The sequence below is a fragment of the Amia ocellicauda genome, unplaced genomic scaffold, assembly GCF_036373705.1.
Source record: "Amia ocellicauda isolate fAmiCal2 unplaced genomic scaffold, fAmiCal2.hap1 HAP1_SCAFFOLD_228, whole genome shotgun sequence".
Lineage (NCBI taxonomy): Eukaryota > Metazoa > Chordata > Actinopteri > Amiiformes > Amiidae > Amia > Amia ocellicauda.
Window position 1 is genome coordinate 2,501 of NW_027102791.1, and position 62,306 is coordinate 64,806.

The 62,306-nt window shown below is 50.9% G+C and overlaps 3 protein-coding genes across 4 annotated transcripts in view; 1 reads left to right on the forward strand and 2 right to left on the reverse strand.

The window, feature by feature from the left end:
* The window catches only part of LOC136725889 (metal transporter CNNM4-like), a 24,708-nt gene extending 884 nt beyond the window's left edge, over positions 1-23,824 (reverse strand). The window contains exons 1-7 of the mRNA XM_066697482.1: positions 22,394-23,824; positions 12,202-12,345; positions 11,868-12,002; positions 11,150-11,319; positions 5,570-5,666; positions 1,829-2,004; positions 1-1,657 (exon numbers count right to left, since the gene is read on the reverse strand). The exon at positions 1-1,657 is cut by the window's left edge and continues 884 nt beyond it. Of these exons, the coding sequence (XP_066553579.1) occupies positions 1,439-1,657; positions 1,829-2,004; positions 5,570-5,666; positions 11,150-11,319; positions 11,868-12,002; positions 12,202-12,345; positions 22,394-23,780 (2,328 nt within the window). The 5' untranslated portion in view covers positions 23,781-23,824 and the 3' untranslated portion in view covers positions 1-1,438. The remainder of the gene's footprint in view (positions 1,658-1,828; positions 2,005-5,569; positions 5,667-11,149; positions 11,320-11,867; positions 12,003-12,201; positions 12,346-22,393) is intronic.
* A 4,033-nt stretch (positions 23,825-27,857) lies between these two features.
* On the forward strand, positions 27,858-38,913 carry LOC136725890 (VIP36-like protein). Of its 2 annotated transcripts, XM_066697483.1 has the most exons (9): positions 27,858-28,071; positions 28,993-29,111; positions 29,260-29,377; positions 31,618-31,700; positions 34,509-34,541; positions 35,235-35,396; positions 35,515-35,629; positions 36,067-36,186; positions 36,321-38,913. In XM_066697483.1, the coding sequence occupies exons 1-9, from the start codon at positions 27,870-27,872 to the stop codon at positions 36,461-36,463; spliced, it is 1,095 nt and encodes a 364-aa protein (XP_066553580.1). In that variant the 5' UTR covers positions 27,858-27,869; the 3' UTR covers positions 36,464-38,913. The 2 variants fall into 2 exon arrangements, with proteins under 2 accessions (XP_066553580.1, XP_066553581.1); XM_066697484.1 differs by lacking the exon at positions 34,509-34,541.
* Positions 38,914-40,145: 1,232 nt separating this feature from the next.
* On the reverse strand, positions 40,146-48,026 carry LOC136725888 (WW domain-binding protein 1). The gene is made up of 4 exons (XM_066697481.1): positions 47,741-48,026; positions 45,553-45,655; positions 45,066-45,233; positions 40,146-44,482 (listed from the first exon to the last, which is right to left on the reverse strand). Exons 1-4 carry the CDS (start codon positions 47,801-47,803, stop codon positions 43,845-43,847), a joined length of 972 nt encoding a protein of 323 aa, XP_066553578.1. The 5' UTR covers positions 47,804-48,026; the 3' UTR covers positions 40,146-43,844.
* Between the last annotated feature and the right edge of the window lie 14,280 nt (positions 48,027-62,306).

Consider the following 62,306-nt stretch of genomic DNA (forward strand, 5'->3'; position numbering starts at 1 on the left):
GAGAGGACCCATGGCTATGACAGTCACAGCTCTGGATCGGGAGCAGTTCTAGGAGGTCAGAACCGTCTGGAGTTCTACAACCAGCTCCCATTCCTCTGCCCTAGGCGGGTGGACCACACTGACTGACCTCCACACAAGCAACACCAAGACTTGGTGAGGAGAGCAAAAGCCTTAGAACTTCAATGAATGTAAAAAAAAAAAAAAAAAAACACATTATAAACATATATATTAAAAACCAGCATCTACAGCTTTTCCTTGTTTTGAAACTAAGTGTTAGATTGTTTCCCCAGTGGTCCAAGTTTTCTGCCTTATGATTTATACAAGTTTAAAACATTAAATAATAGTCATGCAGCCTACAAAACTGAAGGGTGAACCCCCCTACCCAGCCTAGGAACCCTGAAGCCACGCCCTCACACGTCGACCCCTGACCCCCACTGTGTTCCCCTAGGTCTGCTGCTCCTAGGTCCAAGACAGAACAAAATAAATAAAACAGACCTGACATAAGAGTTTGACCTTACACACACATGCGCACACGCATACACACTGGTAACAATGTCCAATAGGGATGTGTTTGGCTAACAAACACATAAGAAGCCCCTCTGATATTAGCAGAGGAACAGGGTCTTCACAGAGAACTCCTGTCTGCAGACCCTGAAAGTCACTGTATCCGTATACAGACGTTGGAGTGTCTTCCTGCTGTGCCCTCTGCCCTCTTCCACTATAGACAAATTAAGTTCCGTGCAGGGAAGGACACAGTGCTGATTGGATGATTGAACCTCAGGACAGACCACGTGCAAGAACCGGTTAGAGGGGGCGCGCCACCCACCCCTCCCAGGAAGAGCAGTCCACCACTCGGCCAGGGAACCCCCCGTACCAGAGCAGGGTAACATGATCCAAAGGACACTCCACCTTCCATTAATCTGAATCGGCCGGGTCTGCAGTGAGCGACAAGAGAGAGACAGAGACAGGGAGAGAGAGGAAGAGGGAGAGCGAGACAGGGAACGAGAGAGAGAGAGAGAGAGAGAGAGAGAGAGCGTGCAGTGGGAGGGGAAGGGACCTTTGAGGGAGAGTTGTTTTCATCATCTGCCTCCCCGTGTGAGTGAGAGTTTGAGAGGGCTGGGGGTGCAAGGAGTGCAGAGGAGGAGGAGGGTTAATCAGTACTCACAGTGATTGTATTAGCAGACAGTTATGGGCGGGAGTGATGTCCGTGGCCATTCTCTTAGAGAGCAAGTCTTCACAATGCACTGAGAGGGGTGTGCCACATGTGCAAAAACAGGGCAAGGACGGAGGAAGTGGGCGACAAGGCGCCCGACAGTGTGTCAGTGTGCGTGTGTGTATGTGTGTGTGTGTGTGTGTGTGTGTGTGTGTGAAAGAGGAGTCCGTGGTGGCCCCCCCGCCCCGCCTGCATGCGTCAAGGGTGCGGGAGGGCTGGCGGGGGTCATATGGTGCTCTCGGTGTGAGTGCTGTGGTTGGAGTGGCGGGGCACGCAGTTCTGCTCGTTCAGGAGGCTGGTGGTCTCGTCGGGGCCATTCTCCGTGGGTTCTGGGGCGGCCGGCGCCTCGGGCATCTCCAGCCGGGTGTGTCCGCTCTCTGGAGACTGGGGCGTGCTGTCTAGTCGGGACGCCACCAGGCCGTTCTGATACTGGGAGCGAGTGATCTGAGGGAGGGGATAGGAGGCAGAGGAAGAGGAATAAGAACAAGTTATTCCAAGTTATTCCCCACCTTCAACAGTCTCTGACAGTCACACATCCAACCCCCACCCCAGGAAGTGAACAATGACAGTGAATAGTGGGAAGTGTAACCCCCTACCCCTTCTCCACAGGCTTACCTTGACGTACTGCACGTCGGTGAGCGCGCGGACGTAGAAGTCAGGGATGTACTGCGGCGGGAGGGCGCTGTTGAGCTGGCTGTTGCTGCCGCTGACGGACAGGGAGTCGGAGCGCTCGGTGCAGTTCAGAGACACCGAGCGGTTGAGCCCACTGAGGTGAGACGGGGAGCGGAACTCTGCAATGCACAGACAGACACATGGACACGGCGTCAGGGCAGGCCAGTAATAACAGTGGGTGGACGTGTGGAGGTGAAGGAGAAAGAAGTTGAGAAGGGGAGACAACCCGGGGGAACTGGGGGTGCCAGAAGACAAAGGGAGGGTGGGGGGGACAGTTAGAGGAGGAAGGGGGCACAGCACTCACATTAGGGAGGTCAGCCAGGGGAGGGAGGGATGGGGGAGGAGAGAGAGTTGGATGGGACAGACAGGTGGGTAAGGAGGCCAGGGTCTTTCAGTACCCCTGTGGAGTCCTGCAAATTCAGACAGTTAGACGTCCACACTGTGGGCAGAACTGAGCGAGAGGGAGAGAGAGATAGAGAGGGATTGAGAGAAACAGAGAGAGACAGACAGACAGACAGGTTTTCAAGAGAGCTCAAAAAGTGTGAGAGTGAGAGTGTATCAGTGAGATTGCGTATGTGGAGTTTTGTGTGTGTATGCCTGAATGATACTGCGTTTGAGTACCACATGAAACCTGGCAGTGTCATTGGCAGGGAGAGAGGACTGGGAGATGGGAATCAGTGGTGGTGTTGGCTGACGATTTAGGGAGTCAATAACCCCCCCGACACAAGATCAGAGCGCTCAGCACTGCCGTGTGCTTTGGGTTCAGGGAACGGATGCCAGTCTGTACAGGCAAGGGGTGGGGGGGATACTCCCTCAACAGCCAGCGAGAGGGAGTGGGAGGGGAGGATATAAAACCAGATCATAAACAAACAAACAAAAACTCAATGCGAGAACCAAAGCCAGGCACAGGGGTCTCCTTCTGCCTTGAGCGGCCGTCTCTACACACTACTGCCCTGCCCTGGTGGCACATGGGGCCCCCCGGCCAGGAGCTCAGAGGTAGCAGTGCCAGGGAGGAGCAACCTGGCAGGAGCACAGTTAGTAGCGGGCATGCACAGAGACTGCACCCAGTTAGAATCACACCCTCCTCAATGGATGCAGACGAAGCAGTTTCGCGATTTCTTGTTGCTCTAACAGGATGCTGAACATTTGTAGGAGAGTAGAATAGTCCCGGGGGGGATGGGAAGTCGAAACTGTACACTGTTTCACCGCACACACTCCAGCTGCTACCACTACTGCTACTACTATACTGCACCATGAGACCTGTCATTGGAAGGGCCAAGAGCAGGGGGCTTCTGGGAAAAAACAACATAGACGACGACAATGAAAAGAAGAATAACAGCAGTGAGAAGTGCCAGCTGTTGAACCCGAATCTTAGCCCAATGCCAACGCTTGGCACTGCTCCTTCAGACTGGGGCAGAGGGGGGCCCTCACACTGCAGCTGAGAGAGGAAGGCAGGAGGCAAGACAGAGGTAGACAACGGCAGGACGCTGGACACACACAGGGGATACAAACACGCACACACACTGGATAAAACAAACACAAACACACACACACACACACACACACACACAGGGGATACAAACACACACACACAGGGAGCCCATAAGAGTGTGCGGTGCCTTGGAGACCAAGGTGAAGCTGTGTGCAGTGAGAGGGGGAACTGGAACAGCCTGTGGTGGGGGGGGGGGGGTTAGGGCCGATGCAGGCTCTTCCCCCAGCGCCAGCTCGGGTGGCTCTGCAGGTGTGTGCAGAGTGCAGGAGAGCTGAGCTATAGTGTTTCCCCCACCTCCCCCACACACACATACTTTAATTTTAGCAGACTCTCTACTCTCCTGATCCAACATTAATACCCCATACCCTCCCCCCCAGGGTTAGCGGCGCGGGGGGTCCCAGGCGTGCCGAAGGTTACCTGAGAAGCGAGAGAACAATGAGCCTCTCTTAAGAGGCCGAGGCCGAGGAGGTACTGCTAACAGAGAAAGAGAGAGGGGGAGAGAGCGAGAGAGAGGTGAAACAGAGACAGAGAGAGAGAGAGAGAGAGAGAGAGAGAGAGAGAGAGAGAGAGAGGGGACGAGAAATAGAGAGGTGAAAGACAGAGCAAGAGAGAGAGAGAGAAAGGTAAAACAGAGAAAGAGAGTGAAATCTCAGAAAAATCCGAAATGACTCGACAGATGATAACCCTGCAGAGAAAGAAGGACATGACAGAGCGAGACAGGTTGTTTCAGGTTTCCCCCACCCCCACAGCCAAGCTGGAGGAAGACTTGGAGAGAAATGCTGTCAGACACCCAGAGCCCAGCGAAGACCTGAGCAGAGACATCGCTCTACACCTGGAGACCATCAGAGCACAGGCAGGCTCCCCTTCCTTAAAGGACCCCCCCACCACCATCTCCAACTCTACTCCACTGTATCCCCTGAAGAAATAAGCAGTTTTAAAAACATATGTGTAATTAAAACAATTATTAATACATAACTACAGACAATAAGAAACATGGTCCCTGGAGGACCATCCAACATACGGTAACCCAGTAGGGTCAGCAAAATTTCTTTGCAACGTCCACTGCCCAATCAAAGACAGAGGAGGATGCTGGGAGTATGATCCTGTTGTTGATCTCAGCTGGCACAAAGGAAGATTGAGATATGCTCAATACACTGATATTAGACTCCAACACTGCAACCCATCCTGAAGGAAGGCTTCCAGCTGCATAAGAGCATAACTTATTAGACAGTGTTGCTCTCACATGTCTGGCGCAAAGCTTTACACAGGAGACCCCGTGACCCTGCTCTGGTCAGTGTGACTCATCTACAACCAAAGGGTCCACAAACACTGAACACTGAAAAAAAATCTGTGTGAGTGAGCAGAGTCCTGAAGGTGGGAGGGTGCAGTACTACCCTGTTGCCACTAGATGACAGTCACACAGTGTTTCAGAGTCTGCTATTAGAAGGGGCAGCTTGTAAACACAAGAGCCTAGAAAAAATCTCCCTCTCTCTCTCATCTCATCTCTCTCCCTCCATCAGCAGGACTCCCACCCTGTCCCTGTCGCTGTTTGTGTCCAGTTACCCAGATAACCAGCAACATTGTCCCCAGGAGCTGTAATGGATACACTGCAGCTGTCCCCCCCTCCACCGATTCCTCCAGCTGTCACATGTTCCAGGACACAATGGCCCTGATCTCAGCAAGAATACTTCCCCCTTATCCCCCCCCTCCGCCCTTAACATGGAGTGGTTTCTGCAGAGTGATGGGCTGGGCTGTGGACCGTGTGCACTCACTGCTCAGAGTGTTTATTTGTTTATTCATTCACATCCTGAGGATTTCATTATTGCAATAGTTTTATCAGTTAAATGTGTATTATTAACTTCTAGATTTTCAGATTCCAAAAAATTTCAAAATGTCAGAAAAACAAAAAACAGGTCGCCAGACAGCGCTGGATGACAAAATGGGAGCGAGGTCAGCACGTAACTCGAAGCCAGCTGGGATATGACGCCAGCCCTTCGCACCCAGATAGGGAGCTCGTGTGTTTTCCGTGGGCACCTGTCAGTCATCGGTGACCCCAGCCACACGGCGGGATTGGGGAGCAGAAACTCATTGTTGTTGTTCTGGTTTTTTTTGGCACCGCCCGCTCGTGGTGGACAGAGAGGGTGAAGGGAGGACACATGGACAGAGAGAAACAGAGGCGGGCAGACACTCACCTATGGACGGGGAGGTGAGCGCCATCACCCCATAGAAGGAGAACGGTCCTGTCTCAAACTTCATGTTTTCGTTGCCAGCCTCCACTTCCACCCGGCCCTTAAAGGAGAAACAGCAGCACTTTTACACATGCACACAAAAACACACACCCTGATGAAGTCCGCAGATCAATAAGCTACTGACACACAGATCACTGGGGTCTGGCAGCTGACCCACGGCCAAGGGGTCTTACTGAACAGCAGGCCATTCGGGGCCCATTATTATTATTATTGCTTTAGTTTGTGGCGGTGCCGTGAAGAGGCGACAGGAAAACAAATGTCAGATTCGATTCTTCCCACTGAAACAGGATGAGTCACCTTTTATAATAACACATGTTGACAGCTGGGATCTTTCTGCAACGCAATGTTAGTTAACTCTTCTTCTCTTGATCTCATTCTCTCTCTCTCCCCGTCTCCCTCTGTACCCCTCACTCTCACTCCTGTTCTTTGGTGTTGCTAATGGCAGTGTACTCCTGCTTTTGCAGGCAGGGGTCCCCCAAACCTCTCCCCTCGCTGGACCCACTGCGTCCGACTACAGCTGCAGAAATAAAGCGCAGGTGTGACGCCCGTGACCGAGAGCACAGCCGCTGGTCCAACAGGGCAGCAGCAGCACACAGAACCTATCCGAGCGGCCGCCTGCTTCTCAGGGGCACGCCTGCGCTCCCTAGTCTACGCGCTGTATGGTTGAACTTTGACCTACTGCACAGTAACAGCCCCAGCCTTCCACGGCCTCCCTGGTGCAATGGTGACACTCGCTCTAGCTCTCTCTCCGACGACTGCGCGCCCCCCGAGCCTGCAAGTCATCCTTCCCACTCCCACGGTAACCCCCCCATCCCTCTTCCCTCTCTGTTCTCAAGGAAGGACAAATATTTATGTCTCGATGACAGGGTTAGGCCCAGACAATGAGAGCTAATGTTCAGACTCCCACGTCTGTCATTAAACTGCCTTACTGTACCAGTTAAAATAAAAAAAATACAAAATACAACATAAACAAATAAATGATGGCAGTGCGATGATGATTACAGGAAGTGCGTATGTTACCATAAACAGAAAAGGCTCCCCGGCTCCAGCAGTCTCTCGCTCTGTCATGACTGGCGGTCAGCCCTCTGTGCCGCGTCTGTGCCACAGAGCCGACACACAGTGCGCTGCCCCACACACACGCTCACCGACTCTCTGGCACTCAAACATACTTGAACACACTCGGTCACACTCCCATGCACTCACTCTCTCTCACACTCTTGTTGCACACTGCCTGTGTCGTAGTCCCTGGGCTACTGAGCCACAACAGCAAGTTGCAGACATCAAAGGGGGCAAAAAAAAAAAAACAGCACAATAGGGATGTGGCCCCCTACAGACACAGCCCACTATGATGGCTCTGATTAGTGCTGATTTGATGAGTGCTGGGCTTACCAGGCCTACATCTATACCATCTTAATGGGGCTATTACTGTGGGGTATAATCATATATTCACTCCTCTCTTCGAGTGCCTGCAGTCATGGCACTCTGATCAAAAAAGCCAGCAAAGAGGGGGCGGGGTTTGCAGGAGAGAGTGAGGGAGTGAGTGAGGGTGTAAGAGAGTGAGGGAGTGAGAGAACGCAGGATAATTGTACATAATCACACTAGGATTTTTGTCTTCCTCTAATTGCAGTTTAGGAGAGGAAAACAAAACATGTCTTTCAGATGACATAATGGGACAATAGCAACACTTCACGTCTGACTGGGAACAGAGGAACAGCATGGGATGCCCCCGCCCCCCACCCCAACCCACAAACCCCAAGATTATAACACTATGTAACACAATTTTTGTTCCTGGGTAGTAAGTCTTATTTCCTAATTGCTTATACCTCAAAAGTATAGAAAATGGCTATTATTCCCCACAAACTTTGCTTTTGTGACCAGGACAGTGATATTTTGAAATTTACCTATTTCCAATGAGAAAACGGGTGAATTTTCGTTCACAAAGTCAGAAAAAAACAACATTTGAATCCAAATTAACATGTATTTATACTAAAGTAATACAAAAATGACTTCAAAAGATTTAGAAGTGAGTAGGTTTTTGAGATTTACGATTATACTGTATTTACTTCGCCCGTTTTCTGATTGGAAATAGGTAAATTTCAATATCACAGTGCTGGTAACACTTACTACCCAGGAACAAATAAATAAATAAATAAATAAATAAATAAATAAATGTGTTACAAATGTGTTACACAGTGTAATCAGATGTGTTCCTGAAAAGAGCAGGCCACAGTCACCACACACTATCACAGCCCTGTAAGCCGTTTTTAACCCTAGCAATCATACAGATGGGCTCCAAACAGCACAGAGGAATATAATAAAGCAACTAGTTCAACCAAAATTACTAACTTAATTAACACCTTCCTAAACACACAGTGCCAAGCAAATGTGACTAAATCTGGTGTTCAACATCAGCCCTGAGATGCTCAAGTACAGCAGCCCTGATCTGCAGGAGGCTGTGCTTATTATTCAACTGGTGCTGCATTCGGGCTGCTTCGCTGACATCTGGAATCAGGGGCTGATATCCCCAATTTACAAACGTGGAGACAAATTCGACCCAAACAACTACCAGGGCATCTTTGTGAGCAGCAACCTGGGGAAGGTGTTCTGCAGTATCATTAACACCTGGATACTGGCCTTCCTTACCAAGCACAGTGTCCTGAGTAAGAGTCAGACTGGCTTCCTACCAAATCATCACACTACAGATCATATTTACACCTAACACACCCTAATAGACAAACTATTTGCCCATTTTCATTCACTTCGAACAAGCTTTTGATTCCATGAAGGACTATATTATAGATTACTTCAAAGGGGTGTAGGGGGTAAAGTTTATGATGTAATAAAAACAATCTACATAGAAAACAAGTGCGGAATAAAGATTGGCTAAAAAGGACAGAGTTCTTCACTCAGGGGCGCAGCGTGAGACAGGGCTGCAGTCTGAGTCCAACATCTATATCGATGAGTTGACCACAGTGTTGGAGTGGTCTGCAGCCCCTGCCCTCACCCTATATGATGAGGAGATCAAATTCCTGCTCTACGAAGATGGCCTGGTGCTGCTGTCGCCCACACAACAGGGGCTTCAGCAGAACCAGGCCCTGCTGGTGCAGAACTGTCAGACCTAGGCCCTGGCAGTGAACCTAAAAACGACCAAAATAATGATCTTCCAAAAAAAGCCCAGATGTAAGTAAAGCAGATACCACTTCACTCTAGGCAACACTGCCCTACAACACACCCTGAACTACGATGACCTCGGACTGAAGATCAGTGCTTTGTCCTGGCAGTGAAGGCACTAAAAGAGAAAGCTCGAAAAGCTTTATATGCCATCATATATCTGGACCAAGATCTTTGACAGTGTCATTCAGCCCATTGCGCTGTACGGCAGTGAGATATGGGCTCCACTCAGTGAGCAGGACTACACTAAATGGGACAAACATCCAACAGAGACCCTGCATGCAGAGTTTTGCAAAAACAAACTATAACCACTAAAAAACACCCTCGCCTGCAGGGCTGAATTGGGCTGGTACGCACTGCTCGTACCCATCCAGAAGAGAGCACTGAAATTCTGGATGCATCTCCAGACAAGCCCCCCAGAGTCATAGCAACACAAGGCCCTCTGAGCCCAAGAAAGAGCCCCCTCAGCTGGCCCTGAGGCACTCTGCCCCTAACCCCACTAACACCAACCAGCCTCAGACCAGCGCTGCTCACCAGTTGCCCATCAGAGCCAAACAAATTACTGAACAAACTAAAATCTCCCCTCTGGAACATTGGGACACAGAAACTAAATCCCACAGTGAACTGGATTGCTATTGGGCCCTAAACAGAGAGTCCACCCTGGCAGAGTCTCTCTTCACAGTCAGAGATATGAAACAGAGACAGATTCTGACCCAGTACCAGCTCAGTGATCACAGAAGGGCCACAGAAACAGACAGACCTGGCTGCCCAGAGGACCGGCGCTGTGGTCACTGTGAGACAGTGCGTCTCTGTGTCCACCTCTACTTTCTCCTGCACTGCAATAAAGACTTTTACACCAAAAATCACCAATTCTCTCCCCCACTACCCCCAACTGACAGAGAAAGAGAAGCTGGGTATAGTCCTGGCAGATGGACACACAGCCCCGCTGGCTGCAACATATGTAGCAACCTGTCACAACATGAGAAGCCTACAGTGACCACTGGACACAGCGCTGTGCCATATGGGTGCATGTGCATATATATGTTTAATGTATTTTACTTGTATTCATATTTCATTTTTTCTATAATTATTATATTTATAGTATATAGTATTTACTTTTCAGTTATTCTTGTTATTCAGTTTTATTGTATGTTATGTGTAAAAACTGCTTTGACAATACATATTACTCCTATTTGTCATGCGAATAAAGCAAACTTGAATTTGAATTTGAGAGGAGGAAAAATGTGACATAGAACGCCTCACTTATTCCCATAGGCTTTGCCAAACTGTACAACACTGACTACAGAGACGCATACGCACTAAGCACAGACACCCTACTGACTTCACACACAAACTGACTACAGCGACTCACTGACCCTCAGAGACGACACTCACAGAAGCTGTGTTTGTATGATTGAGTGTGTGTGAGTGAGAATGTATGTGTCAGCATGCATGTGTGTAAGTAAAAGTGAAAGTGTCAGTGTGTGTGTGTGTGTGTGTGTGTGTGAGTGAGTGAGTGAGTGAGTGAGTGAGTGAGTGAGTGAGTGAGTGAGTGAGTGAGTGAGAGTGTCAGGGTGTGTGTGTGAGTGTCTCAGTGGGCCGGGCAGAAGGGCAGGCCGTAGGTGGGTGGATTAGTGCAGTGAAGCTGGGCTACTTGGCAGGCAGGATGCAGGACCTGGTTATGTAACAGGATCAATTAATAAAGCGCAGCACTGAGCATCCCCCCACCAAGGACACTGCGGCCACCAACCCCACCCTGCCAGTGGCGATTCCAGAGTCTGTTGGGGCCCTAGCCAAAAATTCCCAGGGGGCCCCTCCAACCAGCATTCATCACCATTAGGCTATGTTATTAATAACCTCAGGGGCCCCCTAACGGCCTAGGGCCTCAGGCAGTTGCCTGTCTTGCCTGTTCACAAGCTGCGCCTCTGCACCCTGCTGCCACTTCCCCACTGGGGCACTGCGGGAACTTTTTTTTTTATACAATTTTCTTAATAAGTATATTTGTGAAATACTGTATATTTCTCTCCTCTGGAATCCATAACAGCATCAGTGTCTGGAGTGTCCAGGTCACCGTTACCGGCCTCGTGAGGCACAGCGATATTGCTGTATAAATTATCTGTGTTAATGCCACTGTGGACGATCTCATTGTGTCTCGTATTACTGGGCTCTACTGTGGGGCCCGCCAGGGTAAAAGCTGGGTCGTGTGTCTGCTGTGGCTTAGAGCAACACGGCGGCTGCGTCCACCTGCTCGAGTCGGTCAGGAGTAAGAGGCTGGTGTGAGGTAGTCCGGCGGGGAGGAGTTCTTGAAGAGTGAGGGGCCACGGCGGGAGAGACGGATGGGGCGGGGCCTACCTGCAGAATGAGGATGAAGTAGTCAACCGGCTTGCCGCGCTGGTACAGGAAGTGCTGGGCAGCCCGCTTGTCGCTGTCGTTGAACTTGACGTCCTGGATGACATCCGGGTGCTTCAGGATCCTCAGCAACACCTTCTCTGACACCTGGGTCGGGCAGAACAGATTCACCTCTGCAGGGGGCAGGGAGAGAGACCGAGAGGGAGAGAGACAGAGAGGGAAGGAGGGTTAATTTAACACCTTTTTACAAATTTAAAAATACACACAAGTGTAAATATATTCTGCACATACAAACCACACACAAAAAACATCACCCCCCCTTCAAAATGCACTAAAATAACATACAAAATACTAAACAAATCCTTTGCCTAAGTAAACCAAAATGTGTAAAATGTATTAAAAAAAAAAATAAAAAAAATGCATCAAAAACATTTCCAACCTTAAAAACCTCAATAAACAAAAGGGAGGGGGAGAGAGAGAGAGAGAGAGAGAGAGAGAGAGAAAGAAAGGGAGAAAGATAGAGAGATGCTTACGGTGGACTTTTCACACGTGCCATTTACCTGGGAATTGTAACACTTCGCCATCGTTCACATGCAATGTGATTCAATATACAGGTGAGTTATAGGTGTGTGCATACATTTCGTCTACTTTTCTGACAGTTTTGCTCCAGTCTACCCCACAGGATGTCCTGATTGACAGGGGCTCAGAGTACCACCCTCACCTGTTGCTAGGAAGCGGTGGGCTGCCAGCAGCAGCTGGGGCGAGATCTTGACCTTTGATTCGCTCTCCTGTTTGAAGGCGGAGAAATCCCGCTTGTTCTTGTTCGGAGCCACTTTGATCCGCGTGCGATTGTCAGCTGCAGGGACAGACAGACAGGTTAGTGCTGTGTCTCTGTGCTGTTGTCATGCGCTGTGCTGTGCTGTTGTGTTGTCGTGGGGAGGCAATCATAGGGAGCCTAGTGCTGGTTTATGTTTTGGGTATTCTGTACGGTGAGGTTCTGTGCTGTATTTGGCAGTACAGTGTAGTACAGTGCAGGAACAGGTGTGCCCACTCACTGTACATGTCCGACTCGTCCAGGATCTCAGACTTGATGATCTCCTCAATGACGTCCTCCAGCGTGACGAGCCCCAGCACCTCATAGAACGGGTCTCCCTCCCCCTCGTTGTTCACCTTCTGCACGATGGCCAGGTGGGACTTACCTGGAAGACACAGACAGGGTTAAATACACGTGAACACAGACACACACCTATGCATGCACTCTAGAGCTGATACTGGGAGCTAGAAGGCGGAGTGATTGTGCCCAGCTGGTCTCTTCCAGTCTTCCCCCTTAAGGAATGCTGTGTCAGCCCTCGTGCTCTGTCAAATCCCCTCCCCCTCCCACTTCTACTTCCATCACCCCTCTCACTGGGAACAAGGGCACAGGGAGATGAGCCCCAGCCCAGGACACACACAGCTCCGGGACACGGAGAGCAGTCAGAGACTGACACACAACACTCAGAGACACTCTGCTCCGATATATTCCACATCTTACTTGTAGATTTGATATTTTTTGTGTACCATGCATTTTCACATCTCTCCCCCTACCCCCCTCCCCACGTGTGTTTGTGGGTGTATATGTACGTGTGTACACATGTGTGTGTCTGGTAGTGACCTAAATCAGCAGCTATGGAATAAAAATAAGGCAACTTTGACTTTAAACACATTTACACAGGAGCAGCAGTAATACACTGGGCAGCAGGAGCACTGGGTATGTGACAGAAATACCTGGGGGTATGGCATTACATCACCAGGCGGTATCCATGCCAACAGGTATGGGGGGGTCCTGTAAATACATGTTTGTATAAACCGCCTCCCTTTCTCTGGTCTCTGCTGGGATTCATTAAGCCTCAGTCTGGAGTAAACAGTCATTAGAGAGCCATTTACACAGGAGACAGTCTTAGTGAAAAGGCACCCAGGCTCCATTCAGAAAAAGGGTTTTAAAATACATATTCTGATGAAAACCAAAAACAAACCACAATACACACCACAAAATATCTGTCTGCATCTCTGTCTCTTTCTCGCTCGCTCAGTGTGTGCGTGCGTCTCTCTAGCTCCGTGTCACTCTGATACCCTCTCTCTCCAGGTCTCCATCCGTCTGTCTCTCAGAGGAGCACCAGAACAAACCTCAAATCCTATTTTCTTTTCCCACACCATGTTGCCCCCAGCACCAGCCCTCTGTGTCCACCCCCAGGTCCACCTACACCCCACTTACCTTCACACTGTCCTACAACAGTGGTTCCCAAACCAGTCCTGGAGCCCCCTCTGCCCTGCTAGTTTTCATTCCAACAAAGCTCTCAACTGCTAACAGTTCAATTAAGTAATTAAGAACCAGCAGGGCAGGGGGGGGTCCAGGACTGGTTTGGGAAACTTTCCTAGAACACTCCACTCTCAGCACCGCCGCCTCCTGGACACAGGTAGCAACGTACGGCACTGAAACACACCAGTCATCCCAGGCTGCCCCCTCAGTTGCCCAGCCAGTCTATGGTTGCCTGCCTTTTCAACTCAGAGGAGCTGCTAGGCTCCGTCCTGCGTCTCTCCTGTGCTAAAGCTATACAGAGAGCACTGCACAGGTCTGATACAGCACAGACCACTTATTGACCCCCCACCTTCACGGTTGAATTTGCAGCACAGAAACGCTATTCCCAACATTGACCACATTCATAATGAAATCGATTAAAAACAATGTCTAGCGCTGTGCTAAACTATGGTATATAGACAAATCTCCTTCACACCACATTTTATTGGTCAAGGCAGGGGGCCATGGTCTCTGGTGACCATGTTTAAAGTGGATTTTGTCCATAATAAGATGGAAGACTAATGGGGTAATGGTAATGGGGTAACAGTTCTGTGACCCAAAAGGGCTGTGGAGGTGGTAAATATTGACAGACTAAATTAAGTGTGTGTGTATGTGTTACACTGGGCAGTGGGAGGTGTATGGTCTAATGAATGCCTCAGATGTTTGGAGGAGCTGTGTGTGAGAGTTGGTGCACAGTGGACAGCCCTAGTGCTGTGCAGTGCCCCAGACAAGGTATAGCCTAATCAACAGTCACTGATAAGAAACATAAAATACAAAAAAAAAATGACAGAGCAAGCACTTGGGAGACATGTTCTGCACTCCTCAGAGATCTACATAGGGCTCTGGGATACCGGGATGTCACAGCCAGACCTCTTGACAATGACACAGGGTGCTCTCTCCGCTCACCGGAATTAAATCTCAGTCGCTTCAAGTCAGTCGCTCAGCTGGAATTAAATCTATTGCATAACAACACAGCCCCGTGGGACACTGCGCATTGGACCGTGTGCGTGAGTGCGTGTCTGTGCATCTGTCTGCCTATCAGCATCTCTCTGCCAGTGTCAGTGTGTGTGGGCATTTGCATTGTGTGTAAGAGATTGCCAGGGTCCTGTCGACAGAACAGGCCACAGAGAGCAGCGTCTGCCAGTGTGAGCCCCACTGTGTTAGTGTGTCCATCAGCCAGTGGCCAGCCATGATTGCACAGCACTACTGTGCCATGACCAACAAACCAGCATGCTCACACTCTCACCCCCTCTCACACACACACACTCACTCAGAGCCAATATAAATGAAGTCTGTGTGCCCAAATAGCTAACGATACAGGTCCCAGTAAATGAATGGAACCACATACTATCTGCAATGAAAATGAGTCGCCATGAACATATACAGACACACATAAATAAAATAACAGTGAAATGTTGTGATGGAGGCTAGCTGTATCACAAGCCTGGGTGGCTGGAGGGGTGGGGGGATGGGTTGACCACATGACCAGCAGTTTGCGAAACAGTCGGACTCTCCAGGGCAGCAGCTCTCAGGCCCGACCACAGGAATCCTTCCTCCCTGAACCAGTAAACACCGCCGCCCGCTGCCGCCCACCCTCTCCTTATCAGGCCACAGGCATTTTATATTTTCAAACACAAGAGCTTTATTTACCCAAACCAAACTGATTCACCTTCCATGAGATCAGAACCCTGTTAGGAGAGTGATGTCACACGGGCCCTTCCTTTTTTTTTTTTCTTCTCCCAAAATGAAGTCACACAAACAACAATACAGTATAGTCTGTATAGTGGGTCTTTAGAGTACTGCAGTGTTTACACCCTGACTGAACAAGTGCTGTATCCATTTAGCACATATCTGTATTCAGGGGACCTTATATGGTTTTACAAACATTAACCTAAAACACATGTTCAACATGCCAAACATCCCCCCCAGTGTGGGACAGTACCTGTAGACAGCTGTCTGTGTGTGACTGTGTGACTGCACTGTGAGGAGCAGCACGTTTTATACCAGTGTGTGTCTAAGCTGCCCTGAGACAATCAGGTGGAGTCTCTCCACTCGCAGAGCAAGGGATTGCCTTCTCTGGGATTAGAGGCTAAACCAATCACCTAAAAGGCCTACCTTTTCAGCCAATCACAATGCCGCCATCTTTCTGTAAGCCAATCGCCGAGCCGGGCTAACTCTGCTAAAGCCAATTAGGGGACCCTTAGTCTTTAAGACGCTCAAAGAACCTCGTTAGCTTCCACCACCTATCAGAGCGTCTGACTCTTCCTATCTCAGCCAATCGAGGTGGCTGATTGGGCAGGGTATTTTTGGGAACCTGACCTTTGACATGCAGGGATTCCAGGAAGAGAGCAGAGCTCATCAAGCAATAAGAAACATCCTGAGCCTGCGCTGCCTGCCTCTGCTTCTCCCTGACGCTCACTGCTTCTCCCTCCCACGAAAAAAAAAAAAGAGTAACTATGTCTTAAAAAGAAAAGAAAAGAAAAAATAGGCCTACTATAACCAGTCAAAGTCAGGCTTCAAGTGCATCACAACACTGTTATATAAACTGCCACATAAAAGGAATGTATTATTATTAATATTATTAACTGGAGGACAGGAAACTCTCCAGCAGATTTGCAGCGCTTGAGAAATGGATTCTCCTGCTAATCGAACGCTAACAGACCTTGAACGGTGCTGTCTGGTCCGGTGGTTAATGTAAGTGCTCCCCCAAGGCCTCATGCCGGGCAGAAGCCCTAACCTCCTCTGTGTGGCCCTGAGGGAGTTCCTGATCTAGTGCTCCGTCCTTCAAAGGAGACGTGCAGACCAGCGTCACAGTGTCAGCGACCGGCAGCTAAGTGGATCAGCCCTTAGTCACTGTACGTCACCTGGGATCAGAGCTTCAGCTGAACTACTGACTAATCAGTGACTGCTCACGGACACCAGTCCCCTGCACGAATGCCTAGGGAGCCTGCGGGAAGCTGTGCCATAGGACTGGAGGTGCCCAGTCTTCGTGCAAATAAATAAATAATAATAATCGTAATAATCCATCCATCCATCTTCAGCAACCACTTCATCTAGCACGGGGTCACGGTGGTGATGGTAATAGGAATGATGTTAATAATAACAGGCTGTTCCCCGGCACACGCCTGGCAGAGCAGCATGTGAGCGAGCAGAGTGTGGCCCCTCTCTCACAGTGAGCCCTGGGCCCTGCTGTGCCCAGCTGGCCCACCGCAGGGAGCGAGGAAATGGCGCTGCCTGCAGCCAGGTGGGGGGGCGCAGTGTGTCGGCCAGACCCCCGCAGGCCTGACCTCTCTGCTCCCAGCAGGCGCCTGGCGCTACACTGCGCTGCAGCTGGGAGAGCAGGCCCTGCACAACACTGTCGGTACCGCACTCTGCAACGCACTCAACACCCTCTGTCTGATCAGTGAAAAACGTGTAATATTACATTCTCTCTCTCTGTATATTTACACACACAGACAGACAGACAGACAGACAGACAGACTTGCACACCGCAATGTGGCCGTGCACGAGCACTCAGAAACACCCAGAGAGATGGCGAAAGACAAACAGGAAGTGGAGGGACAGAGGAACAAGCAGAGCAGAGCAGACAAGAGAGACTCTGCCTCCCCAAGAAACAGGAACTGGCCAGCACACAACACAGGCACCAGTCTGAACTGCGTTGTTCACTGCTGCATAATACACAAGCTGGTGAAGTTACAAACAGGACAGTTAAAGCGTGTGAAGCAGAGCACTGGACCCAGCAGCCCACTCCCACTCCCAGGATGGGGACGGGTCGATCGGAGTGACTGCAGGACTGGGACCTGCACTTCAGGCCAGGGGACAAGCAGAGCGCATCACTCGTTTACTCCAGAACAGTCCATTGTTTCGTCAAAAATATAAAACCTCTGCAAGGTGCATCCTGGACACAGCACGACTTCTTGACCCACAAACTCAGGGTGATCAAAAGCAGAAGTATGTGATCATCACTGTTGAAATCTGCTTGGTCTACATGTTACTTACATGTACAGTGAGGGAAAAAAGTATTTGATCCCCTGCTGATTATGTATGTTTGCCCACTGACAAAGAAATGATCAGTCTATAATTTTAATGGTAGGTGTATTTTAACAGTGAGAGACAGAATAACAACAAAGAAATCCAGAGAAACGCATTTAAAAAAAAAGTTATAATTTGATTTGCATGTTAATGAGTGAAATAAGTATTTGATCCCCTATCAATCAGCAAGATTTCTGGGTCCCAGGTGTCTTTTATACAGGTAACGAGCTGAGATTAGTAGCACTCTCTTAAAGGGAGTGCTCCTAATCTCAGCTCGTTACCTGTATAAAAGACACCTGTCCACAGAAGCAATCAATCAGATTCCAAACTCTCCACCATGGCCTAGACCAAAGAGCTGTCCAAGGATGTCAGGGACAAGATTGTAGACCTACACAAGGCCGGAATGGGCTACAAGACCATCGCCAAGCAGCTTGGTGAGAAGGTGACAACAGCTGGTGCAATTATTCGCAAATGGAAGAAACACAAAATAACTGTCAGTCTCCCTCGGTCTGGGGCTCCATGCAAGATCTCACCTCGTGGAGTTTCAATGATCATGAGAACGGTGAGGAATCAGCCCAGAACTACACGGGAGGATCTTGTTAATGATCTCAAGGCAGCTGGGACCATAGTCACCAAGGACTGAAATCCTGCAGCGCCCGCAAGGTCCCCCTGCTCAAGAAAGCACATGTACAGACCCGTCTGAAGTTTGCCAATGAACATCTGAATGATTCAGAGGAGAACTGGGTGAAAGTGTTGTGGTCAGATGAGACCAAAATCGAGCTCTTTGGCATCAACTCTACTCGCCGTGTTTGGAGGAGGAGGAATGACCCCAAGAACACCATCCCCACCGTCAAACATGGAGGTGGAAACATTATGCTTTGGGGGCCTTTCTCTGCTAAGGGGACAGGACAACTGCACCGCATCAAAGGGACGATGGACAGGGCCATGTACCGTCAAATCTTGGGTGAGAACCTCCTTCCCTCAGCCAGGGCATTGAAAATGGGTCGTGGATGGGTATTCCAGCATGACAATGACCCAAAACACACAGCCAAGGCAACAAAGGAGTGGCTCAAGAAGAAGCACATTAAGGTCCTGGAGTGGCCTAGCCAGTCTCCAGACCTTAATCCCATAGAAAATCTGTGGAGGGAGCTGAAGGTTCGAGTTGCCAAACGCCAGCCTCGAAACCCTAATGACTTGGAGAGGATCTGCAAAGAGGAGTGGGACAAAATCCCTCCTGAGATGTGTGCAAACCTGGTGGCCAACTACAAGAAACGTCTGACCTCTGTGATTGCCAACAAGGGTTTTGCCACCAAGTACTAATTCGAAGGGGTCAAATACTTATTTCCCTCATTAACATGCAAATCAATGTATAACTTTTTTGAAATGCGTTTTTCTGGACTTTTTTGTTGTTATTCTGTCTCTCACTGTTAAAATACACCTACCATTAAAATTATAGACTGATAATCAGTGGGAAAACGTACAAAATCAGCAGGGGATCAAATACTTTTTTCCCTCACTGTAGTTGTTACTAAACAATGTGAATAAATGTCCGTAAAACGATGGTCTGAATCCAGGGTGAGGAATCCAGGCCAGGGGGTGCCCTCTGTGTGTGCCCTAGCTCTCCGAAGGTCTTCGCAATAAAAACCCGTTGATTCCTGACTCTGGACTCTGACTGCATTTGTGGAAGAAAATAGTTCTACATGTGTATGAACGAATGAATGAATACATGTATAAACGTTCTTATTAAACTATGCTTCTTTATGCTCCTGCTTACTTATGTATTGTTAACACTTCTATCCTTCTACTGCAGCTCCTCCCCCACCCCCCTCCGATAGCACTTACCTGGGACTTAACTGTATTATGTCTGCACTTGTTAGCTCATTGTACTAGGATGTGTGCTGTTTGTATTTTGTACCGATTGTCATACTGCACAAAAAGTAATGCTTTGAAATGCTTATTGTGGAATTTCTCCTGGATAAGGGCGTCTGCTAAGAAAGTATGATAATAAAAATACTCAGTTTACCCAACAACCACCAAGCCAAGAAAAGAAAAGAGAAAAAAACAAAAAGGGTGGGAAAAAAGCTGCTCCAGAGCATGTAATAAATGGGAGCTTTGCCACAGCAGCAGTACAGTACACACTCCCGGGGGGCGGGGGTGTTCTGTACAGTGTCCAGTGTCTCTGGGTCGGGGCAGCCTGTTTTCCAAGCCCTGTTTGAGTCATAACCAAAGCACAGCAGCACAGCAGCACAGCAGCACAGCTTGCAGAACCAGTCTGTCTGCTTTTCTCTCTCTTTTCTTGTTTTTTTTAACCTCTGAAGTTAAAAAAATAAAAAGAAAATGGAAAATAAATAAATAAAATAAAATAAAGCTGCCCAGATATGAAGGGTTGGGTGTTGCAACACAGGCCCTATTCAGAGCCTCTTCACAAGGGCAGAAGTAAAGCCAATACTGGGAAGACACAAGGGAACAAGTGGAAATTAAATAAAGGCCTGGAATTAAGAGGCACTGCTTTGCACAAACAGTAGTGGGGGGCTGGAACAAGCAGCCCGGGCCATGCAGCCTCACGGGCATGTTTTGGTTGGCTTTTCTTTCCGAACGTATTACACAGATGAGGTAGGGGAGCCCAGATGAGCTAGCCCCGCTCTCTTGCTGGTAAGCTCAGTCATGTTCTCCAACTGTCACTCCCAGAAGAAGACATCAAAGACGCAGAACAGCTGCTGGCTCCACAAGAGCCTAAATGTGGGGGCACTCTGGCAACACCCCCGCTCCGCACTCCCGCACAGCACATGATATCACAGCCTGTACCGTAGTGGAGATGCACGGGGCACAAGGCCGCTCACATTTTCATGTTCCTTTGTTGTTTCGGTTGTCAATAGTAGTAGTAGTAATAGTAGTAGTGTTTATCATGACTTCCATTGATCTTCTGCTCTGACTGTGGCGACTGGGCATTACAGCACTCTGTCTCCGCAGCACAAGCACAGTGCGTCTCAGGAGACTGCTAGTGCGCCTTCCCAGGAGAGCGGCCGACACATTTCCGTACGGACCGTCCTGGATTCCTGTGGTATCCAATACAATGCTAGACTGACTTTATAAAAAAAAAAAAAAAAACAACAACAACAACGCAGTTCTACTTTTTGTGGTGGATTGTTTTTATAGTCGGAGGGAAGAGAATCAAGTATAATTAGCTGAATTAGATGCGTCTAACTTCAGTTCACAGAGCAATAGCTGGCCCAGGAGCTGGGGTGTCATGTGTAGCAGAGCCTGGGGTTGGAGGTCACGATACTCTGCTGCTGCTGCAGGGGCAGAGCTTGTGTAACCAGCTCCCCAGCTCATCAATAGACTTGCATCAGCAGCACTGGATTAGCGATTCGTGCGCGGCGGGAGCAAAACAACTGGTGCGTGTTTGGGAGCCTAAGGGCGCATCTGTGAGGAGAGTGTGGTCATGCGTGCCTTGGCGCAGTCAGTCAGGTTTTTTTCTTGGTTTCAGAAGAAACCCAAGGTAATACAGGTGCCTGACACACAAACCCTGTCTGAATGCCCTGCACACATCACAGCAAACACTGACAGCAGGGACACTGCAGCAAGGGGCTGCTGGCAGTCACTCCGAGGCTGGTCTGGTGGCAAGAACCCCTGATGTGGGAGTCAACGCTTACAGGCCCAAACTGGGCTGGGCACCTGCTTTTAGTGGCACCTGGCAAGAGCGGCCCGGCAGACGAGTCTCCAACACCAACACCCCGGCCCACTCTACTATAACTTCACGACTTTGAACAAACACAACACAGAGGAGAATTAATCAAGAGCAGACACACTGTTCTGTTAGTTTAATCGTCCAGTTGGATCGAGCCAGAATTATTAGAAGTGGTAGCCACTGTGTCCTATGCAACTGTCCATCGTGACTTACAGTACATTATTTCCCTGTATTCCTGAGAAAAGGTTGGGTTAAAATACATAAATAAATACATTATTGGGAAACTTAGTAGTAGCCTATATATCCTACTAAATTATAATAACCTGGTTCAACATAATGCTAGTTTCAAGTTAGTTTTTTTTACCAACTCCCTGGCTTCTGACAAGACTTTACTGCACACAACATGCAAATGGCATACAGACACATCTTGGGGGGGCTGCACCGGCACAGAGTCACAGCAGCCAGAGTGGAAAAACACTGGGCCGAGTACACATCTGAGGCATGCCACTGTATCCTGGCAGATGCCTCTTTTAATGATGTAATTGTAATCAGTGAAAAGTGTTGTTTTACAGCACTGGAGCAGGGGCTGTAAACCGGCTCCCTCTCCTGGGGTGTCACTGTGCTCCAGCTACGCACTGACAAGACACCACAGACCCTACGCACTTAACGCACTGCATGGTTTTCCCAGTTGTCAGGGCACACCGCAAAATCGGGATAAAGACACCGAGACACCGAGTCACATACCGACGCCACCGATACACAGATCAAAATTATGAGTAGTGACTTGGCCGGTGGCGGTGATCTACTCCGACAATAACGCAGAGCAGGTTTTAAAACATCTCTTTATATCCTTGTTACTCTGAATCTGTTAGTGTGTCAAAGCTTTGTGTCAGTGTCTGCCTGGAGAGATCTTACTTTATTGATCAGGGGGTGGAGCTGGAAATCCGACAGCACATTTCAGTGCGTGAAAACAAGCCCAGATGCACAGCCTTCAAAACCAACAGCTGAAGTGCATATGATCACGCCTCCGTCTTCATGATGGTCTTACTGGGTGCCCTGGGCAGTTCTTTTCCCAAATGTAAACCAGTCCGACCAGTCTGAAAACGCCAACTGTATATTCAAAAATGGTTTTCTGTAACCCAGCTAATATTCACAGCTGTGCAACCCCCCCCCCCATCCCCCCCAACCGTACCTTTCTTGAACTCCTCGAGCATGGAGTCCAGCTTGGTGTCGTGGAAGACGAAGTGCACGGGGTGGTTGTAGAACTTGGTGATGGTCTTCAGCGTGGTGCAGTCGTCCGGGTCCACGAAGGCCAGGTCCTTGACGTACAGGATGTCCACGATGTTGGAGCGCTCGTCCTCGAAGACGGGGATGCGTGTGTAGCCGCTCTCCATGATCTCCGACATGGTGTTGAAGTCCAACACGGCGTCGCTGTGGATCATGAAGCAGTTGCTCAGCGGCGTCATGACGTCCTCCACGGTCTTGGTGCGCAGCTCCAGCGCGCCCTGGATCATGTTGAGCTCCTCCTTGACCAGGTCGTTGTAAGGCTCGGTCACCTTCAGCATCTCCACCAGCTTCTCCCGGTTGTAGACGGTGCCGATCTCCTGGCCCAGCACGCAGTCCAGCAGCTTGCTGATGGGGAGGGACAGCGGGAGGGTCACCAGCATGAAGAACTTGGTCAGCACAATGGTGTTTGCGCCCACCGCCAAGCCGTGGCGAGAGCACAGCGCCTGGGGCACAATCTCCCCGAAGATGACGATGCCGATGGTGGAGGCCACCACGGCGCCCAGTCCGGAGCCGATCAGGTCGTCCAGCAGGATGGTGAGGGTGGTATTGACCAACACGTTGCCCAGCAGAAGCGAGCACAGCAGGTAGTTGCCTTTCCTTCGGATGGGCTCGATCTTGCGTGCGTACTTCTTCTCCTTCTCGGTGCCGCAGCTCTGCACGATGCGCAGCTCCATGGGGTCCAGCGCCATCAGACCCAGGTTGAGCCCGCTGAACATGCCGGACAGCGCCAGCAGCAGGGCGATCAGAATGACCTGCAGCCACATGGGCAGCATCGACTTCTTCTCCTCCACCACCCGCAGCCTGCCATCCTTCTCCCCCAGCAGGTACCACTTGCCTTCCGGGCTGTGCTTCACGCACAAGCCGTACTCCTTGAACGGCTCGCTCTTGCGCAGGGGCTTTATGCTCATGCGGATCACCCCCGAGGTGCCCTGGTTGCTGACATTCATGTGATTGCGGATGGTGAAGTCCTTGGTGAAATCGGAGCAAGTCCTGTTAAAGTTGCTGTCGCTGTCCTCGCCGTCGTCTCCGTGCTCCGTAAACCTGATGATTGACCAGGTGCCCGGCTGCATCTGTAACCCGTAAAACCTGAGCTCTACGTTGCTCTCCTCCGTTACCTGGATGATCCCCTTATCGGTCGTGATGGCCGGCTTGCTGCTCGTCTCCAGCCGCATCCCCAAGATCCGGCTGTTGATGACCCCCGCCGCCGCTGTCTGTGCTCGTCCAGCTGCTGCGCTCCAGAGAAAAACGACCAAAGTTAGCATATACCCCTGCCCACTCCAGCCTGTCGCCATGTTTGTTTCACTCTCTGCGAGCTGGGAGCTGACGTCACCTACTCATTTCTCCCGTCCCGCCCACTCATTATCATAACACCGCCCATCGACCCGCCCACCAGTGACGTCATGTGTGCCGTGCTGAGGGGACACTCAATATGATCAGATAAAAACCTACATACAATAAATAATTACTTCCTTAAGCTATAATGTGCTCTAAAAAATTAAATTGTTATGCATATCATTGTTTGCTTAACAACCTTACGAATCGTTTGGAAAACATTTTTATTTTAGAGTAATACTGCAAAAGAGTTGCAAAATACACTAATTTTAAGGCTTAAATCCGAACACCATCAATAAATATGTAAACATTACATTTCATTAATTCACACCACTACCTCCGCATTTTATAACACGGATGGTGATGATGTTTATTTTTTTGCCACTATCATCTGTGTAATAAAGACGCATACGTCTGCATGGCTAGGGCAGTTCTAATGGACCTTGTTGGTAAACATTACATCACCACAGCCACAGCATGCCCTGATTGGGTGCCGATGACATCATGCATCTGCAGCTTTTAAAGAAAGATCCAGTGGGGCTGTCAACAGGGATGAAGGAGACGGCAGGGCTGGGGGGATTATATATCTTCCATCTAAATTATTATAATTATTATCATTGCCTTGTATTAAAAGAAAACCTATGATAGCCAGATTTCCAAGTTATTATAATAAAAGTAGAAATACCACCAGGATGCATAGTTTATTTTTTGCACAGCTACCTAATTTATTAATACAACCGAGGATTTAGTTTATGAAGACTCAAGTATTAGGACACTGCGCCTGCCTGCCAATCACAGACACCTCTGACAGTGGAAAACTGTCACACCATCACAAGGGACCATGCATCACAGGGAGCAGGGAGAGAGGTAGAGTCATTTCAGGTTTCGCTGCAGCAGAGGAAGCACAGACATGCTTTCAGTTTAATGTCACACATTCCTTCTGTGATGTACCCTCAGCACTGGGTAACCGGCTGTAAAATACCCAGTCAAGTAAAACATAGTTATAAAACCGATCACATTGGTCTGCAGGTGAGAGTTGTGTTTATTTCCCGGTACAGTCGTGTGTAGTATGAAAAAAGAAAAGCACACTATTTCACTGCTGTGCCATGAGGGTGCTTTCTCACTCTTGCTGAGGGGAATCAGTGGCACAAAGTGTGTGGTAAGAGCACTACAGAGAGATATGTATACCTAGCACACACTGTACGATGGGAAAGTGGTAGACTGAGCTGGGATTGCAGAACCGTAAAAACAACAACAGAAAACCAACAGCTTCATATGTAACCCAATATCTGGTACGTGACAGAGGGCAGTTACACATGTTAAACGGATCCCAATCTTCTGCAGTCCTGCTGGGGTAGTCTGGGGACTGGGGATTCCCTATTGATATATATATATATATATATATATATATATATATATATATATATATATATATATGTATATATATATAAAGGAGCCTCTTTTTATCAAATGTAAACACCCCTTTTCTTAGGCAACACTTGTGTGCTCATCTCATTTGCTGAATTTGAAATATTCCTTTGGGTTGAACTTTTCTCTTAGTGAAGGGGATTCATTGAAGGGCTGAGGCAGAAATTGTAGGATAAACGGGCCTGACAAGGCAAAAGCAAATTCAATGGTTCTCAAAGTCCGGTCTGTGGACCCTTTCAGTCTGTGACACATTTTGGCCTGCATCTCAAACCCACATTAAAAGAACAACAATATTAAACTATGAAGAAAATAATTTAGAAATGCTTCAGTGTTCTGTATTGGTATTGATTTTTTTTATAAGCAATGACATTTTGTATCCTTTGTACAAGTGAATGTGTTTTTTATGCCAAAAAATGTGTCCATGCTGTATAGTTCATATAGTGGCAGTCTGTGATGCTTTAATACCACAGATAGCCAGGCCACAGTGGGAAACGTGTGGGAGCCGCTGAGCTAACTGACCCACAGTGGGGTTGGACTCGAGCAGTTCCCTGAAATATGGAATGGAATGCTAGACACCTCCTGGGAGTCCATCCCATGTGTCTCTACATGGAAATACCCCATTCCACTACAGTTACGGAAGACTCTGACAAGGACTTTGTCATGCCACTATTTAGTCTCACTGTGTCAGCATACCCACCGTAAACACTGTGTGTGTCCAGCCTCAATCCTGGAGAGCAACTGTTTCCTCTGGATTCAATTCTCTCAGTTACTTCACTGGACGTACTACCTTAATTAATCAAGATCAGTTTCATGCTTAGCCACTGATCAAAAAATATAATAATAATAATAATAATAATAATAATAATAATAATAATAGTGGGAAACTGGCTCTCCCTAGTCAGCACTAGTGTCTGCAATGAGCGAAAGCAGATCACACAAAAAGCCACACAATTGCACAATGAACAATCACAGTCAGTTACAAGAAATGCAGTGTCACTCCCACCACCCACCACCTTTCACCCATACCCTCAAGCATAGGACACACCTTAAGACCCAGTAGTGACATGATCGTCTGCAAAACCTATTTGTATGCCCTCTCATACTGGCCAATACATATCTTCAAAAGAAATTAAAAGTAAAAAAACTAAATAAAACAAAAATGGTGAAGAAATGAAGAACTCTACAGAAGACAAACACTTTGAGAACAATAACCTCAGTGTAGTAGTACACACTCTCACCATAATAAAACTACTATTTCTTTATCCTAAACCCGTGATTTCAGATCCATTTTTTATACAACTGTAGTGGTTTTAGTAAATCCCAGGATACACCAATGAAGAAGTAACAAGTTTATTACAGAAAACATAAATGCAGGTTAACCCGGAGCTTTCCTCTCACGTGAAGTGAAGAAAATAACTAAGGATGTGAGTTGGAGAAGCCTTTTTGTATCTTCAGAGACAATGGGCTACAGTCTTCTCTGTCAGAAGTGATTACATCTCATTAAAATACAGTAGTACAAACATACATAATAATTAACACAGACCTAAGTTTGTTACTGTTGTTGAAGTGTTTGATGAGTTGATTGGTGCTGGTCAGCATTCGTAGGCAACAGATGTTTATCAAAGACATTGTTGTAAGTGCTTAACCAAATACCTGTTCCCAAAACACACAATCTCTATACTGTTTAACTGTTTCAGCTGATTGAATATCCTAGAAGACAGTGGCTGAATGATATCATGAGAAGACAATGCTTGATTGAAGTAACCTCTCAGACAGAAATGCATTAAGAACTAATAATTAAAGTAGCCCCCAGAGCAGAGTAAATACAAACTAATCATTGCTTTATAGACCAGACTGCACTAGCAACATTAAACCATTTATAATATATAGAGAATATAAAGGAAATGATAAAAGTAAATTTTCCCATTACACAACTAAAATTAAGCAAAAGCTGTTCAGATGGAGAGACTTGGGAGCAGTAGTTGCTCCTCTCTCTAATACCACCGTCACCATTCTAGGAAGATGTCTATTCCCTGCATTGCTTTGGGTTATAGTATAGTAGTCAGCAGCAACAATAACAAAATTAATAATAATAATAATAATAATAATAATAATAATAATAATAAAATATGCATTATTCTTATTTTTACTTAGCCTTAAATCCATACGTAAATGCATAAGCTGTAAAATTAAGTTGTATAATTAACTATGTGCAATAAAAATATATAATTTAGTCATATCATAAGTGTTACGTTAAGGCACGCTGTGCTGCCTGTCCTCAGTCTCTTGAGCATCTTTCTCCGGACACTGCTACGGGATCGGACCACGGCCGCTGCTTTCGGGAGCGGGGCAGGATTTTAGGAACACGTTTGATTTGCAGCTGGCTTGACCAATAATCTAAGCGGAACGGTTGAAAGGCGCGGCGGTTGGGATGGCGTTGCCTTTAACCAATAATATGCTGCTATCCACCTGTCAGTATTGCGCGAAGGGGCGGGGCTCGGGAAAGGTAGACATTTGAGTGGCAGTTCTCGTTGACCAATAAGATGAATCCCGAAAAGGAACTCAGCCGCTCACAGAGGTGGTGGGCGGGGAAAGGCGTGTCCACGGGAGGGAGGAGCAAAATGGCTGCCACCATGAACGAGAAAGATCTAGTCAGGGTTCATAATGGATTTTTCGATTTAATCTCATATCAAAACATGATCAAAAATATCTCCCTCGCGTTTTTCTTCTTCCTTCTGACGGCGAGCCGGAGCCGGGGGGACGAGGGCCATGAGATGGAGGAGTTCCTGAAGAGGGAGCATTCCTTGATCAAACCGTACCAAGGTAAAGTCCACCGGTAGAAAGCAGTCTGGGCAAGGGGCCGGCGGATCGATAATGTCGGGTCTTTTTACACATCGCACATCTGTGTCATCTGTCTCATTCAGCACATGGGGCAGCAGCGCTAAATGTAATCGATTTGAAGTGGACTGTTATTAAATCGTCGCAAATGAATACACCTGTTGTATCTCGCCGTGCTTCCCCGCAGGGATATAGCGTTACATGGCCAGTCCTGGCTGTGAACGCACGCCGGAGAGCCGCCCCGACCCGCCTGGGTTGCGTAACGACGCGGCTGTGAGCACCGCCGTACTGCTGGAGTCAGGCGCAGGCGCACCAGCTCACTTGCTTATTAAATGCGGGTATCTAAAGAACATTGCGCTTTTGTTATTTAATTATCTCCTGTCGTTTCATTTTAATTTGTACTTTTAAATAAATGGCTTCCAAATGCAGCATATTTAAAGTATGTGTAGTAGGAGTGAATTTTTATTGCTTTGCACAAAAAACAACGTGTCAACGAGGGGAGATCAAAGTCCAGCAATACTGCAGCACCCCCTAGCAGATGAAACCCGCAGCACCAGCTTCTCCGGCCCTAGAAGGGTGTCAGTGCAAGAAGCTGCTTTAAATTGAGAGTGGATTTTGTATTCATGCGTCTACATATATATATATATATATATATATATATATATATATATATATATATATATTCTATTCATGGTGTCTAGGTAAGAGGTGTACAGCCCTGGCCCCCAAGAGTCGCAGTACTGTGTCATCTAAATTCCAGCAATTTGAAAGGAGCCCTCACTGACTTAGTTTTTTGCCCACTGACCCTAAGGACTGTCTCTGCAGGGCCAGGATGGGAGACCCTGGCCAAAAAAGCGGGTCACTGATTCCTGTGTTTCCTGTGTGTTTGTATGCGTCTGTGTGTAGGTGTCGGCTCCGCCAGCTCCTCCCACTGGGACCTGATGGGGAATGCCATGGTAACCACAGAACAAGTGCGCCTCACCCAGGACATGCAGAGCAAGCAGGGGGCCGTGTGGAGCCGCATCGTGAGTAACTACCCCCACTCACCCCCGACTGAGAGAATCTCGCTGACTGAAAATCTGTAGGTGTGTCAGGCTAATGGGTACCTGTTTGTTGATTGACTTTCTCTCTGTCTTTCTCTCTCTCCTTCCTTCTCTTTCTCCCTCTCTGTAGCCGTGTCACCTGAAGGACTGGGAGCTGCAGGTGCACTTCAAGATCCATGGCCAGGGCAAGAAGAACCTGAATGGGGACGGGCTGGCGGTGTGGTACACCAAGGAGCGCATGCAGTCAGGTACAGACTCTATTGCCCCGCTAATCGCTACAGGAACCCCCAGCCCCCAGCGTTCACTTCCCCGGACGACTTCTTGTCCCATTTGATTGTTTTTTTTAAATCCAAGCGACGCTGTTGGCTGTGTGAGTCCAGCTACTCTCTGTTAAATGGAGGCAGCGAAAGCGTTTCTACAGTCCCACCTGTCTCGCTCACCGCCATGCAGACATACCTAAGCCTGCTATCTGGCACTTGTTGAGGATGAAGTGACATTAATAACTTGACTGTTTTGTTTGTCAAGTCCTCTACAGATTTGTCCAGATTTAGTCTTGTTTGACAACCCCCCCCCCACCAAGTGGAACATGTGAAATAAGACTTTATAGTGCATTGCAATAGTATTCACCCCTCTTGGCATTTTTCCTATTTTGTTGCATTACAACCTGTAATTTAAATGGATTTTTATTTGGATTTCATGAAATGGACATACACAAAATAGTCCAAATTGGTGAAGTGAAATGAAAAAATAACGTGCATATGTATTCACCCCCTTTGCTATGAAGGCCCTAAATCAGATCTGGTGCAACCAGTTACCTTCAGAAGTCACATAATTAGTTGAATAAAGTCCACCTGTGTGCAATCTAAGTGTCACATGATGTCGGTATGTATACACCTGTTCTGAAAGGCCCCAGAGTCTGCAACACCACCAAGCAAGCAGCACCATGAAGACAAAGGAGCTCTCCAAACAGGTCAGGGACAAAGTAGTGGAGAAGTACAGATCAGGGTTGGGTTATAAAAAAAATATCCAAAACTTTAAACATCCCGCGGAGCACTATTAAATCCATTATTAAAAAACTGAAAGAATATGGCACCACAACAGACCTGCCAAGAGAGGGCCGCCCACCAAAACTCACAGACCAGGCAAGGAGGGCATTGATCACAGAGGCAACAAAGAGACCAAAGATAACCCTGATGGAGCTGCAAAGCACCACAGTGGAGATTGGAGTAACTGTCCATAGGACCACTTTAAGCCGTACACTCCACAGAACTGGGCTTTACAGAAGAGTGGCCAGAAAAAAGCCATTGCTTAAAGAAAAAAATAAGCAAACACGTTTGCTGTTCGCCAAAAGGCATGTGGGAGACTCCCCAAACATATGGAAGAAGGTACTCTGGTCAGATGAGACTAAAATTTAGCTTTTTGGCCATCAAGGAAAACACTATGTCTGGCGCAAACCCAACACCTCTCATCACCCCGAGAACACCATCCACACAGTGAAGCATGGTGGTGGCAGCGTCATGCTGTGGGGTTGTTTTTCATCGGCAGGGACTGGGAAACTGGTCAGAACTGAAGGAATGATGGATGGCGCTAAATACACAGAAATTCTTGAGGGAAACCTGTTTCAGTCTCCCAGAGATTTGAGACTGGGACGGAGGTTCACCTCCTGCAGGACAATGATCCTAAGCATACTGCTAAAGAAACACTCGAGTGGTTTAAGGGGAAACATTTAAATGTCTTGGAATGGCCTAGTCAAAGCCCAGACCAAGCTTATAGAGACATACCCCAAGAGACTTGCAGCTGTAATTGCTGCAAAAAGTGGCTCTACAAAGTATTGTCTTTGGGGGGTGAATAGTTATGCACGCTCACGTTTTCTGTTTTTTGTCTTATTTCTTGTTTGTTTCACAATGAAAAATATTTTGCATCTTCAAAGTGGTAGGCATGTTGTGTAAATCAAATTATACAAACCCCCAACAAATCCATTTTAATTCCAGGTTGTAAGGCAACAAAACAGGAAAAATGCTAAGGGGGGTGAATACTTTCGCAAGGCACTGTATTTGAATACTAAGAAGGGGACCAGAAGTCAGCCTGGGAAGTTCTGTATGCTGGGAACCTTGGTGTCACACAAAGGCCCTGGAACAACAGAGCTTAGGAGTATAAGTAAGGGGAACCACAAACTATAGGAGTCTGCATGTAGCCCACATCACCCCTGGGCCCCTGAGCACTTTCCTTTGAGAGCTGAAGCCTCCTGTGCTCTTTTGAAATCGTGTACGCAAGCCTGCCCTCTTCAGCAGCTTTACAGCAGGAGGTAACATTGCTCAGGGTGGCAGTCTACAAAAGCACTTTAGAGATGCAAGGTGGTCAGCACTGCATCATGTGTAATGTTTGGGTGTGAGACTGTATATATTTTAGTTTTTTTATGGAGAGGGTGTTCGAGCCTCTGGGGAGCTGTGAGGCTGTTGCTCAGTGCTGGCTGTGTGTCTCTCTGCAGGGCCAGTGTTTGGCAATATGGACTTCTTCACGGGCCTGGGGTTGTTTGTGGACACATACCCCAACGAGGAGAAGCAGCAGGAGGTACGGCGCCTTGGGCACAGCGGCAGATGCAGTGGGCACAGGCTGCCACACCCAGGCACGCTGCGGTGTGGCGGACGCCAGCGCTGCACAGGAGATCTGGCCTCTGCAGTAGCTGGCTTTCCGTGGGCATCTGTTACTTCAGAGTCTCCCCTTCAGACCAGGGTGACGATGGCAGGTTGGGGCCAAGTACGGAGAGTGAATCGAGGTCAACTTTGCAGCTAGCGAGTTTCCAGGCCGCATTCCGTTGCCCTTGGGTGCTTCTAAAAAAACAGCAGCTCCCCCCACAGCTGCAAAAGATAATAAGGATTCACTCTCAGCATCCATCCTGGTGCCCATTAGAGTGGCATTAAGGCAGCCATTGCAGAGGCAGGCCCTTGTGCACAGACTTGGTGAGCACCCTGAGTCGGGGTCTCAGACCACAGCTGGACGAGCCCCAGCAAACAGATTTGTTTTTCTGGTTCCTGGTTGTGTCTGTGCTGTTCTAATCTAATTGCCTGTGTGTGTATATGGAAATCAGAAAGACAGACAGCTTTAGTACAGTTTTTAGCCCACCAAGGTAGAGGGAGCAGGCGGGGAATGGGCTGATGCTGCAGAGCCGTCTCTCGCCTGTGCGCTGACTGACCTCAGACTGACTGCCACTCCTGGCTCGGCTCCAGCTGTGGTTCATTTGAGACTGACCTGTGAAAGGGAATACGATGTGATACTATTGCCAGGAAAGATAGATAAAAAATGCATGCATGCAAAAAAAAAAAAAGTGTTTCAGATTGAAAATATGAAGATGAGGATTTGTTTAGATTTCCCCCGTCATAAGAAATAAACCGAAGACAATTACATGTTGCTTCAGAGTTCACATGCTATTAGAGAATAGTATAAACATTGTCACTGTACCTCTGCTAGGGAGTGACTGATAACCCAACCTGTAAGTGCTACAGTGAGGGGAAAAAAGTATTTGATCCCCTGCTGATTTTGTACGTTTGCCCACTGACAAAGAAATGATCAGTCTATAATTTTAATGGTAGGTGTATTTTAACAGTGAGAGACAGAATAACAACAAAAAAGTCTAGAAAAACGCATTTCAAAAAAGTTATAAATTGATTTGCATGTTAATGAGGGAAATAAGTATTCGACCCCTTCGACTTAGTACTTGGTGGCAAAACCCTTGTTGGCAATCACAGAGGTCAGACGTTTCTTGTAGTTGGCCACCAGGTTTGCACACATCTCAGGAGGGATTTTGTCCCACTCCTCTTTGCAGATCCTCTCCAAGTCATTAGGGTTTCGAGGCTGACGTTTGGCAACTCGAACCTTCAGCTCCCTCCACAGATTTTCTATGGGATTAAGGTCTGGAGACTGGCTAGGCCACTCCAGGACCTTAATGTGCTTCTTCTTGAGCCACTCCTTTGTTGCCTTGGCTGTATGTTTTGGGTCATTGTCATGCTGGAATACCCATCCACGACCCATTTTCAATGCCCTGGCTGAGGGAAGGAGGTTCTCACCCAAGATTTGACGGTACATGGCCCCGTCCATCGCCCCTTTGATGCGGTGCAGTTGTCCTGTCCCCTTAGCAGAAAAACACCCCCAAAGCATAATGTTTCTACCTCCATGTTTGACGGTGGGGATGGTGTTCTTGGGGTCATTCCTCCTCCTGGAAACACAGCGAGTAGAGTTGATGCCAAAGAGCTCGATTTTGGTCTCATCTGACCACAACACTTTCACCCAGTTCTCCTCTGAATCATTCAGATGTTCATTGGCAAACTTCAGACGGGCCTGTACATGTGCTTTCTTGAGCAGGGGGACCTTGCAGGCGCTGCAGGATTTCAGTCCTTCACGGCGTAGTGTGTTACCAATTGTTTTCTTGGTGACTATGGTCCCAGCTGCCTTGAGATCATTAACAAGATCCTCCCGTGTAGTTCTGGGCTGATTCCTCACCGTTCTCATGATCATTGAAACTCCACGAGGTGAGATCTTGCATGGAGCCCCAGACCGAGGGAGACTGACAGTTATTTTGTGTTTCTTCCATTTGCGAATAATCGCACCAACTGTTGTCACCTTCTCACCAAGCTGCTTGGCGATGGTCTTGTAGCCCATTCCAGCCTTGTGTAGGTCTACAATCTTGTCCCTGACATCCTTGGACAGCTCTTTGGTCTTGGCCATGGTGGAGAGTTTGGAATGTGATTGATTGATTGCTTCTGTGGACAGGTGTCTTTTATACAGGTAACGAGCTGAGATTAGGAGCACTCCCTTTAAGAGAGTGCTCCTAATCTCAGCTCGTTACCTGTATAAAAGACACCTGGGAGCCAGAAATCTTGCTGATTGATAGGGGATCAAATACTTATTTCCCTCATTAACATGCAAATCAATTTATAACTTTTTTGAAATGTGTTTTTCTGGATTTTGTTGTTGTTATTCTGTCTCTCGCTGTTAAAATACACCTACCATTAAAATTATAGACTGATAATTTCTTTGTCAGTGGGCAAACGTACAAAATGAGCAGGGGATCAAATACTTTTTTCCCTCACTGTATATATATTGCGTTGCGTTATATTACATTGCCTGTGTGTGTGCAATGCAATGCCTGTGCACAGTGTCAGTGTGCAGATGGTGATGAATACAAGACAGATGTTCAGTAAGAGCTGTGATTGACCCAGCTGGGTCTTAAATGGATCCTAGAAAACCTCTAAGGAAAAGACCTCTGCCATAGCATCTGATGGGGAGTTGCCTGCTGCTCTCAGTGCCAGGTGTTTAAAGGGCCCGTCTTGTGCTGTGCCCCTCTTGTTTTTGTTTTGTTTGCACCAATCTTCATGGAGACAGGCGCAGAAGAAGAGGTACACCCCCCGCACGCAGGTACCCCACTTGTGAACAACCCCTCCCCCCTCCATCTTCCATCACCGGAGCATGCAGCCCTTAGTGGTCGTAGGGCCGAGCCACAGCGGCTCCGGCGTGGGTTCGCTGGCCTGTGGTGTTTTGTGTTGTGGTGTCTTCTGGTTGTGGCATTTTGGCCCTGGTTGAATCAAAACCCGGACCTACAGCCCATCCCAGAAAAAAAAAAAGAAGATTGCGACATTCTGTGTGCGCCAGGGCTTTACTCAGGCCTACCAGGTTAATCCGTTTATAGTGGATTTTTATTTCTTCTTTCTTCGGATTTAGGTTTGTGTTTCGATTCAACCCAGGTGATTTATTTAGTTGTTGTTGTCGTCTTTCTTTTTTCCTTTCTCTCTCCCAGAAGTCTGGGAAAGCTATTCAGTCTGTGGAGGTCAGTGAGCTCAGAAACCAGCAGAGCCACTGCACCTGCCAGTCACCCCCCAGACCCCACCCTGTGGGGGGCAGACTGCTCCCTGATTGGATCCCTTGCCCTTCCTTTTCTATTGCACAGCTATGGCCAAGCGTTGCGTGTTAACCCTGCGCTTGGCTGTGACTGTCCGCCTGTCTGCCGCATGCTCTGTGGTGTCCTGTGATCAGAACAGTTATCCTGTACTGTAGATGTTAACATCCTCTCTATTGCTCTGTTCCCCCCTCTCCCACCCCCCCCCCCCTCAGCGTATCTTCCCCTACGTGTCGGCGATGGTGGGGAACGGCACGGTGAGCTACGACCACGAGCGCGACGGCCGGCCCACGGAGCTGGGGGGCTGCACCGCGCTGGTCAGAAACCTCAACCATGACACCTTCCTGGTGGTGCGATACGTGCGCCGTAGACTGACCGTGAGTCTCACCATCACACTCCCTCTCACACACTCGCTGACACTCCCGCACTGACTGACTGATTCAGTCTCCCTGACACACACACAGTCGCTCACCGTACCTCTCTCCCTCTCTGCAGGTGATGATTGACATTGATGGGAAGCACGAGTGGCGGGACTGTCTGGACCTCCCGGGGGTGTGGCTGCCGCAGGGGTATTACTTTGGGGCATCGGCCATCACTGGAGACCTGTCAGGTATGGAGAGGGCGTCTCCTGGGGTCTGGCCTCTGAACTTGGTGCTAGTGCCCTCCTGCCTCCCTGTGGACACCAGCTGGTTGCTCTATCAGATGCACTGTTACTGTTTTCAGAAGTTGGGGAGGGCGGGGGATGGGAGGGCAGTTAGTGGGCGGCCGCCAAGGGATGAGAATAGCCCGTCCCTGGGAAGACATGCCCATTCTATATTTAGAGGCATCATTCTGCGAAGGCCGGGGGATCGAGCAACCTTGCAGCACGGCGACACTCGCAGCCCCCGGCATCCGGTGTATCAACTGCCTCCTTTTCTCTTCTTGGTGAAGGCAGCTCTCTCCCTCTCTTCCCCCTCTCTTCCCCCTCTCTCACACCCCAGAGCGAATCTCTATCCCTCTCTGTATATTCCCCTGCCCTAATCTCCAGCCCTCTGTCTCTCTCTGTAGATAACCACGACCTGATTTCTCTGAAGCTGTACCAGCTGACTGTGATGCGCACCGCTGAGGAAGAGAAGCAGGAAGAGGAGGTGACTGTGCCCAGGGTGGACAACATGGCCCTGTTCATCGGTGAGACACACACACACACACTGACCCAGCATGGACCCGCTCGTGGGGGTCAGTTTAACATGTGCCGTCCTCACTATGCCCATTTCTCTCTCTCTCCCTGATGTACCCCCCTCCCCCCCTGCTCTCTCTGACAGAGGACGAGCGTGACGAGCCGATGAGTGGAGTGACGGTGTTCTTCATCGTCCTGTTCTCGCTGCTGGGCTCCATCATGCTGGCTGTCATCGCTGTCATCGTCTACCAGAAGTGGAAAGAGAACAGCCGCAAGCGCTTCTACTGAACACAGAGAGAGACAGAGACAGAGACCCCTCCCCTCCCCTCCACACACACACCACAGAGAGAGTCATCACTGCAGTGAGCGAGAGATCGCATTCTTCACCACTGGACTGACACAGACCGTCAACTCCATAACCACTGATTTCAGCCAGACTGTCACCTCCATAACCGCTGAACTCTCACTGCAGAATAAACCTGTGTAAGCCCCGGTCCGAGAGAGAGCGAGAGACATTAACCACTACACCAACAGGCTGGATCTCCCACACATACCATCTCCGCAGTGACGGAGCAGGGAGCGAGAGACACGGGAGGAACTGACAGGAGGAACGATCTGATCTCCAGATGAGCCCTCCCTCACCTCCACACTGGAGAGAGAGAGAGAGAGAGAGAGAGAGAGAGAGAGAGAGCAGGGGAGGAGTGTTCACCTACAGAAGGGATTTTTTCTCACCCTCTCTTTCCTGCCCCCTTTCCCACAAGTGCATTTGAAGTCTTGCTTGCAAAAATAACTACGAAATGGAGTGCGAGAGCACGTTTCTCCTCCTGTCTTCACCCGCTGGCGTTTCCGTTAACATACACTGGATGGGGGAGGGGGGGCTGAAGTCATATGGGTGGAGACCGGAGTGGAAACGCGTGCCCGGCCTGGCCTGGGCGGGGTCCTCTCGTCTTGGCTGGCATGACGGTCCGAGGCTGGGCTCTCAGGAAGTGACTCTCGCAGAGCCGTATTGACCGCCCCCGGGGTACTGTCCTTCAGACGTCAGCCACAAGGACGGGTGTCTAATCATTGTGTTTGTCTCCGTCTCTGGCCCCGTGCCCTAGCTCACAGGTGCAGCTTGGCACGCACTTGGGCACGGGAAGGGACTCAATCCGATACAGATCATGGATGAGTCATACTGTTATAGAAATAACCTTTTTAATTTCTATTTGTCTGCCTCGAAACCTCCGCCAATCCAAACCCTCGTGTTTGTCATTATTCATGTTGATGTGTAATGGGTTGAATTGGGTGAAATTTAAGGGCTTTTGTGTCTGGTGATATTTTCTATTATAATTTCAGTGATAGTGTTTTTCTTCTACAGCTACACATACAACCAGATCCCCACTGGAGAAACCTGCTTATTACACAGGTCCCTCCTTTTTGTTTTGTCCTCAGTATTTAGTTGAGCGATGATCCTCCAAGCTCTGTCAGTTAGAAGGGTTTGATATTCATGTGTACCTTCGTCCTCCACTGCTGTACTGTGAATGCGGTGTTGTTTTATCGCCATCGATTTATCCACACTGAGAATCCGAGCCGGCGCCCCAGGGTGCCTCTTGCCGCGTCTCACTGCTGTTGCAAGGCTGCCTGTGAAATGATGTATTGAAATGTCTTGGTTATAAATGTTTGCTTCTTTTTTAATCATGTCTGATAGATAGCAGTCTTTCTCTGCCATTTTAAAATCCAACTAGGACTGTCTTACTGTGTGTGGGCCTGCCTGTGTTTGTGTCTTTGTATACTTGTTGTTTTTTGTAAATTTCCAGCTGCTTTGTTCTGCAGTATAAGGAATTCAAGCCCATCAGTCTTCTGCTATAAAGGTCTTGTGCCATACAGCCCTGGCTGCCTTATGGGTCTGAAGAAGCTATAGATCGCTCAGGACTGAGCCTGGGTGTCTGCCTCCTGTGATATTGTTTTTAGGATTTAAAATATCTATAACTATCAAAATAAGTGGCACACACTGTTTTCTTGTTTTTTCATCCCTTGGATTAATGTTGAAGTGCTTATACTATTACATGTGGAATGCTGTCAGGAATGCACCTTGAATGTTTGTTTTGTTTGTCAGATGCAAAGTAAGGAAATCATGTGATTTAATTCAGCCTGTATTTCTAAAGAAAAAAAAAAAAGCAACCCTCCAACACCTGCCCCAGTCCCTGCCATGACCTCCTGTCCGTCTCACTGCACGTCAGCCACACGGGTCCAGGTTTTAATGGGCGTTAAAATCAAATGGCCAGAGCCTTTCAAAAGCCACAGTCCAGTGGAAGAGGGTGGCTCAAATATGTTTTTTATTTTATATTTTTAACAAGATGACTGGAAGGAACTTTTGGGCTTTGCTGAGACGGACAGACAAGCCGCCAGATTAATTGACAGGTGATATCTCCGCTTTCCTGTTGCCAGTTTGTTTGCAGCAGAACAGCTAAGTTTAGGGCTTGGAGTTGGTTCCCAGGGTTTGAGCCAGTCTGATTCACTTTGCCTTGGCGGTTACCTACACCACGTTCAGCAGGGAAGGGGGCTCTTTATCCATACCCCCTACCGTGCCCATACGCTGTGAAATTCTGTAATCATTGCACTGACGTGTTTTCTCTTTCCACCCTGGTCTGAAAGTCTGTTCCAGCGTGTCATCAGTACAGTGAGTGTGCACACACAGATGACTGGCTCCTTGCTCTAGTCCCCTCCCCCACAGAATAAAAGTTGGGATATCTTTTTAATTTGTGTTTTTTGCTGTTTTATCATTTCCCCCACCCCCCTCTTCTCTCCCCTGTAAATATAGGCTGGTTTGGAATAACTGCCTGATGCAAGACAACCCCCCCTTTTGACCCAAATCAAATCCTATTCAGTTGTACAGAGGAATGGCTGGTTGACAAGCTGCCAATGCAAGGTGAGGAATCGGCACAGGGATGCGAAGGGATACAGCCGGGGAGTGCACGGGCCAGCGAGGGGGACAGCGACATTTGGCCTCGGATGGGTGTAGTGCAGATGAACTCTGATTTTCTCACGGACAACACTGGAACACAGCAAGGCTTTAATCCATGCTACTAGTAGGTTAACTTTTGTCTGTGAAATATGCATAAATGCATAAAACAAACAAGTATATAATCTTAAAATAGAGAGGTTCCCACTGCATGGCCAAACCACAATCCTGCCAGTCAGTTTGTGCTGAGCCGCTGCTCGCTGTGAAATGGACACTGGCAGACTTGAGGAAGAGTGTTTTTTTTTTCTAGCGTTATAGACCCTGCTGCTAATTTGAGTTTTATAATATGGGATTTTTTGTAAAGTCTTTGTCTTTTCCTAAGGGGCCAGATAAGGTGGCGGTGACAGGACAGGGAAAACACAGACATGGGGGCTCGGTTTAGGTACAGCCTTCACCAATATCCGCCCTCTCTGCCTGGCCTATTCCCTACATCACTGCTACCTTGCCGAAGTGCAAACAGGCTGGGAGATCTTGCTATGCTAGATTCAGGAGTTGAGGAAGTAATCTCAGATTACAGGCACAGCCAACCTCCTACATTTAAACACACCCCGTTTGTTAGCATGAGAGGAAATATCAACATCATCATATTGCAAATGTTTACAGCAGGATAACCAGCTTCATCTCCTCATGCCAAATCATCCTCATGCCATGTATGCTTAGTGCGGGTCCCAGGGTCAGTCTCTGGGCTGCATGTTTTGGCTTTGACCTGGAATCTAGGGTCAGAAGCACTGCTGTAGAGAGACGGGAAGTGTCTGCATGGGGCCCAGGTGTGAGTGTCTGTTCTACGGGCCCTCTCGCATACTAACACTGGCTGACCTGAGGAGAGGGAAGCCTGTCTGTCTGTCTGTCTGTCCGTCCTCAGACACCCTCTCGGCACACAGGCTGCAGCAGCTGTACCAAGGGGACAGTGAGCACAAACAGCTTAACTGAAGAGAAAGAAAGAATGAAGAAAAAAAAAATACTACTTGGTGGCTTTTGATATTTCTTGTTTTTGCCGAGAGGTAACATTGAGAGATATACAAATATTTACAAATGCATACAGGCATAAAACAATACAACACAAATACATGTCTTTTTTCTCTTTTCTTTTTTAACAAAAGGAAAACCGCAAGCACACAATCCCCATCAGGTACAAAGCAGTTTGGCTGCTGTCGTCGCTGTCCTCGGTGTTGTCATTGGTTTTGTCAGTTTGTTTGACAATAATATTGCTTGTATTGTACACAGTTTATTGCAGCATATACCAGCGGGAAAAAAGTTATTGCATAGCCTAGTAGAGTACAGTACAGGACAGGACAGAAGACTGTAGCACAAGTCCAAAGAGGTAGGGTGGAAATGGGCAAGGGGAGGTGTGGGAGTCAGTCTTGCAGGGCCTGTACCAAGGACAAGATTCCCAGGCAACCATTTTGACAGGTTTTGTTTAGGACAACCTCACCAACACCAACAAGGCAGTGCAAGAGCTGCAATTTCTAAAAGAACAAAAAACAAACCAAAAAAAAACCCATCTGAGTCTTGGCCAATGGTGCGTGCTCAGGGTTAGTGGGAGGGTCTGTGAAGAGAGAGGCTGCTCCCGGGCTTCCGAGTGGTTTAGAGAACAGCCCGTCCAGTGGGGGAAGCCGCTCAAAGTGTCCAGGCCCGGGGGGCGGGGGGGGGTTCCTGCTTTCTGATAATCCGATTGGCCGCCTGGCTCCAGCACAAAGGCCACAATGAACACACCATGTCTGATACTTTCATCTGCCAACCCCTGGGAAAGAGTGCTGCTCCACTGAGCCAGCGGTCAAGGGGCAAAAGAGTCCTGCTTATGGGCCAATCCACTGCCTTCCCTGACCCTTGTGCTTAACACAGTCCATGACTGAGCCCCGAAAGTCACTCGAGTAACCATAGCCTAAGATCTCGACTCACATGCACAAACATAGAGCTCTCCTCGCTTTGAGCAAAACAAATCAAAGAACAAACCAACTGCCATGCTCTCTTCCTCAACGCCTCAGTTCCTGCAAGTGTGATTTCAAAAGGAGAAAATACAAAGTGTGTAAGCGAGCGTATGTGTGTGTATGAGTGCATGCAGTGTGTGAAATAGCCCTTTATTTTTTTGTTGTGATTAGCTAGGTAAACGTTTTAAGGCCTGATGATTAGAGGTTATTTGCTAGTGACTTTTCCGGCAGCTAGTGAACAGCAGGAGTGCAGGCAATGTGAGGCGAGGAACAGCGATAGCAGAAAGAGGGATGCCGCAGGGGGCTGGGCCCACAGACACGCACACACAGGCAGCAGCGGGCCAAGGTGCAGCGCCTCCTGACATACACCCACACTCTGGTTCCACTCAGTCCGTCCTCTCGCTGGGGACTCTGCGGTTGATAATTGGTCGATACACCAACAGTCATGGAAAAGATAATCAGCCCAGCTCTCGACACCGGAGCCTCGGTGCCGGACGCCGCGGCAGGAACATCGGGACAGTCAGCACAATCGTGGCCTACATGGTGCACACTGCCTGCAGTGAGACACAGCGAGGGCACAGCGAGATGCTGCCCAGGGCTACCAAGAGCCCAGAGGTGAGGTTTCTCAGGACAAAGGAGCCAAGGGCCAGGGCAGCCCATTAACTATGATCAGTCCACTAAGGCAGGGTTTGAGGGTTGCTTTCACATGACAGTGTGAAGGGTTGGATATGAGAGAGAGAGAGAGAGAGAGAGAGAGAGAGAGCGAGCTCAAGGCAGCCATTTATAGCTCATATTATAAGGAAAGAAATACAATTAAATAAAATGACGGATTGTATTATGAAAAATCTGCAGTGGCAACAATCTATCGCATCACTTTATTTTAGCTTTTTTTTTCTTCCTTCGATATAAAAAACAACAAGATACAAAATCAACAACAGTATAAAACAAACACATAAATGATTAACAAGTGCTGCCTGGGTGCCAGGGTCATGACCTCGAGTGACCTTCCCACTCAGCCTGGCCCTCTTGCTAGTCCCACAGCAGCCACAACTCGTCGGTACCACAGCGGGGTCTCATCACACTCGCACCCTCACTCTGTAGCACCGCCGAGCCACCTGGACAACAACAACCACAACAATACAAAACAGTGGATAGTGTTGTTTTGTCTTGTTTGTTTTTGAAGAAAATTGTCAGCCAAGTTCTAAGTCACAGGTTATACACAGCGTAGCACCAGTGCAAAGTATTTATAATCAACATAAGGATTGTTAAGAGGACCAACATAATCATCATCACCATCGTATTGACGACGGTCGTCCTGAACTGCATAGAAAAGAAAAGAGGGTAATACAAGACGTGCGCCTTTCCCCTTGTGGTGGGGAAAGGGAGCCCTCAGCCTGGTCTGTGACTGGTCAGCAGCTAACGGACTACCACTTAAGAGAACAATGGGCTTACTGAGGTCCTGGACTGGATTGTGGGGTGATAAGAGTGCAATGGCACAGCCACCCTATGCAGAGGCACAGCTGTAAAATCATGGAACGTAATAAGAAGCAGCTTCGTTCAATAAAGTACACTCTCCTACCCCCCGACTCCCATCTCCGATTATTTAACTAGTGGTCTAACACCTACAAGAGTGGACCTATACCGACAGGTGTGGGGCTAACCATCCTTTGAGTGGGGACGATACACGAGACAAAACTAAGGACCCAAACCCCAAATGGCGCAGTGTCCACTTCCAGAAAAGTACGCGTACTGAGAGCCGCCCAAGAAAGAGGCTTTGTTTTTCCCGCGATGGCCGGGTTCTGTTTGTATCAGTGCAGTGAGAGGAACCGTCCACCCGACAACAAACAAGCCCCCGACTGAGGAATCCATAAGAACAGAGTGCTGAAGTGCACTGAAACAGAAGCTCAGTTTGGTTTGTGTGGTTCCTTTGCGAGCTCCTTAACTCAACGTTAACTAACGTCCTGCTCTGGAGTGTGTGCTGGCACAACCCCCCTGCCATTGCCATGCTTGCCATCGCCATCCACACCCACACTAATAGCAACAATTCCCCCCAAATGGCCACCCTCCAGGCCTCACAAAAACAACGTCAGTCATAATACATCAAAAGCAGAACTCTTAAACCATGCCAACCAGGGAATGAAGTCTGTTGCAGGTAAGGCTGAGCAACTAGGCCTGGGGCAGCAGAGTGGGGTAGGAGATTAGGGTTCCCTCTTGTCACTGTCTATATCACCAGTGTCGAATGAGACGCGCTCACCCCATCACACTCTCCCCCACCCAGCTCCAGCATGTCTGCCAGGGAGCCTCCCCAGCCTGGCACACTGCCCCTCTCGCCCCTAACAAAAGAGGAGTACAGCCTGCAGAGGGAATCCCCTCCCTCGTCACTGAGACAAATCAAATATAAAGATAGTTATAGTAATGAAGTGATCAACCTCCAGCCCAACAGACCCAATTTATTTTAGAAAAATAAAATGTCCTTTAACGTATTTATTTTTTGTAACTTCCATCACTACTACTACAAGTATTATTATTATTATTATTATTATTATTAATATTGGCATTATTGTCCCTGGTATTGTCAGCTTGATATGTATATGATTCTCATTTGGGTATGTTTTTGTTTTGGTATTAAACGTTGATAGTTATTTTATAATAATAATAATAATAATAATAATATTCATCATCATCATGGCCCAGAAGCAGCAGACTCCTCCCGTTCTCAGTTCGGGAGCTCCAGCTGTTTTCAAGCCACACCCCCACTGCCCGTGCCGCTGCCGGCCGCCCCCGCCTCAGAGATCTGCAGGCAGACGTCGGGTTCAAGCCGCTCCTTGGGTCTGCCTGAGCGCCGGTCCACACAGCAGTCCCCCCCAGCCCCCTGGCACAGCGCCCCCGCCTCCCCCTCCTCCCCCTCGGAGCCGCAGCCCTCGTCCACGTCCAGGTGGCACACACACACCTCGATCCCCGAGTCTCCCGTGACGTGTCTCCTCCTCCTGCTGCCCTCCTCCTCCCCCTCCCCATCCCCTTCCTCCTCCCCTGGCAGCGCCGTGGCCGAGCCTGGCTGAGGTTCCACACCGTTCCCACCCTCCACCCCCTCAGGCAGGCAGCGGGGGCTCGCCTGTGCCAACTGACTGCCGCCCACCGTGCCCCTTGCTCTGGCTGACGAATCGGCACCCTCCCCCTGCCCGGAGAGGTCCAGCTCCTCCACCAGCACCCTCATCGGGGGCTCCAACACCACGGTGGACTGCGACTGGCTGGGGGGCAGCAGCACCAGGTGGGGCACAGGAAATCCGTCGGTGGGGGTCTCGGAGTAAGGCGGGGGTGGGGTGGGTGGGTGTCCAGCCACCTCTTCGTAAGCTGGGAGCTTGCAGTCCGACCAGAATCCTGACATTAAAGAAGTAAATGAAATAAAAAGGTTAACCGACGTATTAAACGTTCAGCTGGGGTTCTTTTGCTTCTTCCCAGTCGCCACGGTAAAAAACCCAAGGGACAGAAAGGCCTAGGGGAGGGCGGTGGCGATCCCTTTCACAGAGCTCGGCAGATGAAGGAATTGAGAGAAAGACAGAGGGGAGGGTTCGAGCACATGGATAGCAGAGAGGGTGGGGGGGCTGCGAGCAGAGGGGTGAAGTATTCCATCAGGGAGAGGGACAGAGAGGCTCCATTGAAAAACCCATTCTTGTTCCCAACTGGTTTTGCTCAGTTTCATTGCCATTTTTGTTGTCACGATTGGCAATACTGGTTTTATTTTCATTTTGTATTACATATATATTAATAACAGTAGTATGAGCTTTGGCAAAACATCCCATGTCATGCCAATAAAGCAAATTTGAATTCAATTTAATTTAAAGAGGGACAGAGAGAGGGGAGAGAAGGGTATGGAGAAACAGAGAGATCAGGGCCTGGGCATCTGAAGAAAGCCCGAGACTGGGGAGAAGGAAGGAGAGGAGGAGTTACGCTGTGCACTCACGCAGGCTGAGGGGCGGAGGGCTGACGAAGGAGCTGGAGGCGCCCTGGTAGGCCATGAGGCTGATCTCGCGCTGCCGCTGCTCCTGCTGCAGTCGCATCTTGACGCGGCGATGGCGGTACGCACAGCAGCAGCTCAGCATGATGATCAGAGTCCACACCAGCCAGAACCCTGCAGGAACCAACACACAGGTCACACCCCAGAGCCACAAACATGCACAAACACATCAACACAGACACGTATGCATGCACACACATGAATACCCAAACACACGAGCATATGGACTGGAGAGAAAACAACAGAACACTCAGCAACAACGTAAAAATGAAAAAATAAAAATAGGAGGAAGACAAAAGGCAAGAGCAAAAAAACACACGAAAGAAAACAAAACCTGAAAAGTAAAGAGACGGAAAAAGAAAGAAAACAAGAGTAAGAGAGGGGTCAAGCAGCTCTGGGCTCGGGCCCGAGAGGGCGAGGCGGGCAGACGTACACCACAGCTCGTAGTAGTAGGTGCAGCACTCGGTCTCCCCGCAGCAGTAGCCCATCTCACAGCGGTATTGCTCATTGTTCACCCCGAAGCAGAACTCCTTCGCCTGCAACACAGACACGCACAGGGTGAGCCGGGCCCAGGCACCGCACCAGACCAAACCCAGACACACAGGGAAAAGCCAGAGCAGAGGAACACACCCAACTGTACACAATTTATTTATTAGTAGCTTTTCTGTTTATTTATTTCACCAAGGCAAAGTCCCCTCCGAGTGTCACTGAGTTGGTCAGGAGCCCTGACACTGGCGCTACGCTGGGGATTCTTACGTTAACGTCTTGACTGTCAGTGTGTGTCGCTTTCTGTGTCGGGAGCACAGAGACAGGTGTAACCCTACCACGCTGGCCAGTGCTGGACAGGTATTATAGCATCTGTGCCCTGTGTAACATGAGCCCATTCCCCTGGACGTCAACAGAGCACTGTCTGCTGGTAGCTGGGAAGTGGTTTTAGCGTTATTGCACAGTGTGCAGTTGCCTGAGCTGTGGGGCTTATAACCCACTTTTCAGTGGCTAAAGAATAGTAGTAATGTACACCAATCAAGTTCAAAATTATCCATTTAATGAGCAACATCATCATTATTACTTAATGTTACTTTTTTATTTAACGGACACCTTCTTCCAAGGTGGCTTGCATTCAAAACTGCAAACAGTAAGCTGGAAACGTTCAGGGAAAAGGATAACAGATACACAGGACAAAATGTACACACTGTAGGCTACACAAAACACTGAACACAACATAATGAAATCGGTACCAAAGTAATATACAGTACAAGAAGCAGTAGCCACAGCAAATCGGGTATAGAATTACAACAGATTGAATTAGGTTATCGAGCAGGACTCTTCAGGGGTGGGAGTTACTGAGCGTCCAGCTGCTCTGATTGTGAGCACATTGACGCGTCTCTACCCTGGTACAGGTGGCACCCTGTCCTGGTTCTGTGCTGGTTATCGTTCCAACTGAGCTCCTCCGGCTCTCAACCAAAGAAATTGAAATTGTAGCTCATAATACGCTCAATTTTAGTTTGTGTTTTAATTGCTTAGTTAACAAGATGTTGGAGAATAAAATTACTCTCTCCTCATCTTATCTTATATTGAAATCTCCAAACAATTTAATATCATTTAAAAAGCTCTGATCAACATGATGAGTTCCGGGCCAGCGTGGCCCCCGATGCAGGCTCGAGAGGCACTGGGCTGGAGGAAAATGTGGAAACGTGACATTGAACACTAACACTGTGGTGGAGGAAATGAGAGACTTCAGCTATAGAGTGGAAGAGAAGAAGACAAAAAAACAGGGGCCAGAGTTAAGGGAAGCTGCAGTTTGAGTGTCTAAGCCGCAATAATAATAATAATAATAATAATAATAATAATAATAATAATACAAGTAGTAAGTTGTCTTTATTAGAGGTCAGGGAGATACTGCAGTTTGTTGAAGATGGTCTTTGTCTGTGAGCAGAACATTAATCTGCACCACATGTCCACCCGGGTGTCTCACTGTGAAAGCAGGCGCACTTAGAAGGCTAATATGAAACTAATAATGTTGCTAAATATATTATTGTAGCGTCATCTATTTTGTACTTTAAACGGAACAGACAAACCCTTACTTAACTGGACGTATTATGTACAACTATAACAGGATCCTGCCATTTCACATAGCAAAATTGATCAAAGAAATAAATATAATGATATTACAAAATAGTTTGGTCGACACTCCCTACAGCGAGTATGGCTACCGTTCAGCACAGCAACAACAACAACAGGTATAACTACACCGGCAGCAATTGTAAGTTACTGGAGTAATTCAATAAATGCACTACGATACACCAAAAATATACGTATTTTCACTATGATAAACAACCGTCCCTGAATGAATCCACTACCCCCCAAAAAAAATATATAAGTCGATTTTTCTTACACATATCAGAACCGTTATGTAAACATGTTTTACACTGGAAGAAACCCCTTTGAGACGACATAACCAGACTAGGGTGTGAATGTTGATACGTTGTACAGCGTCCAGTCCTACACAAGCGTCCTCCTTCGGGGGCTGAATTGCGCACAATAGCGGGCCTGCTTCCAGCTGTGATCCTCGGTCTAACCTGAGCGCAGCAGCCGACCCCGAGACCCCAACCCCAGCTTACCTGCGCCAGACAACACCCGGTGCACAGCGCACAGAAAATGGGTCCCAGCGCTTTCTGTAGCATCTTTCTGGGTTGCTGGCCGACGGCACAGCGGCGTTCATAGAGGGATCTATAACTGAAAAACAACCGTCACTTTTGTTCTCTTTACATGGTATTGTTGCGCTACATGTTTTTTTCCTGGTCGGTAACGCACTGTTAATAGACACCGGATGTCGGGCTGTTTCGGCGGTAGGGGGCGCTAGGGACACGGTAGGTAAAAGAAAGACGCAAGTTACTGTCATCTTGCCACATACCTGCTCTGTTAGCCCGTACGTGTTTATATGGATATTTATACGATGATTATTCTTCCTTATAATATTATACGTATTTAATTACTGTCATCGCCCATTGAATTTTCCTTGATAAATGCATAATGTATCAAATGGTCTTGGAGAATACCAGTTTCATGGAAGCGAAATGATAACAATGGCTAATACATACATACATACATACATACATACATACATACATACATACATACATACATACATACATAATAAAACAGAAATTAAAGTATCTGAATATATTTTGTCTACACGTGACACAAACGTTTTGCATACATTATTATGGACTGTGTATCATTTATGTTACTGTGTAGTTTAGTATCCATGATTTTTTAGATGATTAGTATAACTGTAGGACAATTTAGATGAGGAGTATTAAGCACATGGTATAGTATGTGTACGTACGTTAGCAGTATAAAAGTAGTTTAAAAGTGGATATGTTATTGTCCATGATAGTAGTGAACTAAAAACCCAGCTAACACACAACGTTGCTACAACAGTATATATTGTATATAAAACGACCCCCAGTGCAATGATGTGACCTTTAGCAGTTCCTGTTTTTTTATGTATTTATGTATTGCTTCTTATACATTATGATTTGCATATATAAGTCATTTTTGATTTCCTCGTCTGTTTACCTAGTGAAGGCTATAGACTTCAGCATATCGTCTACTGTACTGTAATACACTGTTTGTACTAGCATGCGCTACACTGCACTGATAATATACATTATTTTGACCGCATTGTGCTAATATCAGGCCACCTACAGATTATACTGTGGTATGACTATACAGAGCGCCGGCTGTGAGAGAGCTGTGGAAGTGCAACTCCAAGTATATCATAACTACACATTACTGTTTTACCACAGTACGTACACCACACAACACTTCACAATACTTTATCATACTGAGTTTAACTTTACTATTTTTACCACAGTGCACCACACTACACTGCAATTGTGCCACATTACACCACACTACACTGTAATTTTAGCACAGTACACCACACTACACATTACTGTTATTTTATCACAGTACACTACACACTACTGTAATTTTACCACAGTACACCACACTACACTGTAATTTTACCCCGGTGCCCCACACTGCTCTGTGCTGTGTTGTACCCCAGTGCCCCACACTGCTCTGTGCTGTGTTGTACCCCGGTGCGCACTCTGCTCTGTGCTGTGTTGTACCCCGGTGCGCACACTGCTCTGTGCTGTGTTGTACCCCGGTGCGCACACTGCTCTGTGCTGTGTTGTACCCCAGTGCCCCACACTGCTCTGTGCTGTGTTGTACCCCAGTGCCCCACACTGCTCTGTGCTGTGTTGTACCCCAGTGCCCCACACTGCTCTGTGCTGTGTTGTACCCCGGTGCGCACACTGCTCTGTGCTGTGTTGTACCCCGGTGCCCCACACTGCTCTGTGCTGTGTTGTACCCCGGTGCGCACACTGCTCTGTGCTGTGTTGTACCCCGGTGCGCACACTGCTCTGTGCTGTGTTGTACCCCGGTGCCCCACACTGCTCTGTGCTGTGTTGTACCCCGGTGCCCCACACTGCTCTGTGCTGTGTTGTACCCCGGTGCGCACACTGCTCTGTGCTGTGTTGTACCCCGGTGCGCACACTGCTCTGTGCTGTGTTGTACCCCGGTGCGCACACTGCTCTGTGCTGTGTTGTACCCCGGTGCCCCACACTGCTCTGTGCTGTGTTGTACCCCGGTGCGCACACTGCTCTGTGCTGTGTTGTACCCCGGTGCGCACACTGCTCTGTGCTGTGTTGTACCCCGGTGCGCACTCTGCTCTGTGCTCTGTTGTACCCCGGTGCGCACACTGCTCTGTGCTGTGTTGTACCCCGGTGCCCACACTGCTCTGTGCTCTGTTGTACCCCGGTGCGCACACTGCTCTGTGCTGTGTTGTACCCCGGTGCGCACTCTGCTCTGTGCTGTGTTGTACCCCGGTGCGCACACTGCTCTGTGCTGTGTTGTACCCCGGTGCGCACACTGCTCTGTGCTGTGTTGTACCCCGGTGCGCACACTGCTCTGTGCTGTGTTGTACCCCGGTGCGCACACTGCTCTGTGCTGTGTTGTACCCCGGTGCGCACTCTGCTCTGTGCTGTGTTGTACCCCGGTGCGCACTCTGCTCTGTGCTGTGTTGTACCCCGGTGCCCCACACTGCTCTGTGCTGTGTTGTACCCCGGTGCGCACACTGCTCTGTGCTGTGTTGTACCCCGGTGCGCACACTGCTCTGTGCTGTGTTGTACCCCAGTGCCCCACACTGCTCTGTGCTGTGTTGTACCCCGGTGCGCACAATGCTCTGTGCTGTGTTGTACCCCGGTGCCCCACACTGCTCTGTGCTGTGTTGTACCCCGGTGCCCCACACTGCTCTGTGCTGTGTTGTACCCCGGTGCGCACACTGCTCTGTGCTGTGTTGTACCCCGGTGCGCACACTGCTCTGTGCTGTGTTGTACCCCGGTGCGCACACTGCTCTGTGCTGTGTTGTACCCCGGTGCGCACACTGCTCTGTGCTGTGTTGTACCCCGGTGCGCACACTGCTCTGTGCTGTGTTGTACCCCGGTGCCCCACACTGCTCTGTGCTGTGTTGTACCCCAGTGCCCCACACTGCTCTGTGCTGTGTTGTACCCCGGTGCGCACACTGCTCTGTGCTGTGTTGTACCCCGGTGCGCACACTGCTCTGTGCTGTGTTGTACCCCGGTGCGCACACTGCTCTGTGCTGTGTTGTACCCCGGTGCCCCACACTGCTCTGTGCTGTGTTGTACCCCGGTGCCCCACACTGCTCTGTGCTGTGTTGTACCCCGGTGCCCCACACTGCTCTGTGCTGTGTTGTACCCCGGTGCGCACACTGCTCTGTGCTGTGTTGTACCCCGGTGCGCACACTGCTCTGTGCTGTGTTGTACCCCGGTGCGCACACTGCTCTGTGCTGTGTTGTACCCCGGTGCGCACACTGCTCTGTGCTGTGTTGTACCCCGGTGCCCACACTGCTCTGTGCTGTGTTGTACCCCGGTGCGCACACTGCTCTGTGCTGTGTTGTACCCCGGTGCGCACTCTGCTCTGTGCTGTGTTGTACCCCGGTGCGCACACTGCTCTGTGCTGTGTTGTACCCCGGTGCGCACTCTGCTCTGTGCTGTGTTGTACCCCGGTGCCCCACACTGCTCTGTGCTGTGTTGTACCCCGGTGCGCACACTGCTCTGTGCTGTGTTGTACCCCGGTGCGCACACTGCTCTGTGCTGTGTTGTACCCCAGTGCCCCACACTGCTCTGTGCTGTGTTGTACCCCGGTGCGCACACTGCTCTGTGCTGTGTTGTACCCCGGTGCGCACACTGCTCTGTGCTGTGTTGTACCCTGGTGCGCACTCTGCTCTGTGCTGTGTTGTACCCCGGTGCGCACACTGCTCTGTGCTGTGTTGTACCCCGGTGCGCACACTGCTCTGTGCTGTGTTGTACCCCGGTGCGCACTCTGCTCTGTGCTGTGTTGTACCCCGGTGCCCCACACTGCTCTGTGCTGTGTTGTACCCCGGTGCGCACACTGCTCTGTGCTGTGTTGTACCCCGGTGCGCACACTGCTCTGTGCTGTGTTGTACCCCGGTGTGCACACTGCTCTGTGCTGTGTTGTACCCCGGTGCGCACTCTGCTCTGTGCTGTGTTGTACCCCGGTGCGCACACTGCTCTGTGCTGTGTTGTACCCCGGTGCGCACTCTGCTCTGTGCTGTGTTGTACCCCGGTGCCCCACACTGCTCTGTGCTGTGTTGTACCCCGGTGCGCACACTGCTCTGTGCTGTGTTGTACCCCGGTGCGCACACTGCTCTGTGCTGTGTTGTACCCCAGTGCCCCACACTGCTCTGTGCTGTGTTGTACCCCGGTGCGCACAATGCTCTGTGCTGTGTTGTACCCCGGTGCGCACACTGCTCTGTGCTGTGTTGTACCCCGGTGCCCCACACTGCTCTGTGCTGTGTTGTACCCCGGTGCCCCACACTGCTCTGTGCTGTGTTGTACCCCGGTGCGCACACTGCTCTGTGCTGTGTTGTACCCCGGTGCGCACACTGCTCTGTGCTGTGTTGTACCCCGGTGCGCACACTGCTCTGTGCTGTGTTGTACCCCGGTGCGCACACTGCTCTGTGCTGTGTTGTACCCCGGTGCTCCACACTGCTCTGTGCTGTGTTGTACCCCGGTGCCCACACTGCTCTGTGCTGTGTTGTACCCCGGTGCGCACACTGCTCTGTGCTGTGTTGTACCCCGGTGCGCACACTGCTCTGTGCTGTGTTGTACCCCGGTGCCCCACACTGCTCTGTGCTGTGTTGTACCCCGGTGCGCACACTGCTCTGTGCTGTGTTGTACCCCGGTGCCCCACACTGCTCTGTGCTGTGTTGTACCCCGGTGCCCACACTGCTCTGTGCTGTGTTGTACCCCGGTGCGCACACTGCTCTGTGCTGTGTTGTACCCCGGTGCGCACACTGCTCTGTGCTGTGTTGTACCCCGGTGCGCACACTGCTCTGTGCTGTGTTGTACCCCGGTGCGCACACTGCTCTGTGCTGTGTTGTACCCCGGTGCGCACACTGCTCTGTGCTGTGTTGTACCCCGGTGCGCACACTGCTCTGTGCTGTGTTGTACCCCGGTGCGCACACTGCTCTGTGCTGTGTTGTACCCCGGTGCGCACACTGCTCTGTGCTGTGTTGTACCCCGGTGCGCAAACTGCTCTGTGCTGTGTTGTACCCCGGTGCGCACTCTGCTCTGTGCTGTGTTGTACCCCGGTGCGCACACTGCTCTGTGCTGTGTTGTACCCCGGTGCGCACACTGCTCTGTGCTGTGTTGTACCCCAGTGCACACACTGCTCTGTGCTGTGTTGTACCCCGGTGCCCCACACTGCTCTGTGCTGTGTTGTACCCCGGTGCCCCACACTGCTCTGTGCTGTGTTGTACCCCGGTGCCCACACTGCTCTGTGCTGTGTTGTACCCCGGTGCGCACACTACTCTGTGCTGTGTTGTACCCCGGTGCGCACACTGCTCTGTGCTGTGTTGTACCCCGGTGCGCACACTGCTCTGTGCTGTGTTGTACCCCGGTGCCCCACACTGCTCTGTGCTGTGTTGTACCCCGGTGCGCACACTGCTCTGTGCTGTGTTGTACCCCGGTGCCCCACACTGCTCTGTGCTGTGTTGTACCCCGGTGCGCACACTGCTCTGTGCTGTGTTGTACCCCGGTGCGCACACTGCTCTGTGCTGTGTTGTACCCCGGTGCGCACACTGCTCTGTGCTGTGTTGTACCCCGGTGCCCACACTGCTCTGTGCTGTGTTGTACCCCGGTGCGCACACTGCTCTGTGCTGTGTTGTACCCCGGTGCGCACTCTGCTCTGTGCTGTGTTGTACCCCGGTGCGCACACTGCTCTGTGCTGTGTTGTACCCCGGTGCGCACTCTGCTCTGTGCTGTGTTGTACCCCGGTGCCCCACACTGCTCTGTGCTGTGTTGTACCCCGGTGCGCACACTGCTCTGTGCTGTGTTGTACCCCAGTGCGCACACTGCTCTGTGCTGTGTTGTACCCCAGTGCCCCACACTGCTCTGTGCTGTGTTGTACCCCGGTGCGCACACTGCTCTGTGCTGTGTTGTACCCCGGTGCGCACACTGCTCTGTGCTGTGTTGTACCCTGGTGCGCACTCTGCTCTGTGCTGTGTTGTACCCCGGTGCGCACACTGCTCTGTGCTGTGTTGTACCCCGGTGCGCACACTGCTCTGTGCTGTGTTGTACCCCGGTGCGCACTCTGCTCTGTGCTGTGTTGTACCCCGGTGCCCCACACTGCTCTGTGCTGTGTTGTACCCCGGTGCGCACACTGCTCTGTGCTGTGTTGTACCCCGGTGCCCCACACTGCTCTGTGCTGTGTTGTACCCCGGTGCGCACACTGCTCTGTGCTGTGTTGTACCCCGGTGCGCACACTGCTCTGTGCTGTGTTGTACCCCGGTGCGCACTCTGCTCTGTGCTGTGTTGTACCCCGGTGCGCACACTGCTCTGTGCTGTGTTGTACCCCGGTGCGCACTCTGCTCTGTGCTGTGTTGTACCCCGGTGCCCCACACTGCTCTGTGCTGTGTTGTACCCCGGTGCGCACACTGCTCTGTGCTGTGTTGTACCCCGGTGCCCCACACTGCTCTGTGCTGTGTTGTACCCCGGTGCGCACACTGCTCTGTGCTGTGTTGTACCCCGGTGCGCACACTGCTCTGTGCTGTGTTGTACCCCGGTGCGCACACTGCTCTGTGCTGTGTTGTACCCCGGTGCGCACACTGCTCTGTGCTGTGTTGTACCCCGGTGCGCACACTGCTCTGTGCTGTGTTGTACCCCGGTGCCCCACACTGCTCTGTGCTGTGTTGTACCCCGGTGCGCACACTGCTCTGTGCTGTGTTGTACCCCGGTGCGCACACTGCTCTGTGCTGTGTTGTACCCCGGTGCGCACACTGCTCTGTGCTGTGTTGTACCCCGGTGCGCACACTGCTCTGTGCTGTGTTGTACCCCGGTGCGCACACTGCTCTGTGCTGTGTTGTACCCCGGTGCCCCACACTGCTCTGTGCTGTGTTGTACCCCGGTGCCCACACTGCTCTGTGCTGTGTTGTACCCCGGTGCGCACACTGCTCTGTGCTGTGTTGTACCCCGGTGCGCACACTGCTCTGTGCTGTGTTGTACCCCGGTGCGCACACTGCTCTGTGCTGTGTTGTACCCCGGTGCGCACACTGCTCTGTGCTGTGTTGTACCCCGGTGCGCACACTGCTCTGTGCTGTGTTGTACCCCGGTGCGCACACTGCTCTGTGCTGTGTTGTACCCCGGTGCGCACACTGCTCTGTGCTGTGTTGTACCCCGGTGCGCACACTGCTCTGTGCTGTGTTGTACCCCGGTGCGCACTCTGCTCTGTGCTGTGTTGTACCCCAGTGCACACACTGCTCTGTGCTGTGTTGTACCCCGGTGCCCCACACTGCTCTGTGCTGTGTTGTACCCCGGTGCCCCACACTGCTCTGTGCTGTGTTGTACCCCGGTGCCCACACTGCTCTGTGCTGTGTTGTACCCCGGTGCGCACACTACTCTATGCTGTGTTGTACCCCGGTGCGCACACTGCTCTGTGCTGTGTTGTACCCCGGTGCGCACACTGCTCTGTGCTGTGTTGTACCCCGGTGCCCCACACTGCTCTGTGCTGTGTTGTACCCCGGTGCCCACACTGCTCTGTGCTGTGTTGTACCCCGGTGCCCACACTGCTCTGTGCTGTGTTGTACCCCGGTGCGCACACTGCTCTGTGCTGTGTTGTACCCCGGTGCGCACACTACTCTGTGCTGTGTTGTACCCCGGTGCGCACACTGCTCTGTGCTGTGTTGTACCCCGGTGCGCACACTGCTCTGTGCTGTGTTGTACCCCGGTGCGCACTCTGCTCTGTGCTGTGTTGTACCCCGGTGCGCACACTGCTCTGTGCTGTGTTGTACCCCGGTGCGCACACTGCTCTGTGCTGTGTTGTACCCCAGTGCGCACACTGCTCTGTGCTGTGTTGTACCCCGGTGCGCACACTGCTCTGTGCTGTGTTGTACCCCGGTGCGCACACTGCTCTGTGCTGTGTTGTACCCCGGTGCGCACTCTGCTCTGTGCTGTGTTGTACCCCGGTGCGCACACTGCTCTGTGCTGTGTTGTACCCCGGTGCACACACTGCTCTGTGCTGTGTTGTACCCCTGTGCGCACACTGCTCTGTGCTGTGTTGTACCCCGGTGCGCACACTGCTCTGTGCTGTGTTGTACCCCGGTGCCCCACACTGCTCTGTGCTGTGTTGTACCCCGGTGCGCACACTGCTCTGTGCTGTGTTGTACCCCGGTGCGCACACTGCTCTGTGCTGTGTTGTACCCCGGTGCGCACACTGCTCTGTGCTGTGTTGTACCCCAGTGCGCACACTGCTCTGTGCTGTGTTGTACCCCGGTGCGCACACTGCTCTGTGCTGTGTTGTACCCCGGTGCGCACTCTGCTCTGTGCTGTGTTGTACCCCGGTGCGCACACTGCTCTGTGCTGTGTTGTACCCCGGTGCGCACACTGCTCTGTGCTGTGTTGTACCCCAGTGCACACACTGCTCTGTGCTGTGTTGTACCCCGGTGCCCCACACTGCTCTGTGCTGTGTTGTACCCCGGTGCCCCACACTGCTCTGTGCTGTGTTGTACCCCGGTGCCCACACTGCTCTGTGCTGTGTTGTACCCCGGTGCGCACACTACTCTGTGCTGTGTTGTACCCCGGTGCGCACACTGCTCTGTGCTGTGTTGTACCCCGGTGCGCACACTGCTCTGTGCTGTGTTGTACCCCGGTGCCCACACTGCTCTGTGCTGTGTTGTACCCCGGTGCGCACACTGCTCTGTGCTGTGTTGTACCCCGGTGCGCACACTGCTCTGTGCTGTGTTGTACCCCAGTGCACACACTGCTCTGTGCTGTGTTGTACCCCGGTGCCCACACTGCTCTGTGCTGTGTTGTACCCCGGTGCGCACACTACTCTGTGCTGTGTTGTACCCCGGTGCGCACACTGCTCTGTGCTGTGTTGTACCCCGGTGCGCACACTGCTCTGTGCTGTGTTGTACCCCGGTGCGCACACTGCTCTGTGCTGTGTTGTACCCCAGTGCACACACTGCTCTGTGCTGTGTTGTACCCCGGTGCGCACACTGCTCTGTGCTGTGTTGTACCCCGGTGCCCCACACTGCTCTGTGCTGTGTTGTACCCCGGTGCCCACACTGCTCTGTGCTGTGTTGTACCCCGGTGCGCACACTACTCTGTGCTGTGTTGTACCCCGGTGCCCCACACTGCTCTGTGCTGTGTTGTACCCCGGTGCCCCACACTGCTCTGTGCTGTGTTGTACCCCGGTGCCCCACACTGCTCTGTGCTGTGTTGTACCCCGGTGCGCACACTGCTCTGTGCTGTGTTGTACCCCGGTGCGCACACTGCTCTGTGCTGTGTTGTACCCCGGTGCCCCACACTGCTCTGTGCTGTGTTGTACCCCGGTGCGCACACTGCTCTGTGCTGTGTTGTACCCCGGTGCGCACACTGCTCTGTGCTGTGTTGTACCCCGGTGCGCACTCTGCTCTGTGCTGTGTTGTACCCCGGTGCGCACACTGCTCTGTGCTGTGTTGTACCCCGGTGCGCACACTGCTCTGTGCTGTGTTGTACCCCAGTGCACACACTGCTCTGTGCTGTGTTGTACCCCGGTGCGCACACTGCTCTGTGCTGTGTTGTACCCCGGTGCCCCACACTGCTCTGTGCTGTGTTGTACCCCGGTGCCCACACTGCTCTGTGCTGTGTTGTACCCCGGTGCGCACACTGCTCTGTGCTGTGTTGTACCCCGGTGCGCACACTGCTCTGTGCTGTGTTATACCCCGGTGCGCACACTACTCTGTGCTGTGTTGTACCCCGGTGCGCACACTGCTCTGTGCTGTGTTGTACCCCGGTGCGCACACTGCTCTGTGCTGTGTTGTACCCCGGTGCGCACACTGCTCTGTGCTGTGTTGTACCCCGGTGCGCACTCTGCTCTGTGCTGTGTTGTACCCCGGTGCGCACACTGCTCTGTGCTGTGTTGTACCCCGGTGCGCACACTGCTCTGTGCTGTGTTGTACCCCGGTGCGCACACTGCTCTGTGCTGTGTTGTACCCCGGTGCGCACACTGCTCTGTGCTGTGTTGTACCCCGGTGCGCACACTGCTCTGTGCTGTGTTGTACCCCGGTGCGCACACTGCTCTGTGCTGTGTTGTACCCCGGTGCGCACACTGCTCTGTGCTGTGTTGTACCCCGGTGCCCCACACTGCTCTGTGCTGTGTTGTACCCCGGTGCGCACACTGCTCTGTGCTGTGTTGTACCCCGGTGCGCACACTGCTCTGTGCTGTGTTGTACCCCGGTGCGCACACTGCTCTGTGCTGTGTTGTACCCCGGTGCAAACAACTGCTCTGTGCTGTGTTGTACCCCAGTGCACACACTGCTCTGTGCTGTGTTGTACCCCGGTGCCCACACTGCTCTGTGCTGTGTTGTACCCCGGTGCGCACACTACTCTGTGCTGTGTTGTACCCCGGTGCGCACACTGCTCTGTGCTGTGTTGTACCCCGGTGCGCACACTACTCTGTGCTGTGTTGTACCCCGGTGCGCACACTGCTCTGTGCTGTGTTGTACCCCGGTGCGCACACTGCTCTGTGCTGTGTTGTACCCCGGTGCCCCACACTGCTCTGTGCTGTGTTGTACCCCGGTGCCCCACACTGCTCTGTGCTGTGTTGTACCCCGGTGCGCACACTGCTCTGTGCTGTGTTGTACCCCGGTGCGCACTCTGCTCTGTGCTGTGTTGTACCCCGGTGCCCCACACTGCTCTGTGCTGTGTTGTACCCCGGTGCCCCACACTGCTCTGTGCTGTGTTGTACCCCGGTGCGCACACTGCTCTGTGCTGTGTTGTACCCCAGTGCACACACTGCTCTGTGCTGTGTTGTACCCCGGTGCGCACACTGCTCTGTGCTGTGTTGCACCCCAGTGCACACACTGCTCTGTGCTGTGTTGTACCCCGGTGCGCACTCTGCTCTGTGCTGTGTTGTACCCCGGTGCGCACACTGCTCTGTGCTGTGTTGTACCCCGGTGCGCACACTGCTCTGTGCTGTGTTGTACCCCAGTGCACACACTGCTCTGTGCTGTGTTGTACCCCGGTGCGCACACTGCTCTGTGCTGTGTTGTACCCCGGTGCGCACACTGCTCTGTGCTGTGTTGTACCCCGGTGCGCACACTGCTCTGTGCTGTGTTGTACCCCGGTGCGCACACTGCTCTGTGCTGTGTTGTACCCCAGTGCACACACTGCTCTGTGCTGTGTTGTACCCCGGTGCCCACACTGCTCTGTGCTGTGTTGTACCCCGGTGCGCACACTACTCTGTGCTGTGTTGTACCCCGGTGCGCACACTGCTCTGTGCTGTGTTGTACCCCGGTGCGCACACTACTCTGTGCTGTGTTGTACCCCGGTGCGCACACTGCTCTGTGCTGTGTAGTACCCCGGTGCGCACACTGCTCTGTGCTGTGTTGTACCCCGGTGCCCCACACTGCTCTGTGCTGTGTTGTACCCCGGTGCCCCACACTGCTCTGTGCTGTGTTGTACCCCGGTGCGCACACTGCTCTGTGCTGTGTTGTACCCCGGTGCGCACTCTGCTCTGTGCTGTGTTGTACCCCGGTGCCCCACACTGCTCTGTGCTGTGTTGTACCCCAGTGCACACACTGCTCTGTGCTGTGTTGTACCCCGGTGCGCACACTGCTCTGTGCTGTGTTGTACCCCAGTGCACACACTGCTCTGTGCTGTGTTGTACCCCGGTGCGCACACTGCTCTGTGCTGTGTTGTACCCCAGTGCACACACTGCTCTGTGCTGTGTTGTACCCCGGTGCGCACACTGCTCTGTGCTGTGTTGTACCCCGGTGCCCCACACTGCTCTGTGCTGTGTTGTACCCCGGTGCGCACACTGCTCTGTGCTGTGTTGTACCCCGGTGCGCACATTGCTCTGTGCTGTGTTGTACCCCGGTGCGCACACTGCTCTGTGCTGTGTTGTACCCCGGTGCGCACACTGCTCTGTGCTGTGTTGTACCCCGGTGCGCACACTACTCTGTGCTGTGTTGTACCCCGGTGCGCACACTGCTCTGTGCTGTGTTGTACCCCGGTGCGCACACTACTCTGTGCTGTGTTGTACCCCGGTGCGCACACTGCTCTGTGCTGTGTTGTACCCCGGTGCGCACATTGCTCTGTGCTGTGTTGTACCCCGGTGCCCCACACTGCTCTGTGCTGTGTTGTACCCCGGTGCGCACACTGCTCTGTGCTGTGTTGTACCCCGGTGCGCACACTACTCTGTGCTGTGTTGTACCCCGGTGCGCACACTGCTCTGTGCTGTGTTGTACCCCGGTGCGCACATTGCTCTGTGCTGTGTTGTACCCCGGTGCGCACACTGCTCTGTGCTGTGTTGTACCCCGGTGCGCACACTGCTCTGTGCTGTGTTGTACCCCGGTGCCCCACACTGCTCTGTGCTGTGTTGTACCCCGGTGCCCACACTGCTCTGTGCTGTGTTGTACCCCGGTGCGCACACTGCTCTGTGCTGTGTTGTACCCCGGTGCGCACACTGCTCTGTGCTGTGTTGTACCCCGGTGCGCACACTGCTCTGTGCTGTGTTGTACCCCGGTGCGCACTCTGCTCTGTGCTGTGTTGTACCCCGGTGCGCACACTGCTCTGTGCTGTGTTGTACCCCGGTGCGCACTCTGCTCTGTGCTGTGTTGTACCCCGGTGCCCCACACTGCTCTGTGCTGTGTTGTACCCCGGTGCGCACACTGCTCTGTACTGTGTTGTACCCCAGTGCGCACACTGCTCTGTGCTGTGTTGTACCCCAGTGCCCCACACTGCTCTGTGCTATGTTGTACCCCGGTGCGCACACTGCTCTGTGCTGTGTTGTACCCCAGTGCCCCACACTGCTCTGTGCTATGTTGTACCCCGGTGCGCACACTGCTCTGTGCTGTGTTGTACCCCGGTGCGCACACTGCTCTGTGCTGTGTTGTACCCCGGTGCGCACTCTGCTCTGTGCTGTGTTGTACCCCGGTGCGCACACTGCTCTGTGCTGTGTTGTACCCCGGTGCGCACTCTGCTCTGTGCTGTGTTGTACCCCGGTGCCCCACACTGCTCTGTGCTGTGTTGTACCCCGGTGCGCACACTGCTCTGTGCTGTGTTGTACCCCGGTGCGCACACTGCTCTGTGCTGTGTTGTACCCCAGTGCCCACACTGCTCTGTGCTATGTTGTACCCCGGTGCGCACACTGCTCTGTGCTGTGTTGTACCCCGGTGCGCACACTGCTCTGTGCTGTGTTGTACCCCGGTGCGCACACTGCTCTGTGCTGTGTTGTACCCCGGTGCGCACACTACTCTGTGCTGTGTTGTACCCCGGTGCGCACATTGCTCTGTGCTGTGTTGTACCCCGGTGCGCACACTGCTCTGTGCTGTGTTGTACCCCGGTGCGCACACTGCTCTGTGCTGTGTTGTACCCCGGTGCGCACTCTGCTCTGTGCTGTGTTGTACCCCGGTGCGCACACTGCTCTGTGCTGTGTTGTACCCCGGTGCGCACACTGCTCTGTGCTGTGTTGTACCCCGGTGCGCACACTGCTCTGTGCTGTGTTGTACCCCGGTGCGCACACTGCTCTGTGCTGTGTTGTACCCCGGTGCCCACACTGCTCTGTGCTGTGTTGTACCCCGGTGCGCACACTGCTCTGTGCTGTGTTGTACCCCGGTGCGCACACTGCTCTGTGCTGTGTTGTACCCCGGTGCGCACACTGCTCTGTGCTGTGTTGTACCCCGGTGCGCACACTGCTCTGTGCTGTGTTGTACCCCGGTGCGCACACTGCTCTGTGCTGTGTTGTACCCCGGTGCGCACACTGCTCTGTGCTGTGTTGTACCCCGGTGCACACACTGCTCTGTGCTGTGTTGTACCCCGGTGCGCACACTGCTCTGTGCTGTGTTGTACCCCGGTGCCCACACTGCTCTGTGCTGTGTTGTACCCCGGTGCGCACACTGCTCTGTGCTGTGTTGTACCCCGGTGCGCACACTGCTCTGTGCTGTGTTGTACCCCGGTGCGCACATTGCTCTGTGCTGTGTTGTACCCCGGTGCGCACACTGCTCTGTGCTGTGTTGTACCCCGGTGCGCACACTGCTCTGTGCTGTGTTGTACCCCGGTGCGCACACTACTCTGTGCTGTGTTGTACCCCGGTGCGCACACTGCTCTGTGCTGTGTTGTACCCCGGTGCGCACACTGCTCTGTGCTGTGTTGTACCCCGGTGCGCACACTGCTCTGTGCTGTGTTGTACCCCGGTGCGCACACTGCTCTGTGCTGTGTTGTACCCCGGTGCGCACACTGCTCTGTGCTGTGTTGTACCCCGGTGCGCACACTGCTCTGTGCTGTGTTGTACCCCGGTGCGCACACTGCTCTGTGCTGTGTTGTACCCCGGTGCGCACACTGCTCTGTGCTGTGTTGTACCCCGGTGCGCACACTGCTCTGTGCTGTGTTGTACCCCGGTGCGCACACTGCTCTGTGCTGTGTTGTACCCCGGTGCGCACACTGCTCTGTGCTGTGTTGTACCCCGGTGCGCACATTGCTCTGTGCTGTGTTGTACCCCGGTGGGCACACTGCTCTGTGCTGTGTTGTACCCCGGTGCGCACACTGCTCTGTGCTGTGTTGTACCCCGGTGCCCCACACTGCTCTGTGCTGT

Bases quoted from the DNA above. Each gene is read 5' to 3' on its own strand.
- LOC136725890 (XM_066697483.1), top strand. From the start codon at position 27,870: ATGGCTGCCACCATGAACGAGAAAGATCTAGTCAGGGTTCATAATGGA. The intron at 28,072-28,992 runs GTAAAGTCCACC...GTCTGTGTGTAG, and splicing joins CTTGATCAAACCGTACCAAG to GTGTCGGCTCCGCCAGCTCC. The intron at 35,397-35,514 runs GTGAGTCTCACC...CCCTCTCTGCAG, and splicing joins ACGTGCGCCGTAGACTGACC to GTGATGATTGACATTGATGG.
- LOC136725888 (XM_066697481.1), bottom strand. From the start codon at position 47,803: ATGCTACAGAAAGCGCTGGGACCCATTTTCTGTGCGCTGTGCACCGGG. The intron at 45,656-47,740 runs GTAAGCTGGGGT...TCTGTGTTGCAG, and splicing joins CCGGGTGTTGTCTGGCGCAG to GCGAAGGAGTTCTGCTTCGG. The intron at 44,483-45,065 runs GTGAGTGCACAG...CTTTAATGTCAG, and splicing joins CCCTCCGCCCCTCAGCCTGC to GATTCTGGTCGGACTGCAAG.